Source organism: Benincasa hispida, chromosome 11 (genome assembly GCF_009727055.1).
Source record: "Benincasa hispida cultivar B227 chromosome 11, ASM972705v1, whole genome shotgun sequence".
In the NCBI taxonomy this organism is placed as follows: Eukaryota; Viridiplantae; Streptophyta; class Magnoliopsida; order Cucurbitales; family Cucurbitaceae; genus Benincasa; species Benincasa hispida.
The window spans coordinates 48,181,184-48,253,272 of record NC_052359.1 but is presented as its reverse complement, the minus strand read 5'-3'; the positions used below and the strand labels follow the sequence as shown (position 1 = coordinate 48,253,272).

The following is a 72,089-nucleotide window of genomic DNA, read 5'->3' as shown; positions in this document are numbered from 1 at the left end:
TGGCTTCATCAACCTTCAAGCCAGCCTTAGATACTTTGTGACCTAAGACAATTCCTTCAGTCACCATGAAGTGACATTTCTCCCAATTCAGCATCAAGTTTGTTTCCTCGCATCGAGCGAGGACGGCCTCCAAATTATCTAGGCATGACTGGAATGACTCTCCAAAGACTGAAAAATCATCCATGAAGTCTTCAACGATATTTTCTAAGAAGTCAAAGAAGATAGCTATCATACATCTTTGAAATGTCCCAAGTGTGTTACACAGCCCAAAGGGCATGCGTCTGAATGCAAATGTTCCAAAGGGACAAGTAAACATAGTCTTCTCCTGATCTTCCAGATCTATCAGAATCTGGTTGTAACCAGAGTATCCATCGAGAAAGCAATAAAATTCTTTGCTCGCAAGTCTGTCAAGCATTTGATTGATGAAAGGAAAGGGGAAGTAGTCTTTCTTAGTTGCTGCGTTGAGTTTCTTGTAATCCATACAGATGCGCTAGCCCGTGATAGTCCTCGAGGGTAAGTTCATTATTGTTGTTGACTATCACCGTCATTCCCCCTTTCTTGGGAACACATTGGACTGAACTTACCCAGCTACTGTTGGATATAGGATAAATAACTCCCGCGTCCAACCATTTTAGAATTTCTTTCTTAACCACTTTTTTCATTATGAGGTTTAGCCTTCTTTGAGGCTCGATTGACCCCGACTTCCCTTCTTCCAGCCTAATCTTATGCATGTAATAAGATGAACTAATACCATGGATATCCGCAAGCATTCAACCTATTGCACGCTTGTGCTTTTTCAGCATCTGCAAGAGAGATTGTTCATTAGGCTCTGTAAGATTTACAGAAATGATCATAGGTAAAGTGTTTTTGGTTCCAAGGAACGCATATTTCAAGTGTCCAGGTAACTGTTTCAACTCAAGTTCTGGTGGTTCTTCAAGTGATGGACGCGTTGGTTTTATCCGCCGCTCATTTCTACTTGGCGGCTCTAATTCTTTTAGGTTCTCCTCCAACGCGAGGACCTCACATACATGAGTCTCTTCTTCAGGCAACTCAATATTGTTTAGTTGACAATCTTCACTATCTAGGAACTTTAATGGATTGAGCACATTAAACTTCACCTCCTCATTGTCCACATGCATAGTTAATTAGCCTTTTTGCACGTCAATTAAAACTTTCCCAATTGCTAAGAAGGGGCGTCCAAGGATAATTGGTACCTCCCTATCTACTTCATAGTCCAAGATAATAAAGTCTGTTGTGAATATGAGATTGTCAACCTTCACCAGAACGTCTTCAATCTTCCCTTCCGGGTACTTAATTGTTCTGTCAATGAGCTGAAGAGTGACAGAAGTAGGTTGTGCTTCGCCAATTCCCAATTTCTTAAAAATTGAAAGTGGCATAAGATTAATGCTGGCTTCTAGATCGCACAACGTATGACCCACATCCAATCCTCCTATCGAACAAGGAATTATGAAGCTCCCAGGGCCCTTCTTCTTCTTTGGTAGACTGTTGCTTACTAACGCGTTACACTCCTGTGTTAGCTATTACTTCCTTCTCACTGCCTCTTCTCTTCTTCGTCAAAATGTCCTTAAAAAATTTGACATATGTTGGCATCTGCTCCAAAGCCTCTATCAGTGGAATGTTGATATGCAGCTGCTTTAGGAGCTCAAGAAAGCGCTTGAATTGTTGTTCATCATTCTTCTTCATCACATGCCTAGGAAATGGTGCGTTCAAATTCACTTCAAGCTTTCCCGCGTTAGACATACTGGGTTCTGAATAGCTTAGAGTCTTTGGCGTTCTTTCTTTCTGATCCATTGAACGTGTGATGCGTTCTTTCAAAGGACTGCTATTTCTTAAATTCACTCTTCTTTCTTCAAGAGCTCTTCCACTTCGCAGCGTCACCGTGTGACATTGCTCCTTCCCATTATTGTTCCCAGGTGTTTAAGTATTGCTAGGTAGAAATCCAGGCTGCCTGTTTTTCAGCTCGCTCGCTATCTGCCCTACCTGGATTTCCAGGTTTCTGATAGATGACGCCTGACTTTTCAACAATGCGTCATTCTGGGCTATGTACTCCTTCAATAGGTTCTCAAGTGGATATCCTAAGCTCGACGCCTGTCCTCCTTTATTAAAGGGTTGTTGATGTTGCTGATGCATTTGTTGAAATGCAGGCGGCGGTCCATTCCTTTGCTGATAGTTCACCCCCGGGTGGTGCTCTTGATGATTTTCTTCTGTCCAAGAAAAAGTTGGATGGTTTCTCCATCCAGGGTTATATTAGTGAATGGGTTATTTTTGATGAAGCATACTGACTGAGGGTTTTGTGTACATTCAGCATAACAGTGAGGATCTCCATAGCCCACACAGCTAACCATGGGCTACCCAAACACCTCTACCTAATTCACCTTCTGCTAATTTGATACGTTTCCCAGCGTTATGTTCTGTAGAAGGCCATCGTAGCTACTTGAGCAGAAAGTGTGGCTATTGCGTTGGAATCGATAGAATTAACGTTCTGAGATCTCTTCTTCCTGTCAGCTCTTCCATCAAACGTATCATCCACCCATTTCATATTGTGTTTAGTAATGCGGTCTAGTATCTCTTTAGCCTCAGTGTAAGATTTGTCCAAAAGTCTCCAGCTGCTGCTGCGTCTGCTGCCATCTACGATGCTCTATTCAGTTCTCCATAAAACGTCTCCATTTGGATAGTTAGAAGTAGTCCATGGTTCGGGCAGTTATTGACCAAGCCCTTAAAATGCTCCCATGCAATGCTTAAGGTCTCAACTTCTTCTTGTTCAAAGTTCATAATCTCTTGACGCCTCCTTGCGTTGGTGGTAGGTGGGAAATATTTTTGCATAAATTTTTCCACCAACTTCTCCCAGGTGGTGATTTCACCAGGCTCCAGAGAGCTCACCCATTGTTTTGCGTCATCATGAAAAGAATAGGGAAACAAAGACAGTCTGATCGCCTCTGAGGTGATTGCAGGAATCACAAATGAATTACACGTTTCCAGGAAATGCTTCATGTGGGTGTGAAGATCTTCACCACGACCACTCCCAAATTGTCCAGCAGACTGGAGCATTTGGAGCATAAAAGATTTCATCTCGAACCTGGTTGCATCTGGCGTTGAGTATATGATTCCTAGAGAGAAATCATCCAGTACAAGGGACGCGTACTCCCTCATAGGATGCGTTCTGCTATTCACTATCAAGATTGGATTCTGTGCAGCATGAGCTAGTTGTTGATTTGCCTGTTCTTCCGCCATTGCTCGTTACCTGTTCTATTGTCTGAGAAATTACTGCCTCAACCTTCGACGACGGTTGGATCGGTTCCTACGCCGGAAGGTCCTTTCAATCTCGGGGTCGTATTTGAATTCAGGAGTGCTCTCCCTGTTCATAAGACGTTCACAAGCTTAGGCGTACCTTGTAATACTCCCTCGACTGAAGTGTTCCTACAACAGATACAAATGAAATTTCTGGTTAGTTTTGTTTCTGAATCCCCGGAAACGGCACCAAAAACTTGTTCGTTGCTATCATGATTTGTTCTAGGAGTATTTTGTATATAATAAACTGGAAGAATAAGTTCTAAGTGTACGTGATGCATTTATGCTTGAGTGCGTTTAAGTAAATGTAACGCGTTGGGGCGTCAGATATTTGCAGCAAAACGCACACAACTCTTTCTAATGACGTTCAAGTTTTCCTAAACTAGACCCAAGTATAAATCTAATTTAGGTTCCTGGTAAGTCCAGGGTTGAACTCAGGGATTCAGTTAACCAAACGCAGACCTTGCGTTGTATCTACTGTAGAGGTTTTCCTAAATAAATATGAGAAATGGGTTATTTACACTAAATTGTTGTGCCTGTACAAAAGATGCAAAAGAGTTGAGTGGTGAATGATGGATCATGCGAAAATGGAGTTTAAGGTAAGTGGACGCGTCGGTCTAAGAAGAGTGTACACAACTAGGATGTGATGTGAATGAGATGGGATGATTTGCTTATCTTTTGTTTATGCATTAGACTTTATTCAACATTTCTCAATGCGAATAACATACAAAGCCTATCTCTAGGATGCATGCATTTAACACAAAATGCAATAGACACCAGTAAGTCTATCACTAGCTGTACTTGTCACACCCCCTCCCTAGCCTTAACCCCCAAGACCATGAAGGGAGCATGAGGGTACACTAGTAGTATTCCAAGACAAAATTTAAATTTAACATTTCCCCCCTTATCTATTAAAGATTTCAACATGTTTACAACACTCTATCTAACTTTCATACACATAGTTCAATTTCCTATANTCCCCCCTTATCTATTAAAGATTTCAACATGTTTACAACACTCTATCTAACTTTCATACACATAGTTCAATTTCCTATATTCTTTATTACATGATCCAAACCGTGCCCTGAGAATTTACCAAGTCCTGGTGTGATGGTGTGTCACACCCCCTCCCTAGCCTTAACCCCCAAGACCGGGAAGGGAGCGTGAGGGTACACCAGTAGTATTCCAAGACAACATTTAAATTTAGCATTTCTCCCCTTATCTATTAAAGATTTCAACATGTTTACAACACTCTATCTAACTTTCATACACATAGTTCAATTTTCTATATTCTTTATTACATGATCCGAACCGTGTCCTGAGAATTTAACAAGTAATGGGGTGATGGTGTGTCACACCCACTCCCTAGCCTTAACCCCCAAGACCGGGAAGGGAGCATGAGGGTATACCAGTAGTATTCAAGACAACATTTAAATTTAACATTTCCCCCCTTATCTATTAAAGATTTCAACATGTTTACAACATTCTATAACTTTCATACACATAGTTCAATTTCCTATATTCTTTATTACATGATCCGAACCGTGCCCTGAGAATTTACCAAGTCCTGGTGTGATGGTGGTTAGTAGACTCCTTTCCTGAATAATAATCACTTTGCAAATCATATTTTTGAGAAATCAATCACATAATCATAATTCCAGTATAATTTATGCATGATCATGTATATATTCATTCAATCAACATCCTCTAGTTCCATGCTATACGTGGCATGCTCATATCATGGACACATTATCAATCATCACAACTTTTTATGGAAACTTTCCTATAACCCACTTTTCCCGCTATTCATGCTTAGGTACTTGACTATATTTCCCGCCGACCGAGGCCGACTATATTTTCCCGCCAAGAACCTTTTGTTAAGCATGCTAACTTATGTAATCTGGGTATAATCTCAGTTTCCATAGCAATATCACAAACAATATCATGGCAATCAACATAACATCATAAGCATGTATTTTGCACTTACATATTCATTTATTCACATATCAAAGCATAAAACTGGGTAAACACTCACCGTCAGTAAGTTTTTCTACTAAAATCACCTTCAGACTACCCTCCTGTGAATTCCTTCATATCAATGGAAATTCCTCAATTAATATTTGTTATATCAATAAATAACGTTAAACTAGCCAAACTACCATTATGTATTGAAAATACCAGCTTACCCTACTAAAATTAGCCAAAATACAAAAATTAGCCTCTTTAGAGTTTATTTGGTCCAAGATAGGCAACTGGGCATTGGGCAGTAGGCAGAGTGGGCGTTGCTGCGCCGTACAGGGGGCTGGCGCGTTTGGGCATGCTCTGGGCTGGGCGAGCGCTGGGCGTGCGTTGCACTGGGTGTGTGCTGGGCGTGATGCGTCGAACGGGGAACGTTGCTGCGTTGGGCTGGCGCATGGGATGCGTCGAGCGATGCGCGCGCAGACGGACGGACGCAGCGCTGCGTGCGAACAAGGTGTGGGCTGGCTGTGTGTTCGGCTGACTAGGTGCCTCACCAACGCAACCTTGTTTCTTTTGATCTCCAATCAACTTGCAGCCTAATAACTCAAACGTCACTCTCTTAGTATGCTCTCAACACACAATTTAGGTGCTAGTATGAATGAATTCCCCTTGCCCAACTCCCCTATTTATAGCCATTTCAAACTCACCCCATGTTGACAACACAACTCCCATTTGTCTCACTTTGGAGCTGCCATCATTCAGTCTACCAACCTATCCTTAGCCTAAGCCTTGAGTTGTTCTTATTTCAGCTTGCCAGCCAAAGTCTCCTTTTTGCGATGAAATCTCCTTCACCCACCTCCTACTTAGGGTGACAAGACTTTAATGCATGAAATCTCCTTTAGCCACCTCCAACTAGAATTTGTGTGATCCTTCTTTTGCCACCTAAATCACCTAAATACCTCACATATTTCTCTACTTAAATTTTTTAAGTCTTATATTTGTATACCCTTGGCATCCTCCTTGAAGATTTCCATCAATTAGCCTACCTTTTGTCCTTGATGCTTTAGCAATTTTTCCTTTCATCAAAAGTCCAAATTAACCAACGCATGAGTGGCCATCACCAACGCATAGGGTGGTTGCTCACCCTTGACGCATGGCTTGCTAGGTGTGCTTGCTTGGCCTACTAGGCATGAATGTATGGTGCTGACCATCGATGCATGGTGTGCTGCCTAGGCACTTGCATACTTTCTCGGCCGCATGGGCACGCTCGGCCATATAGGCATGCTCAGCCGTATGGGCGTGCACTTAGCCTAGCATATCGACGCATGGTTGCTCGGCAGACTCAACAGCGGTTTAACACATAGGATGGCTTTCTTGCTTGTCCGTTCGACGCATAGGCAGGTGCTTGGCATACACCATCAACGCATGGGTTGCGCGCTCGATGCACGGCCTGTGCTCTTTATCCTCGATGCCTGGCCTACGTGTCTAGCATGCTTCACTCGACGCATGCTTGCTGTCCGTGTCCCCATGGCTCATGTATGCCTTTGCGTTGATTGTATGCAATCCTTAGCCATTTTTTTCAAGTTTTCTTGCCTCCATCCTCCATGCATTCTTGCGTCCACATGTTTTAAGCCCTTCATAGGCGCTTCGATTTTGGTCACCCTTTTTGGATAATTTTGATGTTTTCCTCACTTTGTTCCAACATCCTTACTTATGATTTTTCTTCTCTATTTAACTTCCCACTTTACATTTAATGTTAGGGTCTTACATTTACCACCCCCTTAAAATAATTTTGTCCTCGAAATTAAACGAAACTTAATTTGCAACTGAAATTTTATTTAATACTTTGCTTCATACAGTTTTATTACACCACAACTTTTATTCTAGTCTTCTAAAATTTTCTCTTTCCCTTTTCCCACCACCGACATATTGTCCTCTCTATCTTGAGTTAGTTCATATAATTTTCCCAATGTCTATCATCCTCCTTCAACCGTCGTTGATCTTCCTCTCGGGTTGTTTGGTGGTTGTACATTTCTAGTATCCATAAACTGAGGACATTCTCATTTAAAGTGTCCTGGTCTGCCACACTTAAAACACGCGTGCGACCGTTCTTGGGTTTGCTCCCAACATCTTCCTCAGAGATATTTATTATAGATCGGGCATCTTGGTCTTTAGTTAACTCTCATCATTGACTCCTTTATTTGGCTCTCACATTCAGGGTCTGCTTTAGTGTTGGTAATTCCTCTTCTTTTCCATCCACTTCTGCTTTCCACACTGGGGGAAAAATTTCTTGGTTCTTCCCTCCACAATCGACCCATTGATGAGTCTCTTTCTGGTCTTACTTCTTCCGTCACCAAACTTCTTTCTACCCTCATCGTGGCTTCTATTAGCTTTGAAAATTCTCCCCATTCTGCAATTGTTGTAACAGGAGTTCGAATCTCTTGTTTTAATCCTGTTTCAAACCTTCGACAGCGTTCTTTTTCATCCACCACTATGTTTAAAGCATACTTGGATAACTCCGTATACTTTAATTCATACTCCGTTACAGTCATGTTTCCCTGCATGAGTTGTAGGAATTCATCTTGTTTCATATCCCTGAATGATCAGGGATAGAATCTTTCGAAAAATGTTCTTCGAAAATCCACCCAACATATTTCTTCTTGATCGCCTCTCCTATTCTTTAGTAGCTTCTACCAATCTTCTGCCTGTTTTTGCAGTAAGAATGTGGCAAGACTTACCTTACGGTTTTCAGCACATCTCATCACTTGAAAACATTTTTCTATTTGTTTCATCCATGCTTCTGCCTTTAATCATTCTATTCCATATTTTGTTCATGATCCATGCTTCAGGACATCTTTTGTTCCTTCAAAGTTTGTGGCTCCCAATGCCTTTATTCGTTCTATTCCATATTTCTTCTCGGGATCAGGTTGTATATTTTCTAAGCTTGCTTGAAATATTTGGGTGAGTTTATCCATTTGTTCTTCCTCCCTGGATTTTTCTTTTGGATGGCTTGAGGCACTTTCACTTTCGTTTCCAGAGGGTTGTCCCGTTCTACGTTTTCCACTACTCAGCATTTTGTCTACAACCATTCACATATAAATTAGACATATGTTATCAACATACTATTTTTATTTATGAACGTGGTTACTATTTACATTAGTAGTTTCTTTCAGTCTACATAGTCTTTCACTCATTTTCTGGTAGTCATAATTTTTCAAAAGGTGCATTCTCTCGTCTCTCCATACACACCATTCCTGTACATGTCCTATTTCCTTATAGAAGATACAAAATTTATAGGATTCTGCGTTGTTAGAGTTATAGGTGGGCTATTCCTCGAATTCAATTACGATACGTCAAGGAATGTTCTTCTTTCCTGCACGTGCCCATTCTTGGTCCACCATCAGTTCAAGCAATATGTTGTTACTCCCTGAACTTGAACCTCCGGCCAGTTCTCGTTGATATTTTTCCTGAATCTCTCTTGTTTTTCTATAGAAAGTATAACAGTTTTTGCGGATATGGCCAACCTTGCACACCCATAGCAAATTCCAATCCCTCTCAGACACAGACCACTATGATTTTTACCACACTGTGGACATCCCATGTTAGTTCGGGATTCCACCAAGTTTGCATTGTTCAAGGTAATAGGATATTCAGTATTATTATTCACACTATTCTCAGATCGTTCAAGGTTTTCCCTTAGGTTAGCACCGCAGTCTTCAACTTGCGTTCCGGAATCATTCCACCACCAATCTTGTCTACTCAGATTCATTTCCTAGAGTGGACATTATTCAAGTTATTACATACTAATTTCTTTTAATTTTCACTTCCCCTTTCTCATGTTTCCCTATGTCCACTTATTATTTCTCATTTCTTTCTCCTAACCTTTCCTGATTCTACCTTAGGTTTTCTTAGTATATTTCATTATATTTATTCCCTTTTAGGTTTTGACCTAGCCTATCTTTTATTATTATCTGGCTTCCCTACATTAGGTAAGCCTTTTCCTGATGTCTCTTTGGCTTTAACCTATCCTTTTTTCCTTTATTCTTCCTAGATCCTATTTATACTTATGCTAGACTCAACTTTTTATACTCAACCTTTTCCCAGGTTTTATGTAAATCTTTGCTCTGAAACCAAGTTATCACACCCCCTCCCAAGCCTTAACCCCCAAGACCAGGAAGGGAGTGTGAGGGTACATCAGTAGTATTCCAAGAGAACATTTAAATTTAACATTTCCCCCCTTATCTATTAAAAATTTCAACATGTTTATAACACTCTATCTAACTTTCATACACATAGTTCAATTTCCTATATTCTTTATTACATGATCTGAACCGTGTCCTAAGAGTTTACCAAGTCCTGGTGTGATGGTGGTTAGTAGACTCCTTTCCTGAACGCTCCACTTTGCTGCCTGGGGGGATATAAGAAAACATTTGGAAGAGTGTGAGCTACTAAGCCCAGTGAGTGGTTCTTTTAGAATAACAATCACTTTGCAAATCATATTTTTGAGAAATCAATCACATAATCATAATTCCAGTATAATTTATGCATGATCATGTATATATTCATTCAATCAACATCCTCCAGTTCCATGCTATATGGGGCATGCTCATATCATGGACACATTATCAATCATCACAACTTTTTATGGAAACTTTCATATAACCCACTTTTTCCGCCAATGTGCACACCGATTATTCTTTATCCCGCTAGTCATGCTTAGGTACTTGACTATATTTCCCGCCAGTCGTCACCGACTATTATTTCCCGCCAACCGAGGCTGACTATATTTTCCCACCAAGCACCTTTTGTTAAGCATGCTAACTTATGTAATCTGGGTATAATCTCAGTTTCCATAGAAATATCACAAACAATATCATGGCAATCAACATAACATCATAAGCATGTATTATGCACTTACATATGCATTTATTCACATATCAAAGCATAAAACTGAGTAAACACTCACCGTCGGCAAGTTTTTCTACTAAAATTAGCTTCAGACTACTCTCCTGTGAATTCCTTCATATCAATAGAAATTCCTCAATTAATATTTGTTATATCAATAAATAATGTCAAACTTAGCCAAAATACCATTATATATTGAAAAAACAGCTTACCTACTCAAAATTAGCCAAAATACAAAAATTAGCCTCTTTAGAGGTTATTTGGTCGAGATAGGCAACTGGGCATTGGCAGTAGGTAGAGTGGAGCGTGCTGCGCCACAATAGAGGGCTGGCAACGTTTGGACATGCGCTGTGCTGGGTGAGCGCTGAGCGTGCGTTGCGTTGGGCGTGATGCACCGCACGGGGGAAAGCTGTTGCATTGGGCTGGGGCGCAATGCATATGCCGAGCGATGCGCTCGCAGACAGACGAACACAGCGCTGTATGCGCGCAGGGTGTGGGTTGGCTATGCCTCCGGCTGACTAGGTCCTCACCAACGCAACCTTGTTTCTTTTGATCTCCAATCAACTTAGCAGCCTAATAACTCAAACGTCACTCTCTTAGTAATGCTCTCAACAAAACGATTTAAGTGCTGGTATGAATGAATTCCCCTTGCCCAACTCCCCTATTTATAGCCATTTCAAAACTCACCCCCATGTTGACAACACAACTCCCATTTTGTCTCACTTTGAAGCTGCCATCATTCAGTCTACCTAGCCTATCCTTAGCCTAGCCTTGAGTTGTTTTATTTCAGCTTGCCAGCCAAAGTCTCCTTTTCTGCATGAAATCTCCTTCACCCACCTCCCCTACTTGGGTGACAAGAACTTCAATTGCATGAAATCTCCTTTAGCCACCTTCTACTAGAATTTTTTGTGATCCTTCTTTTGCATTAAATACCTCACATATTTCTCTACTTAAATTGTTTAAAGTTTTATATTCGTATACCCTTGACATCCTCCCTTGAATTTTTCCATCAATTAGCCTCACCTTTTTCCTTGACGACATAGCAATTCACCTTTCCTTCATCAAAGTCCAACTTAGCCAATGCATGAGTTCGCCATCACCAACGCATAGGATTGTTGCTCACCCCTTGACGCATGGCTTTCTAGGTGTGTTTGCTCAGCCTACTAGGCAATGAACGCATGGTGCTGACCATCGATGCATGGGTGCTGCCTAGGCGCTTGCTTGATACCGCATATGGCACGCTCGCCGCATAGGAATGCTCAGGCGTATAAGTGGCGCTTGGCCTGGCGTATCGACGCATGGTTGTTCGACAAACTCAGCAGCGCTTCGACGCATAGAATGGCTTGCCCGCTTGTCCATTCGACGTATAAGGTTAGGCTCTCGGCATACATCATCATGCATGGCTACGCGCTCAACGTACTGCCTGCACCCTTGTCCTTGATGCATGGCCTACGCGCTTGGCAGATGGCCTATGCGCTTGGCCTCGATGCATGGCCTGCGCACATAGCATGCTTCACTCGATGCATGCTTGCTGCCTGCGTCCGTATGGCTCATGTATGCTTTTGCGTTGGTTGTAGGCAACCCTTAGTCATTTTTTTCAAGTTTTCTTGCCTCCATCCTCCATGCATTCTTGCGTCCACATGTTTTAAGCCTTTCATAGGCATTTGGATTTTGGTCACCCTTTTTGGATAATTTTGATGTTTTCCTCCCTTTGTTCCAACATCCTTACTTAGGATTTTTCTTCTCTATTTAAATTCCCAGTTTACAATTAATGTTAGGGTCTTACAGTACTAAGCATCCTACTTAATGCAGCTTAGATATTCTTTCGAACAATCTAAGTTAAAGATGTTTTTACCAATTTGTCAGGTTGGCTTGAGCTTTAGAATGAAGTTGTGCATAAAGTATTAATGCATTCACCATAAACAAGAAATAAACAATGAAAAGTATGATGGATCAAATGGAATGAAAGTGATAAATGAGAAGAAGGAAACTGAGTCAAGCCAAAGAATACAATCTCTTGTATTTGTTTGGCTCAATCTCGTTGTGTACAATCACTTGTTTAGGAATTGGATGAAGTGTCTTTCTTAAGATTAGCTTCCTTCGCTCCCTGACTGGCGGTGGTGGTGGTTCTCAACCCTTCTGATCGTCTAGCACCACAGCACAGCCTCTACAGAACTAGAATTATGACTACAATATACAGAGAGTAATGATCTTGATAAATTTCGAACTTCTTAACTCTAGAGGGACTTCATCTATTTATAGGCGTTGGTCACGTCCACTTGGTGAATGGGTAGCATTAAAGTCCATGTCCTGGTCAGCATTAAAGTCCATGCCCTGATTAGCTGCCTGCTGCGTGGAAGCTTTTCAGACGCCGCCTGCTGCAGGTGCCCATACTTGCAAGTGTTGATGTAACACAATCAGCCTGGAGCAATGAATCTTCTCTACGTTGAACTCCCTCCGACGCATGTGCCCATACTTTTCCTGCGGCACTTGTCTAATGCGTTAGTGTTAATCCTTGCATTGAAATCCTGCAATACAGTGCGTTAGTGCCGCGAATTTAGTAATAAAACATCTTTTGTATGAGTTTACTAATGCTTGAATAAATCCATGCATTTCTTCTACAATTGAGGATAATTTATCATTAAAAACCTTAGTTGTTCCAACTTAAGAGCAAAAATAACTTGTATTTCTACAAGTTATCACCCTCACCCATGCAAATCTAAGGATAATTTTGGATAAATAAGATTTTATAGTTAGCTCTGAATTAAGGTCAAGTTACTTAGGTCATTGCTTTGAAATAATCGGTCTTAAATAGTAAACAATGTTATAAAAAGTGGCTAATTTCTTGGTCTGATCTTATACAAATTCTTCCCATAAGACGCCCTTACTCGCATGTTTCCACATGAACGAATTAGGATCACTCCATTTTTAATATTTTACAGCAATTGTGACATCTACAAAGTGGGTCGCATCCAATAGTGTCCCCATAATAAGGTATTTAGTCTTATCCATATACTATAGACCATTTTGGTTATTTACTCGAACTTGATCCACTCTTATGTGTCCAAATAAAGTTCAAGCATTCATGAAATAGTCGTGGATCTTAGTTTATTGGATTTATGTTATTTCTAAAACGAAATAAGCAATTCAAACATTCAACAACAACTTTATTGAATCAAACTTCAATAATATTATCAATAAACAACTTCAAGTATGAAGGTATGATAGTTAGTCTTACTCTCATATAGTACTATTAGCTTTTTTGTGACTGTCACCCTTGTACGTGAAAATGGTGGAATCACTTACAACAAAATGTACTTGCCATATAAACAAACTTGCATAATGATACATAAAATGAAGTGGTACTGCTCTCTTCTCTCTTCTCTCACCTCTCCCCACACATCCCTCTACCCCGACCATAGCTTCAACGACCCTTTCTTACCTTTGATTAGCAATCGTCCACCTCGCCAACCACCCAACCATACTTACCAAGGCCATATTACAAACTATGAAAATTAAAAGCTACAATATAAAAAACAGACACTTCTATATGTGGCTTGAAGGCTCTGGATATTTGGTAAGATACTTAGAAAGAGGTTGGACGGTTACACTTTTTCTCAAATGATGGGGTGGCTTGTGGAAATCCTAAACACCATGTTTAAGGATCAGACTCAAGCCTTTTTCTCAGGAAAAAAAAATGATCGTGGTATTACTTGACTTGCCAAGTTTCAATCGAAAGAATGATGATTTATAGAATATGCCTTTCGACCCTCCTTCAGCGGTAGAAGAAATATCCATATTCCTGAGGGGAGAAATAAGCAAGGTTGACATTCCTCATTTCAATGCTCAATAAATGACACTGGGAATTTTTCAGTCTCAAGTAAACCTCTACTAATCAAATGAAATTTATAATACCGAATCCTACTCCTATTACTCCAATGGCGTAGCAACAATGGTAAGTTCGGGTCGAGCCATAGAGAATTGCTAGCATGGGTTTTTGTTAAGTTAATTTCCTATTAGAGTGGTAAATGGGAGGGGTTTTGGTATGGATAGTGATAGTGATGTGCAAGAAAAATAAAGTGCAATCGTAAATTGAAACGAGGGTGGCATTTATTTAGTTTTGAGAGCAAGAAAGATCCTATGCAATTTCAATCATCAAATTTCATTAATTAGACATGCATTTGATTTATGTGTGCACAACTTTCTTGATACAATCGAATCAACCTCTACAGCGGCAGGAAACTAATTAGGAACGAACTAAAGAAGTATCCTAAATATTAATTAGAGCTAGAAATCCATGCCCTAATTAAACTACATGCTCTTACATCTACTAGGTTTGATAGCATCCATGTAGAAATAAAAACATGTGCATTAAGCTTTAGGATTCTATTGTGTTGATTAACCAATTGGATAGCCTAATGAATTAACCAAATTTTATCTTTGAACCTAACAATACATGCATTCTAGGAATAGCTATCAAATATATGATTAACTATTTGGTAATAGGTTGATTAAGCTAGACATTCGAGTGCGAACTGGATGTAGCTACGAATCGATTAGCAAGGGAATACATGCTTACAAGTGAATAGTCAATAACACAAACATGCATATCAAATTGAAATGGATTCAAAGAAAACATAAAATTAGTATGCATTCAAGCCAATCAACATAAATCTCAAGAAATTTACAAATAATTCTTGCTCCCAAAATTAAATTGAAATTACTTCATGATCCATAGACAAAACGAAGAAAAAGCTCCAATCCATTATTTACAGCCCAAAAGAAAATTAAAAACTAACCTAATGAAGAAGAAAAGATAAAGGAAGAAGAAGAAAACAAGGCTTCACTTCGGCCTCCATCAAAGTCAGTGTAATTTTTTCCTAAAAATTGAAGAATATATTTATAGGCAGTGTGACAACGTCACAACCTTGAGGGAAAGGTTACAATGCTTTTATCGAAGTGTAGCCCTCAAGCGTTACGACACTGAGCCTTACGCTCATGCGTACACACGCAATATGTTTGTCCATCAAAATCTAGAGCATTGCAATGCTTCAGAGTAGTGTTGCAATGGTGCTAAAATAGCAACTACAGTCTTTGAGTGTACCACTACACTCAGTAGAAAGTAGTTACGCTGTCTCAGGGGTATTTTCGTTATTTTGCATCTTCGAAGCTCCGAGTGCCCACTTTCACTTCTGATAGCTCTAAATCAACCTCGAATGACCTGTAACACTCTACATGATTTGCTCAAATTCCTACAATAATAGATATTTAATCATTTTAAACAGAACAAGCAAAGAAAATTAAAGATATAAAAATAGCTCTTTTTGAGAGCTATCAATATACTATCTCCTTCAGACAATAATGAAATCCTTGTTGAGGAATAAAGAAATAGAGTATTTTCAAAATTGTCTACAGTTGACGTGTGACCAGAATTTGGAAAATTTAGCTAAGATAGTTCTGAAAGCTTGAACGAAAACTGGGTACACACCACTTCCCATTCTATTTGGGTAAAAAAGGAGAAAGATATGCTAAATATGGATTTTCATTCTATGCTTGTGGTGATGAAATTAATGGAATATTAATCTTGAAATGTTGTTAAAATCTTTAGCTTCCATTTCAATTTATCTTTATTTAGTCGATAGGGCCTTGATTTAAGTTTAACAAACAGATTGACTCAAAATTTATGAATGGTAAATGGTTCGGATAAAACATAAGCAACAATATCTCTCACATACTGACTGGGCCAACTTTGACTCCTAAGGTAAAAATACTTTGGTCAAATGCAGTTAAAACCTTAATTTTAGATATTTGGTTTGAGCGAAACCAAAGAGTCTTCCACAACAAGGTTATATATTGGTTAGAATGGTTTGGTTCGGCCCGCTTGCTAGCACCTTCATGGTACTCTCAATCAAAATATTTCATTGATTATTCTATTCAAGACATTTGCCTTAATTAGAGTGCTTTTATTTCTTCATTGTAATCAAGCTAGTTTGTCTTTTGTCTATTACTTTAATAGTTTCATCTTGTAAATGGATATATGTCTACAACATCAAAATCAGATACTGGATAAACATTTTCCCATCTTTCATTAAAAGTTGTGCGACGGTTCTCGCTACCATCATGCTTTCTTTCGAATTTTGTTTTTTTCCTGTAGAGAAAAATTTTAGTGTGGTAGCATGAACAACCATGGATTCTTTTATGGCACTATTCACGATCTTTTTAGTACCTTGGATTCATTCTTGTCTTTTCTTACCTCAGGAACCAAAAAGTCCTTAGTTCCCCTATTGGTGATGCTCAACTCCATGTTATAGGCACAAGTCCCCAGCTCTTCGAATGTACGAGGTTTTATCTCTTACAGAATGTAGAGAAGTTCACAATGCATGCCTTGAGTGCACATCTCCATTATAGATAATTCAGTGAGTCTATCTTTGCAATCCAGATTCACTGCTCTCCATCAATTGATGTAATCGATAACTGACTCTCCTTTTCACTGCTTGGAGTTTTTTAGCTCCATTATACTAATGATGCATCTAGTGCTCTAGAAGCAGTTCAGAAACTCTCCTTCCAGTTGTTCCCAGTTGTCAATCAATTCCGGCTCCAAATCAGTATACCAATCAAAAGCATTTCCTTTCAAGATTCATATAAACTACTTGACTAACAAGTCTCCTCTTGTTCCTGCATTTTCACAGGTTTCAACGAAGTGAGCAACATGTTGTTTTGGATTTCCTTTTCCATTGAATAGTTGGAACTTTGGAGGTTGGTACCCAAATGGCATTCTCAAGTTTTCAATTCTCTTGGTGTATGGCTTGGAGTACATAAAAGAAGATTATGATGATCCTCCGTACTGGGCCCTTATGGCGTTTGTAATCATATCCTGTAGTTGTTAAATTGACAGGGAGGCAACAGAGGTGAAGGAACTCTTAAAATAGAGAACCAATGAGCAGAAGCAGATCGTTCCAAACCCCATTGTGAAAGAACATACACATTTACAATCAACACAGTAACAGGAATGCATAAAGTTTAAATTATAGCATGCTTCAAAAGAATAAACACAAATGAATCGAGTAAATATACCTATAAAGAACTTTTCTTCTTGTATTTCTTCGATCCAACAGCTAAGCGCCCAACAACACGAACACAACACGAGCAAACTAGTGAACAACACGAACGGTAAGATCCTCGATCACAATCGAGTTAAACTCGATACTCGACCCTCGAATGCAAACTCGGTACTACCACAAGGCCACCTTGGTATTCTCGTGTGAGTGGGAGAAAATAGAAGTCTATCGTTTAGACTTGGGTACTCGATCGTTTAGCAGCGAGTAGCTATCGTATAGGAAAACTCGATGCTTGATCGTTGACTCTCTCAAGCCTATTGTATAACCTTTTCTTTATGCGCATTGGATTATTCAAAAATGAAAACAATTTTCATTTTATCCATCAGTTATCAAAAACTAACTATAACTTCTCATTAATTCGGTTATAAGGGGAAAAAACCGAAATTCAATTATCTCATAATTTATTTAATTATAAATAAATACAATAACTAATTTATCATATTATATTTATAACCTATAGTTTTAATATCACATCATATGCAATATATATACCATAGTTCTTTTTCTCTTTTATGGCATTTAATATAAATCATTTTTATATTAACTCCTTCAATTAATATATCTAATGCATCAAATCAATTATATCACATATAATTGAACCAATTTAATTATATCATATATAATCAGATTTCCTCTAGTTAATTTGAACACTTCAAATTAACCCAAAAACTGATTTTCAACATGAATTCATTAAGCTACCAAGGGGACCTTATGAACATATAGCTTGAAGCTCCAATGGTATGTGAATAACTTATTAAACTCTTTAATCACGATATCCACTATCCGTTAACTGTTGAGCACTCCACTAAAGACCGAAAATTGCACTCTTCACACTACAGATATATTTTTTTTCCATCGGATATAACCAATCAACAGTACGATGACCCTTCACAAATCGCTCGTAATTATTGCTAGGCCAATTTACCATTTTGCCCCTGTAGTTACATCTAATTCCTTAAGTACCACTGATTCTTCTAATGAACAATTTATTATAGTCCCACTACGAGTAAACCCTTCTCGGGCCAAGAGAAGATGTGGCGCCACATTATTCAAGCCTTGGAATCAGCCCTTAAGGGAGCAATTTATCTACTTATCTCTGCTTTGGGAAATGAGTGAATTTCGTCTTGTGTAGCTGAGTTCCTAGCTCCCCAATCAGACGAATCCCCAAAGTGGTAGGTTTGAGTCAATGATCTGGCCACTCGCACCCATGCAAATCAAAGGACCACCCTCATAGGCAGGAATTCCCAACTCACTCAGGATTAAAGTCATGTTACCTATGGTCATCCTAGTGAAATGAAAGTCTCTGTCATGAACGGCATTATATAACGAGACTAAACATTTCATAGTCCGATCTTATACAAACTCTTTTGTATAGAGCATCCCCGCTCGCATGTCTAATACACGTATGGTCAGGATCAGACTATTTGTAGCACTTTGCAACACCTATAACACCTACAAAGCGAGCCACACTCGTAGCGTCACCAGGATAAGGTTTTCCTCCTTTATTCATATACTACAGACCATTTAGGTTATCACTTAAAGCATGATCCACATGTATGTTGTTGGATTTTATGTCCTAAAACTCGTGGTATGTAGACAATATAACTTATTCTGGAAATTCAATAACATGTTATTGAATAGATGTTTTGCTTAATAGAAATCCAATAAACCTAAAAGTCTCTTGACTATTAGATGAGTACTTGAACTTTATGTGGAGACATAAAGGTGGATTAGGTTCGAGTAAATAGTCAAAATGATCTATAGTATATGAATAAGGTTGGGTACCTTATTCTGGTAACACCATTGGATGCAGCCTGCTCTATAGTTATTACAAGGAGTTGTAAAGTGCTACAAATGAAGTGGTCCTAATTCATTCATGTTGGGACATGAGGGGTGGGGGTGTCCTTGTGCAAAAGGGCTTGTACAAGATTGAACCATAAAATCAGGCACTCTTACTTTATAACGTTGTTTACTGTTTAAGACTGACTATTTCAAAGCGATGACCTAGGTAATTGGCCTTAATCCTGAGCTAACTATGAACTCCTATTTATTTGGAATTATCCTTAGATTTTCATAGGTGAGGATTGGCTCAACAGCACCAGCTCAATAAACCTCCCATTTCAGGTATCAGACTGGATAGATAGCTGAGGACATAGGATGCAAGATGGAATTCACTCCTACCCGATTTTAGGGACAGTAGAGAAGTTGTTCCCTTAAGTTTTGAATTTGGGTCTTGAACAAGGGATCCCACCCTCTCATTGGCCTGAGAGAGACTCGGTTTTATTGATTGGATCACAAAATAATTGTTCATTAGGAGATCAATGGGGACATAAGGAACAAGAGGTGATTTTGAGGGTAAAACAGAGATTTGACCTAGCCGTTATTACGAACAACCTGTGAAGGGTTGACTTACTAATCATAGTTATATTGAGTGGACATAATATATCTACAGTGAGGGGAGTTCGACCATGGGCTTTAATGGAGTGACCCATTAGTTAATGAACGGGGGTTAGATCGGTCTAATGATTTTAGTCAATTAATCTCAGATCATTGAAGCACATGATCTATAGGTCCACGAGGTCCCCCTACTAGCTCAAAAATGGATTAGCTCTAGAATAGTGTGATAAGTTAATTTGAAATGTTCAAATTAGAATCAAACAGAATTGGAGAATATATATTTAAATATGATTTAAATATATGAAGATGGATTTATGTAAAATTAATTTAATATTGGATATTAAATTAATTAGAATTATTTAAATTGTTTAAATAATTATTTATTAATTTTATTAGAAAACTAATTTATGTAGTTAATTTGTAAAATTAATAAATTTTGATTTTAGAAATAAAATATGATTTTAAAATCAATTTTGGATTTTGGAAATAGAAAAACACAAAAAGGAAAAATTGGATTTTTCCAACTTCATCTTCATCTTCAAACTTGCTCACAAAGAACCCATTATCAACCTTCAATAACTCTAAGCATGAGCTACAACCCATGCAATAAATCTCGTTGCATAATAGTCTGCAATATTTGAAGAGATTGGAGTGAAGTTGAGGTGATGGTAATCGATAGAATTTTTTCTGAAAATTCGGGTAGAAGAAAATGTTCTTCATTTGGGTTGTTGTAGTGAGCTTTCTCCAAATTTTCTTTGATTTAAGCTTATTTTGAGTCTCACAACTCAATATAGAGCACGAAGAGAATAGTAGGGAAGATCTTGTGGTAGTCTGCACAAAGATTTGGAGGAGTTAGCAACTGGAAATCAATATTTCAACAGTTCTCCAAAGGTATGTCATGAAACCCATTAAATTCTATTTGAGCATGTTTTCTTTTCTGCCAAAATTAATGAAATAGAGTGCTTATCAATCCTCGTTGCTTCTACTGCGTGCTAGTACCTTTCCAACAATTGGTATCAGAGCATCATATAAGCATTCAATTCGGATTTTTTTTTTTTTTGTGGGTGTTTTATATGAAAATATGAAACTGTTGTATTTATATGGTTTTCTAAGTTTTGGCTTTTAATTTCTCTTTGATTTCTTATTTAAATTTTTAATTGGCTCTTGTTTGATGAGCTTATATGTCTTCTCAAGAGTGTAATTTATTTAGAGTCATTAGAGTTGAAATTAAGTTGTAATTCGAACAAATAACCGAAGAGGCCGAGTTGTAGATTCCAGAAAATCAGCCTCTGTTCATATCATCGTTGAGCTTCAGTAGCTAGACGATCATTTAGCTTCATGTGTTAGACGATGTGAAGGAAAAGCTAAATGATTGTGTAGCTTCGAGCATTGATCGTTTTAGGTGTTGTGCGCTAGACGATCGTGTACTTGAAGGAGCTAAGCGATGCGTTGTATTGTTATGCGATGGCACTACACGATCGTGTAGCTTCGGGTGGGAGCTAAGCAATAATACTACACGATCGTTTACCTATGATCGGGAGCTAAGTGATGTGTTTAGTTGCTATGCGATAGCACTAAGCGATCGTTTACCTCTACGCGGCAGCTAAGCGATGCATTGAAATGCTAAGTGATAGCATTAAGCGATCGTTTACCTATGTGTGGCAGCTGGGCGATGCATCAAGAGCTATGCGATAGCACTAAGCGATTTCTTATCTTGTGCGCGCGCTAAACGATCAAGATGCGACACTAGACGATGGCGCTAAATGATCGTGTAATAAATTATCCGTGCTAAACGATGGAGCTGTGTGATAGTGTTAGATACTAAGTGATCGTGTAACATCCTTCGGCACTAGACGATGACACTATACGATAGAAGGAAAATACTACACGATCGTGTAGCTCTGTTAAGCAACATGCGTTGGTTGCTAAACGATCACGCAAACACTAAACGATCAGGTAAACACATGAAGATGGTGGTCAAATGTTAGACGATCAGATTTAGCGAGATTTTGGGTGAGAGTAAGAGTTATCGGTTCGACCGGTTCTCTTGAGGTCTAGTCTGGTTCAGCTTCAAATGGTTTTTGGCTGATCTGGTTCAAACTTTGCTGATCCGGTTCAGATGGTTCGGGTCTAGTTCAAGCGGTTTAGAGCGGTTGGAGCAGTGTTGAAGCTGTTTTTGTAATAATTAGGCTTTTGTTTGCTTGTTTTTGCCAAAACTAAAACCATATCAGTCTGTATTTAATTATATCGATGTATGTTATAATTAAATTAATCTTATATGTGCATATAATATGCCATTTAGATTTAAAATCCTACCATAGGAAGCATGGAACATGCATTGAAAGTATGTTATAAATTGTTATAATATAGTATGCATGTTAGGGTTTCTTATATTTAATATAATGGTTATATTAGATATTGAATGTCTGTATGTTGTGGATGTTTAACATGTCTAAAGTTTATGTTATAAAATTGATTTAGACATTTAAAATCCATAACAAAGAACAGTTGCATGCTCACGTAAGTTAACCACTTGTTTTAATTATTTAAAATAGGTCATTAAACTTGTAAAACTAGGGCTACAAACTTAACTGGTATATAATCCTGTTGAAGGTTTGGGGTATTTATGTTGACGATCTATGGAACACCTCCTACCTGGGGATTATGGCCGTATAATTGAGTGGTGGTAACCAGTTTTATGAGTATTCGTGAGCGATGTGAGGTAATAAAAGCATTTATCACCTAGACATCATAGGTTTAAGTCCATTTATAAGAGTTATATTTGGATAAACCACATAGACTTAGGGTTGTTTTTGTTAGCCGGAAAAGAGCCTAAGTATAATTTTACCCAAAAAATTAGAACACTTCAGTGGTAGTCAATAACTTCTATATGATAGAGTTACTAGAAAACCTCAGTGGGAGATTAATAACATACATCATATGTTATTCTTAGCTCTTACGTCCCTAAGAGTTCACAGTCTGGATTTAAGCGGTACTTCGTGTCACCCTGGAAGTGACCTCCCTACGAAAAGTATTTTTTTCACTTAAATTTAGACTCTGGTGAATAAGGGGAAGTTGTTCAAATAGAAATCCAGTGTACGATTTCAACTGCCACGTCTCCACATAGTTCACACTGTGAGATTCATATGACGCTTCGTGTCACCCTGGAAGTGACCTCCCTACGAAAAATGGATGTATGCATCAATATCAAGGTGAACGGAGGAAGTAGTTCATAATAAGTGGGTGAAGGAAATGTGTCAACATATCCTACAGTCTCCTCCATTAGTCTGAATCGTGCGATTCCTATTTTGCATCTGTTGTCATTTTTAGGCGACTCTAGCTAGTCGTTAGCCGTTGATCCCTACAGAGAGTTGTAACATATGATTTGAAACAACCCAGACTTCAGTAAAATGAATAGGGTCTTATAGTTCCGTCTTGGGTATTGTCTTCTATTTTGGAGGCATACTCATATCGTTCTGTAAGATTCGAAAATGGCAGGTCTACACATACAAAATTATTAAGTGTTAATAAATTCTGACAAAAAGTGGTACCTAAATGACTATCTGAATATGAGTTATTCTACAAATAATATTTAGTCAAGAATGTCTTGATGTAGTATAGTTGCAAAAGAATAATCTTGGATACATTATTAAAATTTCTAAAACTTGATTGGATTTAAAATTTCAGAATGACAAGTTCAATAACACGAGTGTTGGCATCGGATAAACTCATCGAGGATAACTACGTGAATTGAAAATCAAATTTGAACACGATACCTGTGATAGACAATTTGTGGTTTGTCTTAACTGAGGATTGTTCTCTCATTCCTAACTCTAACACAAACTGAAATGTTCAGGATGGGTATGACAGATGAGTCAGGGTTAATGATAAAGCCCGTGCTTATATCCTTGCCAACTTATCTGATGTGTTGGCAAAGAAGCATGAGGATATGAGTACTGTCAAAGAGATTATGGAATCTCTGTGAAGGATGTTTGGACAACTGTCTTTCACCCTGAGGCATGATGCCATTAAGTACGTTTATAATAGTCGCATGAAGAAGGGGACTAATGTTCGTGAACATGTTGGTAACCATAAAAATGACATTTTGCTATGAACGCATATGTTGCACTATGAATGATTGACTCGAGTTCTTGTCCTCGGCAACAGCGCCAAAAACTTGGTGGCAGGAAATTAGAAGTCAATTTATTCAAAACTAAAATCCCGTGGATGCGGTATGCGTTGCATGTTCCTAAGATATGCATTGATAGTCATGCGTCGATGGTCATGCGTTGGAATGATAATGCGTTAACTAGTGTATACGATGACCATGCGTCCTATCACAAGTTTTCTTGCGTTCACGCCAAGTATAATGCGAATGCGAGTTTCTTGGGTAATCAGAGGTCGAACACAGGGACTTGTAGCTATATGTATGTGGTAATGTGCATGCGGTGGTTTAAATAAAAGAATGGAAGGGAGGTTGTTAAGTTAACCCTACTCGTACTCCTATCTAACAGACAACGCAATGAGAATATGCATGAGAGGTAGAGACGCGACAACACATGGCATGAAATAAATGTATGGGAAAATAGATAAAATGCGGAGATGATTTCATTGCAACCCTTAAGAGTGACCGCAAGGGCAACCTTAGTCAATGCAAGCCATGCGATCATGCAACACACATACAATAGTGAACCACCTCTCGGTGCGAATGCTATGGCTTCTAATGCTAGAACGCATGCAATATATGCGATAAGTCTATAGGACCTACACATAAGCCTCTATTCTTATTTATGCAATGACAAAGTGACACACACACAAACAAGGCGACCACATAATATCATACCTATTCCTAGGGTGCATGCGATGCAGTGTTGACAAACAGAGCTTATCTCTAAGTCCCTATCTCTTACTTATGCCGATCTAATCTCACTCTCTCGAGTCAAGATTCTAACCTAGCTCTCTCAAGTCATTAGGTTCTTTCTTTAGACTCTCCCTCGAGTACCTCTAAAAGGGTGTTGGGCATAACATAAAACAAGACAAACGCATGAACTTGGTTGACGCAAGATTATTCATATCTCTAGTGAACAATGCATATATTACTTAGTGCGACCAACTACTTACCTCCCGGGCAGTTGGTTGTTGCTGACTTTACTCATAGATAAGCAATGCGTTAGTCTATAGACAGGCATTGTCGCAGCTTCACACTAAGCAAATAAGGTTATTCGCACACTCACGCAACGTACACTTCTCGGTAGGTTGATACATGCTCCATATCCCTAATCCACATGACTAAGTGTGAAATACCCAAGCAATCTCAATAAGTGTTACAATGAAAGGAAAGATGCTAAGCAAAGAAGATGGAGATGGAGTCGAAGGAAACAGAGAAATGCATTGAAAACAAATTGTATTAATTCCTTAATCACAAAATGTCATACAATACAATATAAGAAAAGAAAGGAAAAGAAATGACCGGCTGGAAGCAAAGACTTGCTTCCAGCGGATGTGTGTCAAGGCTGTCGGTGGTGCCATGGATGGACAGAGAAGCTGACTCTCTCGAGATGTAGCTCTGGTCAAAGGCTCCAGTCGTCATTGAGAATGGATGAAGGAGGTGAAGATATCTCAAGCGTCTTCTCACACATTTTGTCTAGATCGTGGGGAAAATCCCTGAATCACAAGGATCGTCCCCAGATAACTTGAATTTCTGCTCATCGGCTTCTATTTATAGAGCTTGGGTCACCGACAGCATTAATGGACTGCTCTAATTCTAACATTTGGCGCATTAGTCCTTTCTGAACCTCTGCCACTAATGGCGTGTAGGTGAAATCTCAACATCATCTTTTGGTTTTTCTCTAGGTAGATGCATTGATGTGTTCATTCCACCAACCTTGTGTTGATCCCATTAGTATGCATTGTCACATAGCCGCAATCATTCAATGATCGCATTCGCTTAATACCGCAACTCTACATGATGACCGCAATCGCTTGACAAGCGCAACTCTCATGTGATGGACGCATACGGTTGATTACTGCAACATCCATGCGTTGATTGATGCGTTTGCCTTTGCGATGGAGAGTTTCTCCGTATGCGGTCGTCTATGTGGTGGTCCGGTTTCCACGTTTGTGTCCATTTCCAACATTAGCTACAAAAATAGATCATTGAAAGCATAATTAACAGAAAATAACGGGTTAACTGAGATTCGACATGCTGATCGATGTAAGCTCACTTTCTCGTGAATTCCTAATATAATTGCCGCATATTCTGCCTAACAATCTTCATAATTCTAAGTAAAAGGCCTAAGATGACATGCATTTCTGCATGTCATCACACCCCCAAACTTAAAATCATGCTTGTCCTCAAGCATGCATTATACTCAAGAAATTCTAACTCACCTTCATGCTTTCCTTTGCAATGACTAGCTTCTCATAATATAATTTACACACACCTTCAAAAAGATCTTTTCTAAGTTTAAATCCGGCAAGCCTTTGCTAAAAAACTTTTTATTCATTCACCACAATTTTTCTTTTAGCTTTGAGAATGCGTTTGTCAAAATAATTCAAAAATTTACGATGGCTTATTCAAATGAGGCATTGAACCTGGTTACACCCTTCATTTTGGCTTACCCCCACGTGTGTCATGTGGGCATCCAACTTTGGTTGCATTCCATATTCAACTCAACTCTTGTCACGCTTGATTTGGCTTGCGTCGGACAAAGGAGTTGCGCTAATGCGTTGATCCTGGGGACTTGCTTTCGTTTTGGCTTGCCCTCACATGTGTCATGCAAACATCCAACTACGAGCAAGTGCCTTTCACAGTAACTCTTATCAACAAGGGTTTCCCCATTGTGTTGACAGTGGAGTTGTTATTTTCAAAATCTCACTTCAATTTTTTTTTTCAAATGATCGCAATGCAATGAACACAATTCTTTAAGACCGCTGCCACCCCCAAACTTAGAGGTTGGCAACATTCTCACCATAAGGCTAAAAACAAAATTACAAGAATACAGTAATAAATGCTTGAACAAAGGTTTGCACAAAATAAAACTCAAGACTTTCAAAATTTGAAGTAGCTAATAAAAGTAAAGAATGCCTTGCACTGATTAGTTAGAATATGGGGTGAACTATATGTACCATCATAGAAACATCGCAAAACAACGCAATCGGGAAAGAAAGAATTTCAAAAGGATAAGGCAGACAAGATAACAAGAAAAGACCTTAGGCGGAATAACGCATGCAATCATGCGTTGGAATCCACGTGATCGAAGCCATGCGTTGGAAGATGAAAGGAATTCTTCTATTGAACTATGCACCAAGGAGACTTATTGTTGCACCTACAAGAGCAAACGTACCATAACCAAGGAAGCAGTCATATATCCAAAATAACAATGGAAATAAAAAATAATCTATACTAAGAAAGCAAAGTAAAGATAGAGTATAAGACATCCCTGGAAAAGTAGGAGTGTTGTCACCACAAGGAGTCTTCCATGTAGGAGATTGCTGTCACCTGCTTGGGTCAAGTTTCCTTGATCGTTGGAACTTTTGGCAATTGTTGGGTGTATGTTGGTCACCATGTGCTTAGAATCACCTTCAACTCTTGCGACTGATTTCCCTTCTATCTTGGGGTCAATATTAGCTTTTGACGCATCGCCTACTCTTCAATACTGTTTGCAACCTGATCGCACAAGCTGCAATGATCCCAAGATAAAAAGTTTCCTCGCAGAGACACAAAACTTAACAAATAATTAGCTGCCAAGTCCCCGGTAACGACGCCAAAAACTTGGTGACAATAAAAATGATGTTTTGCTATGAACGCATATGTTGCACTATGAATGATTGACTCAAGTTCTTGTCTCTGACAACGGCGCCAAAAACTTGGTGGCGAGAAATTAGAAGTCAATTTATTCAACAACTAAAATCTCGTGGACGCGGTATGCGATGCATGTTCCTAAGATATGCGTTGATAGTCATGTGTTGATGGTCATGCGTTGGAATGATAATGCATTAATAGTGTATACGATGACCATGAATCCTGTCACAAGTTTTCTTGCGTTCACGCAAGTATAACGCGAACGCAACTTTCTCGGGTAATCCGAGGTCGAACACCGGGACTTGTAGCTATATGTATGCGGTAACGTGCATGCGGCAGTTTAAATAAAAGAATGGAAGGGAGGTTGCTAGGTTAACCTTACTCCTACTCCTATCTAACAGACAACGTAATGAGAATATGCATGAGAGGTAGAGACGCGACAACACTTGACATGAAATAAATGTATGGGAAAATAGATAAAATGCGTAGATGATTTCATTGCAACCCTTAAGAGTGACCGCAAAGGAAACCTTAGTCAACGCAAACCATGCGATCATGCAACACACATACAATAGTAAACCACCTCTCAGTGCAAATGCTACGGCTTCTAATGCTAGAACGCATGCGATATATGCGATAAGTCTATAGGACCTACACATAAGCTTCTATTCTTATTTATGCGATGACAAAGTGACACACACATAAATAAGGCGGCCACATAATATCATACCTATTCCTAGGGTGCATGCGATGCAGTGTTGTCAAACAGAGCTTATCTCTAAATCCCTATCTCTTACTTATGCCGATCTAATCTCGCTCTCTCGAATCTAGATTCTAACCTAGCTCTCTCGAGTCATTAGGTTCTTTCTTTAGACTCTCTTTCGAGTAGCTCTAAAGGGGTGTTGAGCACAACATAAAACAAGACAAACACATGAACTTGGTTGACGCAAGATTATTCCTATATCTAGTGAACAATGCATATATTACTTAGTGTGACCAATCACTTACCCTCCCGGGCAGTTGGTTGTTGCTGACTTTACTCATAGACAAGCAATGCGTTAGCCTATAGACAGACGTTGTCGCAGCTTCACACTAAGCAAATAAGGTTACTCGCACACTCACGCAATGCACACCTCTCGGTAGGTTGCTACATGCTCCATATCCCTAATCCACATGACTAAGTGTGCAATACCTAAGCAATCTCACTAAGTGTTGCAATGAAAGTAAAGATTCTAAGCAAAGAAGAAGGAGATGCAGTCGAAGGAAACAAAGAAATGCATTGAAAACAAATTGTATTAATTCCTTAATCACAAAATGTCATACAATACAATATAAGAAAAGAAAGGGAAAGAAATGACTGGCTGGAAGCAAACTTGCTTCCAGTGGATGTGCGTCAAGGCTGCCAGTGGTGCCATGGATGGGTGGAGAAGTTGAGTCTCTCGAGATGTAGCTCTGGTCGAAGGCTCTGATCGTCACTCAAAATGGATGAAGGAGGTGAAGAACTCTCAAGCGTCTAAGAACTCTCAAGCATCTTCTCATGCATTTTGTCTGTATCGCGGGAAAAATCCCCAGATCACAAGGATCATCCCTGGATAACTTGAATTTCTACTCATCGGCTTCTATTTATAGAGCTTGGGTCACCGACAACATTAATGGACTGCTCTGAGTCTAACATTCAGCGCGTTAGTCCTTTCTGAACCTGTCTCTTATACACATCTAGATGTGTATAAGCGCAATCGCTTGATGAGCGCAACTCCCATGCGATGGACTCATACGGCTGATTACCGCAACATCCATGCATTGATCGATTCGTTTGCCTTTGCGATGGAGAGTTTCTCCGTATGTGGTCATCTATGTGGTGGTCCAGTTTCCGCGTTTGCGTCCATTTCCTGCATTGGTTACAAAAATAGAACATTGACCGCATAATTAACACAAAATAACAGGTTAGCCGAGATTCGACATGCTGATCGACGCAACTCACTTTCTCGTGAATTCCTAACATAATTGCCGCATATTCTGCCTAACAATCTTCATAATTCTAAGTAAAAGGCCTAAGATGACATGCATTTCTGCATGTCACCACGTGTCCTGGACATGATGATCCACATTAATGTGGCAGAAGTAAACGATGCTGTCATGGATGAGAGAAGTCAAGTTGGTTTTATTCTATAATCTCTTTCAAAGAGTTTTCTACAATTCTGTATGAATTATTTAATGAATAAAATTGAATACAACTTGACTACTCTATTGAATGAGCTACAAGCTCACCATACAATATTGAGAACAAAGGGTCTGGAGTCAGAAGTAAATGTTACTACTGCCGAGAAGAGAGGAATGTCCTCCAACCTAATGTTGCCTCCTCTTCGAAGAGTAAGAGTATTCCTGTGAAGAAAGGCAAAGGGAAAAGAATAAGCCTACTGGAAAGAAAGGCAAGGATATCACTGTAGACAAAGAAAAATGTTTCCACTGCAACGAAGAAGGGTACTAAGGAGGAATTTTCATCAGTATCTTATCGTGAAGAGAGCGGAGAAAGGTAAACAGGCTAACTAGTCCATATGACCATTTGCTCAGATCATTCAGTGGGAAAAGTTGCTGCTTGATGTTACTACTTTTGTAAATCTTGTTAAGAACAAATTATATATATTTTTATGATAAATGAAGTGTTCATTTTTCAAAAATTATGATTGTTCAAGCAACTTATGTTAAGAGTCAAACTGTTAAAATTCATTTGAAAATATTTAAATATTTTAATGGCTAGATCAAAGTATAGAAAGTTTAAAGATTTCTACATCTGACTATTAACAAAAAGTTGTTAAAGATAGGTCAGATGCGTCTTACTCGAAGAGTTGATAGTACCTCAATGTAGTGGGAAGAAAGTTGATAGGCCTGCAATTATGTTGCAATATCAAAATAGAAAGAATAAAGGAGATAAGGGGAATTCGGCGGTTGAATCGTTTAAGGACTACTTTCAATTCTATTGGGAGAAGTTGAGGTTTAAAAAGAAGAAAGAGAGGGCAGTGAAGTTTGAATATCTGGAGTGAGGAAGAAGAGCTCTCGAGAGTGGGAGTTCGGAAGACTCTATCGTGTAGAAACCGTCATAGTGTGTCGCTCATCGTCTACCTCTTCTACTATGCATCGAGTAGAAGAGCTCAATGATCTTGTAGCATTTGGTAAACGGTCGTCTAGTATTACTCAGTGATCGTGTAGAGACTATAAGTGACCGTATAGAATTTGTAAGCGATCGTTTAAAGTTTAATAAGCGATCGTCTAGTCTCTGTTTGACTCATATCGTTTAATAAAGAGTTGTTCATCGTTTAGTTGCTATTCCAAGAGATTGTACCAACTCGTTATGTTAATAAAGTCTTTCAAGAATCAGTATCCTAACAAATTGGTATCAGAGAAACCACCTGGGCAAGCATGGTTCAGAAATGTTTTGAAGAGAAACTGGAGTTACTAGACCAAGAGATCTCTGGATTCATAGTCAAAATGCAGAAATTGCCAACCATAAAGGAGAATTTGGCATTGTTAGCGAAGATCATTAAGAGATTGGGATTTCAAGTAGAGAAACATCAACAAATGCTCGTCTTATGTTATGAAAATGACCAAGGGACAGGCAAAGGTGACTAAAGAGGCAGAAGGATCGAACACCCAAAATGGGTGCAAAACAAATAGTTCGGTGAAAGCAGTCGGTGAAGACGCGTTTTGCGACAGAAGTAAATCAAGAAAGTAGAAATGTCGGTGTTCAATGGAAATGATCCAGACGTGTGGTTATTCAGAGCAGACCGCTATTTTCAAATTCATAAGTTGACTAAATCTAAGAAGATGACGGTGGCGGTTGTGAGTTTTGACAGTGCCGCATTGGACTAGTACCGGTCGAAAGAAGGCAGAGAGTCGTTCAAAGATTGGGAAGACTTAAAGAAAAGGATGTTCGTGTGATTTTGATCTTTAAGAGAAGGATCGATCTGTGGGAGATTCTTGGTTATTAAACAAGAAACGACTGTGGAAGCATATCGAAATCAGTTTGATAAGTTAATAGCGTTATTGCCTCATCTGCCGAATGAAGTTCTAGAGGAGACATTCATGAACGGTTTGGCGTCGTGGATTAAGGCTGAAGTTGAGTGTTGGGATCCCACCGGGTTAGCGCAAATGATGTCATTTGTGCAACGTGTTGAAGATAGAGAAAATGCGTGGGTTGAAGCGGGACGGGCGCGAATAGATGGAGGTAAGATCCAAAATTCGAACTCTTCGAAATTCAATATCAACAATAGAAGTAAGACAGTAGGCGGAAGCAAAATGAAAGGGGGAGGGAAGACCAAAGAGTCATTTCCAATGAGGATAGTCACGTTGCGAGGAAAGCCAAATAACGATAACCGGAGGGAAATTCTGGCAAAAGGTTAACAGATGCTAAATTTCAGTCGAAGAGAGAAAAAGGGCTTTGTTTCCGGTGCGACTAAAAGTATATTGTTGGGCATCAGCACAAAGGGTGAGAGTTGAGAGAACTGAGATTACTTGTAGTGCAAGCGCCCGGTGAGGAATGGGAGTTGTATGAGGACGACGAAGTAAAGGAAGAGTTTCCTGCCGTTAGAGCTAGGAAGTGTTGACGTGATTTTGGGGATGCAATGGCTACACTCTTTGGGGAAAACAAAGGTAGATTGGTGGAACCTAACAATGACATTTGTTCATGAGGGTCGGAAGATTACTCTGCAAGGGAATCCNAGAGAACTGAGATTACTTGTAGTGCAAGCGCCCGGTGAGGAATGGGAGTTGTATGAGGACGACGAAGTAAAGGAAGAGTTGTTAGAATTGAATATGTTGATGTTGAGTTAAGAAATATCGCTTATTGTTGAACTTTCTATGAACTCGATTGTAGGATTGACGAATCCTCGAACACTGAAGATCACAGGGGAAATCAAAAGAGAATCAGTGGTGATACTAGTAGATTGTGAAGCTACGCATAACTTCATATCAGAGAGTCCAGCGAATCATCTGCAGTTGAACATCACAGACACGACCAATTACGGAGTTGTTTTGGGATCAGGAACCACAATGCAAGGTAAGGGAGTATGCAAAAATGTGAAAATGAGACTGGGTGATTGGAGAGTGTGTGATAGTTTCCAGCTGTTGGAACTAGGGAATGCTGACGTGATTTTGGGGATGCAATGGCTACACTCTTTAGGGAAAATAGAGGTAGATTGGTGGAACCTAACAATGACATTTGTTCATGAGGGTCAGAAGATTACACTGCAAGGGAATCCAAGTCTGGAAAAGGAAGGGATTAGTCTGAAATGTACGATGAAAATATGGGATGCTCCCTACGAGTACTTAAGGAACATTTGAGGGTGGTTCAAGAGAGAATGAAGAAGACTGTCAAAAAGGTGGTTGTACAGCCAGAATTTTACCTTGAGGACAAGGTAAAGGTGAAGGGGGTACGTAATGATAGGCCTCCAATTATGTTGCAATATCAAAATAGAAAGAATAAAAGAGGTAAGGGGAAGTTAGCAGTTGAATCGGTTAAGGACTACTTTCAATTCTGTTGGGAGAAGTTGAGGTTTAAAAAGAAGAAAGAAACTAAAAGAGAGGGCAGTGAAGTTTGTATCCGGAGTGAGGAAGAAGAGCTCTCAAGAGTGGGAATTCGAAAGGCTCTATCGTGTAGAAACCGTCATAGTGTGCCACTCATCGTCTACCTCTTCTACTAAGCGATTGAGTAGCAGAGTCCAGCGATCATGTAGCATTTGGTAAGCAATCATTTAGTATTACTCAGCGATTGTGTAGAGACTGTAAGCAATCGTATAGAATTTGTAAGCGATCGTTTAGAGTTTGATAAGCGATCGTCTAGTCTCTGTTTGACTCATATCGTTTAATAAAGAATTTGTTCATCGTTTAGTCGCTATTTCGGGAGATTGTACCAACTCGTTACGTTAATAAAGTCTTTCAAGAATCAGTATCCTAACAAAAGTGTGCTTCCTGGCCATTATTAAGATGCAACCCCCATATAATTTTATCTAAAGCCTATTGTACACTAACATATTTACAATGATTCTCTCGACTAAAGTGTTTGAGAATTACCTAATAGGACTAGGAATACCAGATTAATAACCTAGGGCAAGTGGGAGAAATATCGAGTATGGGATACCGAATGGTAAAAGATGGGTATGGAATGCCCTAGTTTATTGAATTTCTCTATAAAACTCAGAAACTCAGTCTTATATATCAAATATATAAGTTACCATTGGAGTTTTAGTCCAAGTAGAAGTTTATTAGGTTTTATGTCATAAAACCCGTGGTAAGTAAACAATAGAACTTATTTTGGAAATTCAATAAGGTGTTATTGAATAGATGTTTTTCTTAGTAAAAATCCAATAAACCTAAAAGTTCCTTAACTATTGGATGAGTACTTGAACTTTATGTGGAGACATAAAGGTGGATTAGGTTCGAGTAAATAGTCAAAATGATCTATAGTATATGAATAAAGTTGGGTACCTTATTCTGGTAATATCATTGGATGCAGCCTGCTCTATAGTTATTACAAAGAGTTGTAAAGTGCTACAAATGAAGTGGTCCTAATTCGTTCATGTTGGGACATGAGGGGTGGGGGTGTCCTTGTGCAAAAGGGCTTGTACAAGATTGAACCATAAAATCAGGCACTCTTACTTTATAACGTTGTTTACTGTTTAAGACTAATTATTTCAAAGCGATGACCTAGGTAATTGGCCTTAATCCTGAGCTAACTATGAACTCCTGTTTATTTGGAATTATCCTTAGATTTGCATAGGTGAAGGTTGGCTCAACAGCGCTGAACCAATAAACCTTCCATTTCAGGGGTAAGACTGGATAGTTAGCTGAGGACATAGGGTGCAAGACGGAATTCACTCCTAGCCACTTTTAGGGATAGTAGAGAGGTTGTTCCCTTAAGTGCGGATTTTGGGTCTTGAACAAGGAATCTCACCCTTTCATTGGCCTAAGAGGGGCTCGATTTTGTTGATTGGATCACAAAACAATTGTTCATTAGGGGATTAGTGGGGATTTAAGGAACAATAGGTAATTTCAGGGGTAAAACAGAGATTTGACCCAGTCGTTATTACGAACAACTTATGAAGGGTTGACTTACTAATCATGGTTATATCGAGTGGACATAATATATCTACAGTGAAGGGAGTTCAACTATGGGCTTTAGTGGAGTGACCCATTAGTTAACGAATGAGGGTTAGATCTATCTAATGAGTTTAGCCGATTAATCTCAAATCGTTTGAGCCAATGATCTATAGGTCCACGAGGTCCCCCTACTAGCTCGAAAATGGATTAGCTTTAGAGTAGTGTGATAAGCTAATTTGAAACGTTCAAATTATAATCAAACGGAATTGGAGAATATATATTTAAATATGATTTAAATATATGAAGATGAATTTATGTAAAACTAATTTAATATTGGATATTAAACTAATTAGAATTATTTAAATTTCTTAAATAATTATTTATTAATTTTATTAGAAAATTAATTTATGAAATTAAATTTTCATTTTAGAAATAAAATATGATTTTAAAATCAATTTTGGATTTTGAAAATAAAAAAACACAAAAATGAAAAATTGGATTTTTCCAACTTCATCTTCATCTTCAAACTTGCTCATAAAGAACCCATTATCATCAACCTTCAATAACTCCAAGCATGAGCTGCATCCCATACAGTAAATCTCTTTGCATGATAGTCTGCAATATATTGAATAGATTGGAGTGAAGTTGAGGTGATGACAACCGATAGATTTTTTTCTAAAAATTCGGGTAGAAGAAAGTGTTCTTCATTTGGGTTGTTACAGTGAGCTTTCTCCAAATTCCCTTTGATTCCAGCTTATTTTGAGTCCCACAACTCAATCTAGAGCACCAAGAGAATAGTAGGGAAGATCTTGTGGTGGTCTGCACAAATAGTTGGAGGAGTTAGCAGCTAGAAATCAAGATTTCAACGGTTCTTCAAAGGTATGTCATAAAACCCATTAAATTCTGTTTGAGCATGCTTTTTTTTCTGTCAACATTAATAAATTAGAGTGCTTATCGATCCTCAATGCTTCCGCTTCATGCTGGTACCTTTCCAACATATATCTCCACATACATGCTTGAGTTACAACGATAACCAGAGATTTTAGTTTATTGGTTTGTGGTTAATGCAACTAAAATATCTCATATTTCATAGACTGTAGTGAATAAAATATCTCATATTATTACATCACAAAGAGTTTTTTCATACAGGTATTTACAAACTACAGGACCCTACGATATTTAGGATATTAACCCCAACACGAGGAAAATTGTTGCGGTTGGTTTTCCTGCAAGATAGTCTTTCCTTTGTCATTAGTTTTGGTAGCTGGAGCTTGACTTAACTTAGCAGTTTCTCAAGCTTACATCTAATCTCTTAAAGTAACGGTTTGATGATCTCGCTCCTCAACGAATTTTATCAAGAGATTTATCTTCCTTTCCATCACTGTCATTGCCAACTCAGTCATTACATCAACCATCATGATAGACACTACGTCAAGGTGTGATTCTTTCTTTGATTGGTCAAAAGCATAAGCAGAGTTGTCAAACAAGGGATTTTCTCTTATGATGATTCCATCTTTAGGAGATTCTGTCAACTATTCCCTAATTTTCTCTACGATGACAGGACCCTATTCTTGCTCCCGCATAATCTCCTTTGAACAACTGCAGGTGATAAGTCCTGTGTGGGTGTCGCTTGCAGTAGCAATTCTGAACGCAACTTTCTTTGATGCCATTGGTTTATTTGAATGTTAAGAAAGAGATAAGAGGTAGAGATGTCCCATCGGGTATGCCAATTTTTTCGCACAAGGTTTCTAGAGAAGCTTGTTTCGTTGAATTAGAACTTTGTATTTATATTAATTCAATATAATGAGTACAATCTCTAATACATAATCCTTTTATGCTCTCAAAATAAACCTTAATCTTTAAGCTGATTGATCTTCTTGGATGATCGACCTTTGGGCTTATTAATCTTCTTGGATGATCGACTTTTGGACTTGATGACGACCTTCTTGGATGATCGACCTTTGAGCTTGATGATCTTCTTGGAGGTTCAATGTTCACACGAGGCTTCAAGAGAAGCGTATTTCGTGGAGTTGAACTTTGATGATGTAGATTTGATGCAGTTGTGATTCAATCTCTAATGCTTGATCATTTGATTCTCTCTCAGTTGAATGTGCATGCTTGATGTATGGAAGCGGAGCGTGTGGATGTTCTTGAAGTTTGAGTCTTGGAAGAATGCTTGTATTTCCAAAAGACTTCAGTCTTCGAGTGTGGTTAACTTCAGGAGTTAGGGAGTCTTCTAATTGTTGTGAGAATTCTCTGTAGGCTCTTTGGAGTGCATAAATGAAGGGAACTCCTTTATTTATAGAGTTCTCAGATGGGTTTTATGGGCTTGGACTTTATTGGTCCATGGACCTGGTCCTTGAGCCCAATTAAATGGATTTGGGTTAATTTAACATTTGGGTCAAATTAAGCATATTCTCGGATTCAATTTGAATTTAGCCCGAATTTTAAGATTTGGACTAAAATAATTAATTTGATCCAATGGTCAAGATGAAAACACATAGACTTGAACCTTGTTCCTACATGACCCGATAAATTCAATTAGGCATGCACCATCTATTTTCATTATTTAACTCTTTGACAACATGAAAAAATTAAAACAAAAAAATTAAAAAAAAAAAAAACAAAAAAAAAACTATGCCCTTCCATCCCCTGGATAGATAGAGAGGGAGGGCAGAGCTTTTCAAAGTTTTCGACGTTCTGCTTCTATTATTTTTTTCTATTCAATTATATATTATTTTTTAGTATTCGTATATGGGGATGGGAAAACCCTGTGGAGGTACCTCTTTTCTTCTCTATGATTGGCAGATTATGTTTTCAATTTTAATTTGGGATACATGTGAATTTTTTATTAGTTACAAATTCAACTATTTATAATTTCGCTATAAATTTGAAAATGACGTGACAAATTGTAATTAGTCCAAAATTTCTCATTCAACACATAATATTAAAAGAAAAAGTGTAAAAGAGTGTAAAAGAGTGATAAAGAACAAATATAAGGAATTAACTTATATCATCGCATAATTAATTTAAATAAAGTAATTAATTGCAAAAGTAATTAATATAAACAATTAATTATATTTTGGGTGGTATTTATTGATTCGTTGCTTTTTTATTGTGTGCTTTTTTTATTACATTTTTCAGTTATGTTCAGAGAAAAAAATATTAAATTATATATATTTTTTAATACTTGCAATTAATCAAAGAAAAATTACATTTTATTTGGGAAGTTACATTTTTAATATCTAAATTATAAAATAATTATTAATGTTAATACTAATGAAGTTTTATTAATACATATTTGCAATTAATCAAAGAAAAATAATTTATTTTTTTTTTAAATTACACTTTTAATATCTAAACAAAAAAATAATTATTAATATTATTTTTTTTAAGAAGTACCAATGCTAATGTTAATGACATTTTTGTAGAGGTAAAAATTAAAGTTGGGTATATTGTACAACAAAGTTTTGAAAGTTTTTTGTTTTTTTAAAATATTAATTTTAATTATTTTTTATATATATTAATAGATAATAGGTTATAGATTATATATATAGATATACATTACAGGTATAGACCTAGATTATAAGTTATAGATATAGATATAGATTGTATATCTATTTAGTAATTTGATTTTATATTATAATTTATAACTTATAATTATCTTTAATTCATTGAAAAATGAAATGATAGAACTTATACTATTTTATTCTTCATACTCCATACAAATTATTGTCTATTATTTCATTTAGATATAAAATTATTTTCCCGAACATAAATTTTTTATTTTGTCGAAATATATTATAAACAAAATTAATACATTGATATAAAAGAATAAAATGATCCTAGCTATAATTTCATATTTATACACATAAATTTGCTCATAACAATTGGAAGTACATGTTAACGACCAAAAAGTATGTGATTAGAAATTACTAACTTTTACCGTACTAAAAATAATAATAATAGAAAACAAAAGCCTATTGTACTCATATAACAATTGGAAGTACATATTAGATTATTTGAGTGTCAACGATCTAGTTCCATCTTGTGTAGGACCTGTATCATTAACGATGCACTCATCTCCCCTTCACTGAGGTTGTCTTGTCTTGGAGTTTTCCCTCTGCATATCCAAACACCAACTTTCTCCTTTTACTTTTTGTCTGTCCCTACTTCTTTACTGTTATTTACATGGAAGAAATGTGTGATTTAAGTCTAGGGATGAGCTTGATTTTGCACTTCTTTTTTTTTTTTTGGGTACGGAATGAATCTATGGTGCTATGTTTGTGAAAACGGTAGCCTAAGATGTATAGAGATGATCTATTTATTTCACAGATTTTCTCATGAGACTTCCGACATTTAAATTCTAGGATATTATTATCCAAATAACCAGCAAATATATTTACAATTAATATTTTATGCTATCTTAGTTATTTAATATAATTTATTATGATGATGATTAATATTCTAATTAATTTATAATAATTTAATTATTTTTAATAATTAATTAAATATGTCTAATATAAAAGTATTTATTTATTTTAATTTTTATTGATTAAATAATATTAAACTTAAGTATTTATTTAGTTTTAGTTTTCATTTACATATTTATAAATTGAACACACATTTAACTTCCAAACATCAATTATCCTCATCTCCAAATACAGATATTAATTATCTCATACATTTAAATCTCATATATTTAATATTTATACCTATGAAACAATGTCTTATCATCCAAACGAACCTTCTATGAATCGTTTAAGCGTTATCTAAATTTGGATAGTTTTTGTTTTTAAAATCCATTAATTCCTTACATTTTGAAGAACTTTTAATCTTCCTGTTTAAGGTTTCGAGAGCTCAAAATTGGTTTATATGCTCAAGATTGTTTTGATCTTGAAAATTCTTAAGAAACTTATTACAGGGTGAACTGAGGTGATTGTTAGAAATATTACACTTAAGAGAGCTTGTTAATTTGCCTTCAAATGAGCTCAACAATGTTGCTCCTAAAATTTCAAAAAGATGGCCAACAATCTCCTAAATGAGCTTTCCGTTAGTTAGCTACAGACGAAATGGTAAACCAACCATTTTCCACTATTCGAACACAAATTAAATCTTCCTAAAATTGTGCATATAAGTTAGGTGAGATAAGAAGCTCACTGAAAAAACTTGAAACTCTAACTTACATTGTCTCAGTACTTCCTCTTTCTTTTCAAATTTGGCATGGCACTTAAAGCTCCTCCAAATGCCCTTCTTACAGAATGATCCTTAGGTTCCTCTTGCACATCCTCACCTACCTGAGAAGAGTTTGAATTATTTACAGGATTCGGGTTGCCTACATCGAGCACAGACTCTACACGTGCATCTGTATCTTCCACACCTACATGTTTCTCAGGAGAGACGGTTGATTGACCAGGATCATTTTCAAAACCATCTTTGGGGACTTCTAATACTGTCGCTTGGTTGGGATGTGCAACCGGGTCAATGCGTTCATCATCGTCATCTAAGCAAAACCCGCCTCCCATTGTGAGGTAGTCTTCACTGTTGTTAGCCTCCAAGGCTGGATCTTTGTTCTGGCACATTTCTTGCCGGCTCATTTCATCTTCTACTAGACAGAACCCACCTCCAGTTTTGAGATAGTCGTTCTGTGGAGATCTCTTAGGACTTCCAGAACCGGATTCCATATTTTCAGATTGGCTCATCACAGTTTCAGGATGAGCGTACTGACCTTGGATCACCCTGTCTTCTTCGGCTTTATCATTGGAGAATTCATCCCCAGTGTGATCTGATTGTTGATCTGCATTGTCAATTGTATAACTTGCAGATTTTCGGATCCGTGATGACTGTGTCAATAAACATTCTAGTCAGGGAAAATTAAGCCAATGTAGAAGGAGATGAGCAATTGTCTTGAAAGATACTGAAAACTATTGATGACAAGAAAAAGAGCAGGCCAGACAAATTTTATGTGCAATGTATAAATAATTCATCTGATTAGTAAATAATATGAGAAGCAAAGCAATGCCCATTGACCAGACAATTGGATGGTGAACAATGGCAGAATTGTAAATACTAACATAAGAAATAGCATCAAATAGAAGACAAAGAATCAGTAACATTCAAACTTACTCTTCTCTTTTCTTGAGGCTCCTGAAAGTTCTCCAAATCAAATTTCTGATTGTCGAATTCACTTTCATCATCACTGGAGCTGGTTTCAATCAGTTCAGTAATAGGAGCCTTTCCTTTCGATACTAACCGACCTCTCCCCCTCCCTTTCCCTCTACCTCTACCTCTACCTCTCTCAGAATGTGATCCCTCATTTCTACTTGGCTTTCCTTTCTCCTTCTTTGTTAGTTTTCGATCCTTACCAGGTTGAGCTTGCTCTCCATCTAGCTGCCTTTTTCTGGAAGGTTTTCGGTGTCTGTCATCTTCATTCGAACAAGCATCTTGTCTTTCTGATGAACATTTCTCAGACATGTTCTCCTTAGGCTCAACAGAAAGTTCTCTTTGATTATTTACAGAAACATCCCGCACAGCATCATCCATCAACACGGCAGACCTGCTCCCAGTAATACTTTTAACAGCTTTCTTTATTCTCTTACTGCGGATTTTAGCAAATCGTTCATTGAAAGTGTAAAATGCCTCCAACCGAAGTTGAGTCTACAAGAAAACAGTATATAGAAAGATGAGAGCATAGACAACATTTTCTTTGATCAGTTTATGGATTATGGCAAAAAACGGAGTAGGGACAAAAGCACACAAAATAAAACATCTCTTATTTGGTTGCTAAAGATGGTTTCCACATAAGAACCCACCCTTCCTCCACTTTCCTTTTGTTAATGGTTCAACATAAGCATTTGAAAACATAAAAGCCACAAGTGAAAATAATTAACCTCATGTTTGCTGTACTCTTTCAGGACTGGCAAAAGCAATTCATCTGCCTTGGAGTTTTCCCACCCAAACTTTTCCCAGCATAATCTGCAGCATACAAAGCGAGTTTAATTGTAAATATATATGATATACACGGGATACTCAATTTTCTTAAATATAATGTAGGTTCGGCTCACCAATGTAATGAAGTGAAAAAAAAAACATTGTATACTAAATATCTTTTTTTTTTTTTCAAAATACTTAATTCTATAATAGTATTTTCCAACCATCCACCATTAAAGTAATTTTAACACTTTATTTTCCAACTTCCATATTCCTTTCCCTCTACATCAATTTCCCTCATTGCTTCCTCCAACATACAATCACAGATTTTTTTTAAAAAAATAATGTTATTTTAATAAATAATGACAAAAATAGGTAGGGGTAAAAGTATCATACAATATAAAGCTCAACTCAGACAAGTCAATGAGCACATAAATTTAATGGGACTGTTTGTGGTTTTTTTTCAAGAGAACGAACAAGAAAAACTCTCCATTAGAATAAAGATGGCAGAAGAAACAACTATGCAGGCTTTACTGAAATATAACGACTAATAAGAAGAATATCCACCTACTCGAATAGGAAATTGACTGTGATGTGTGTGGTATATCACTTCAAATCATATGATAGGAAAAAGCAATGATGTTGATGACATAACTAGAAACATTTAAGAGGGAGACAGCCCTCGACAAAAAGATTGCTGAAATACTGCCAAAATTGAAAATATACAAACCATAGTAATTAAGTCAAAAGGAAATGATTTATCAAGATTAAAAGCATAATGTCTCACCTGCGAAGGACAAAATGGTCTGGCTTCCCCCAGGAGAAAGGTTCTGCTGACTTGTCCACTTGTGGGCAGATGTAAGCAGAAATGACTGCTTCACTAGGAAATTCAGAAGGTATGTGCCAGTTCTTGCTAACATTTCTCTAAATATGGCATCAAACAATGACAACTAGGTGAGAAAAACTTGGGGATAAAATAAACTTCCTTCTCCACCTGGTAAAGAAAATATTGTAAATCAGAAAGTACACATAAAGAGAGAAATGTCTCACATGCTTATCCATGAAACTCTGTTTAACAGCTATGTTTTCCTCCAGATCTTTAGAAATGTTTTCTTCAGATGCAGAACCACCGGTATTTGAGCAAGTCATGTCATTCTCACTTGCTTTTGACCCTCTTCTACGCGCAGTTAACCCCGTTTTTGCACCAAGCGTCCCTAAGATGCTTGGATCTGGTGATTCAATCCACTCTTTGAATTTATGGAGTCCATCTTCCTCCGGAAATGCATTCATAACCTCAACGGCATTAACAATGCCAATCCCACTGCATCATACAATTGAAAAATCTATCATGACACTGGAGTTCTGCATCCTTGCAAATGATAAAGACTTATCAATATGGCAGGCTCATTCATGTTTAAATTACCTAATGCCTTCTGTATAATCACTTCCAAGTAGTAGTGCCATGCGAATTAACTTGTCCTGGTTCAGACCAAGCTCATTTTCAACGTCCTGAAAGTCAAAATACAGTATGAGCAAATTGTTAGGCAACAAGCTATATGAAAATTACGGAATCAAGAATGATTCTTCTAATTGAATAGGAGAAAGCAAAGAAAAATAGGAAAGTTCCAAAGATGACAGTTCTTTTGGGGGAAAGGAAGGAACAAAGTGATAAGTTATAAGAATAGTATCAAGAGAATAAAATCTCATAAATCTCGAACTAAACCATAGAATATAGATTTAAAAACAAATCCTTGATGGAGAACCACAACTTTAACCCAAGAAAACCCCACCAAACAGCACCCCAAAGAATTGATAACAAAAGGAGTGTAATGAAATATATACACATATATATTATATATATAAAGGAACACCATGAAGAGCAATCGGAATGGAGGAATAAACTGATTGTATCACTCCCAGATTATAAATATAATAATGCAGGGACCTGTTTCCTTTTTCAAAAAAATATAATAATGCAGGGAAATCACATAATCACTGGTCAGTGTCAACGAGTAAGATAACCAAGTAAAATATTCCCGATTAACAATGTTCGGTGACCAAAACCAAGTTGATTTATGCCTATGCCACCCATAAACTAGTCAAGAATCAAAATAATGGTTAAAATAACACCATCGACAAAATTAATTAAATGTGGTTTAGCATGATAATAATAATCATAACAACAATAATAAACAGAGAACAGGCACGTTCTAGCAGATTCAGACCTTCATAAAATATGTCTCAACATATTTGCGGTCATCAAATATATTCTTGTAAACACTTCTTGCCCCAAACAGGAAGACGTCAGAGTCATCAGTCACCACTCCATCAACAAGATTTGCAAGTTCCATATAAGCACACTGAGCTTCCGCTTCCATAGGAGCAATAATATATGGTAAGCCAAACATTTGCAGTAATTCCTATAGAGAATCAGATAAAATGTTAATTGATCTCCATTCTCAAAGGAGGACTCAAATAGCACCACAAACAGTCTTTATATGTAATAAATTTCATTATCAAGTAAAATAAAGTTGAAGACCAGTGTTTTTAACACGCAAGACACACTCTTGGACGACAAGTCTCCTAATCGTCTAAAAGCTCTCTTATTCTTCATCTTTGTATTTCCCCTAACTCTTCTATTTCTCATGTTAATGGGGCTCTTTGTTGTTTTTGTTAAAGAATAATAATAATAAATAAATAAATAAAAACACTTTATTCAGAATAATTGTCATTGTTAATAGGCGTTTGCCTCTATTTGTGGCGATGGCGCAAAAGGGCGAAATATGGCACACCAAGGCGAGCGCCCCGTTGAAGGTACTCATCTTGGATACCTTCGGGGCACTAAGGCCTCACCTCGCCTCTCCCCTCCCCATAGGCGAGCGCACCTCAACAACACTTAGTTGAGACAGTAATAGTTAGAGAAAAAGTTAGAAACCAAACCGCAAAGTCAGGCATGACGATAAACTTCCCTTCAATGACAAAGAGTTAATGGGTTAAATCTTCTAGGAGAGCTACCCTGGGATTCTCAAGTCGCAAAGGGGCATTTGGGTGCAGACTCAAAATCTTGGGCCTGGGTCTAAGTGGAAGGTTTAAGAAGTTTGCGCCAAAAAAACTGTGTTTGGGGTGCATGTATAGGAAACCTATGTTTAGGAAAACTGTGAGTGGGGAGCTAGTTGCTGTTTAAGCCAATTGATTTTTCCAATTAAATTGTTCAAGCCTGTTGGGTTTTCCAATTAAACTCAAGTTTGGCAACTCCTCCAAATGTGGGTTAGGCTTGGGAAGCCAATCCCACCCGAAGTGTTTGTTACACCCTAAACACCTATAAGCTTTTTCATCACTAAAAATTGACCAAATTATAGGTCAAATTGCTCAAGCCTTCTCCCTAACATCCCAAATAAATAATAATTGTAACATCTAGCACTAGACTTTGTTGCAAATACATTAACAAGCTAAATATTTATAAAATAATAAAAGATAATAAAAAAGATTTTTTTTCCCACTGTTATGATGAAAGACAAACCAAACAGACCTGACATTCTGCAAACATTTCACTGTTGACAGATTCAGCATTACGCTCAAGTCTTTTCTGCTCGTCTCCAAGATTCAGACGTTCTTGCTCCAGAACTGAAAATCTATTTTTCAACTCATCATCTGTAACCTCAATCTCTGCATTGCTTGTTTCTTCAACAGAAAGTATTTTTGCATCCTTGATGTCCAGCGAAAGATCATTACTATGCTCGTCAACAGGAAGATTCTGCTTGAAATTGTTTTCACAGGCAAAAGGTTTTCGGGAGGAACCATTGCCAGGAGGGTAAATACCTTCCATCTCAACCATACGACAAGGAGGATCAATCACAGTATTATTTATCCTATCCCCAACCTGAACTGCACCAAATGTGTCTCTAGATAAGGGCTCAAGAGTATCATTGTTTTCATTTGACTCTTTAGGAGAAAATTTAGCAACATTATAAGAAGCATCCAACTGTTCGGCAATTGTGTGGGTTTTGGTATCCAACGACATAACAGGTTCTGAGCATTGCTTTTCTTGAGATGAACTCTCTGTCATTCCCTGATATACAGTTCCGAGTAAGGATACTGCACTTCACATAAAAAAATAATAAAAACGAAAAGGGGATTACAAACTAGAGAGGAGAATACCTCTGTCCTGGTAGAATCATTGAAATTCAAACAATTCATTCCATCAGCACTATCTAGCTTATCAAGTCCAATCATACTCTCATTTTGGACACTCGTACATTGTTCAGCCCTTTTTCCAACAATCACTGGTTGTGGTTGCTGAAGTTCAGAAGATACAGTGCCAGATTTTGTATATCCTCTGTCCTCCAAACTTCTTCTTATTGCCTCCTGCAAGTCAGCCTCTTCCTCCAAAAAACCTTTAGAAACTGACTGTGCCAAATCAGCTTCAAAAGGAACTGGGTTTACATGATCACACGCTCCATCCTCCCAATCTACATCACTCTCGTCACTAACGGTTCCTTCCTTGAACGAGTGATCATCCACTTCAACATTTTTTGGACTATAAGTTTTTCCTTCAACTGCGTCCTCCCAACCAGAATCTGTAGTACCATCAAGAGATAGTTTTTGGGTAGAGATGTCAAAAGAAGCCATTCCAATAGGATTTTCTGCGGCTAAATTAGTAAATAGATCATCATCACCATCAAAAGACTTCCCACCCTCATCTTCCAGTAATATTTCTATAGCAGTTTCTTCATTCAGCATGGGCTCTCCACCTCTCTCATTCAACTTATTAATAGATCCACCAACACCTTCATCTGAAGTATCTAGAACTTGGCTTTGAAAAGAAAAGTTTTCTGGATTACAAATTTCAATATTTTGTATGGGTTCAGGATTAGCAGCCTTATTTGCACTGGTATTCTTCTCAATCTCTTTCATCAAATCCAAATTCCTTTCTAAATCACGAGTCATGTGCATCCCCATTGCCTTCACCCTGCTAACTCGAACACGTCCCCTCTCATCCAAAAATGTCTCAATGTTGTCCTCAAAACCCCCCGACTTATCAGGGGTTGATTGAGCCAGAGGATTGGATGTACTGGGAATTTCTGTATTTTTCAGAGAACTTAAAGGTTGCTGAACTGTTGGTGCCTGTAGGTCTTTGTCTCCATTCTTCTCAACTATAGTAGACGCAAGTACCCTGAGAAGATCAAACATCTTATGAATCTACAATATTTTATAAATCCCAAACAAGCAACGTTCACTAGAAAAAGAACAACTTAAATTACAACTTCAATAACTGTCCAGACTATTTTGTCATGCATATCAATATTTTAAAATACAGGACTTGAGCAGAGTTTGAGCAACTCACTGTTTATCACCCGTGAAAGATGATGAAAAAATAAATTCCCTGTTTGCTTCCGAGGCAATTCTTGATGTTTGTACACCACCAACCCCTCTCCCAGCAGCAGCCTTCTGCACTTGATCAATATCTCGTCGAAAAGCAACAGTTTTAAGATAAGCCTGTATCTGTAGCTCAGAAAACTTTGCAGGGTCCTATGATAAAATGAAATCAACTAATAAGATGGTATTGGCAGTCATTAGAGGTGCAGCAGAAGTACACACTATAACAAAAAATTGAAACTTCAAGGGTGCTTTTCCAGAGGTATGAAACTATGCTATATCTCATCAATAATTAAGGAAGTCATGAAGACAGTAAATCTACCAAGGAGAACAATGATTTATGGTATGAGCGATGTCTTATTGAAGTGCGGTTCTTATATGGGTGTGTAAGTGTGTGTGTATATAGGTATAGTGGAAGTTAAGTCTTGAAGTTTAAGTTCTAAACTATATTACAGATGCATATTGGATAATTACAGAACCAACCTTCTTGACCCTTTGATATTTCTGTCTGTTTTCTGCCATTAGTCTCTCTCTCATCTGCACCAAAAATCTATTTGCATTAACATGTGCCAGCATGAAGTTACAGGGCTAGCCAACCATGATGGTACATATATTTATACTTACCTGAACAAGAAGATCAAGTTGAACTGAAGGTGGCAAAGCAGCCAACACAGAAGGATCAACCACCCCGTGCATTTCAGGCTTTCAAAGTAAACACAAACAATATAATGGTCACAACAAGCTGAGAATTCCTTGCTTTTCAGTAAGCCTATGATTCATATCCTCAAAAGGATTTATTATAATTTTATTTAATTGGTTCTTTTATTCTGCAAAAAGAAATGTGCAAGAACCAAAAATATATTATAAACATCCAGATTTCCACAGGTAAAGGTCACCGTAGCACCTCATACCTACAGACTTATGACCTGATATTCAATGATATTAACACCATTCAAGTTTACTTCCTAAGGCTTTTAAATAAGCTGATATGAGAAGAGAATTTGAGAAAGCCACCATGTAAAGAACAATTTGTTGACTAAAAATCATACAAATAACAGAAATCTGTCAGGCATACCAAAATCATCTCTTCATCTTCATCATCTGTATCTTCCCCATCCAGATTTGTAACAGCAGATACTGATGCATTTTCATTCAAACTTCTTGCTTCTTCAGCTGCAATGGATGCCGCCAACCTAGAATGATCACAACAGAAAGCATTGATTAACATATGACATTAAAAATAGAGTCATAACCCAAGTGTACGTGCACCCTACATCTCATCTAAATTTTGCTGATGGACACTTCTTGAGGCCACTTCCATCCTTTCTGAATCACTCCCCACTATGTAAGTTTCATCTGACAAAATCTCCTTGCCCTTTGATTCATTGTTGTACTTCTGGTTCTGGATCCAACATCCTGTTTGTCAGGTCTCTCATCTTTCATCTTCCAATTTGCTGAAATAAAATACTAGACCCTGTCTTTAAGCTAATGTGATATGCACAGGCAAAAAACTTACCAGAATTGACCCTTCACCACCACCTTCTTTAGCAAGAGTAGCACCAGAAAAAGAGGAAGCGCTGCTCAAGAAAAGTCCATTCTCCTCGGCCATAATTGATGCTGCCAACCTAAATGATCAAAAACAGAACCTGTAAAACCATATTCTTCAAACTTTTTCATATTTGGAGTTGCATATATGAGACATATCTCACATTTCATCTAGATTTTCAAGACTGCCCCTATTTGGGATGCCTTCACAGCTTTCGGAAGTAGAAGTACCATTGAAATTTTTGTCACGGCTTGGCAAGGTACTCTTTTTTGATAGCTTTTGCTTCCTCTGCTGTTTCTGATTCTGTATATCCTCAGCAAGTTCTTTTAACCTCATTACCTTGATCTATTAAACAAGAGGTAAAAAAAAAAAAAAAGTTCAAGATTTAGCTCCCAACTGCAAAGTTGAAATTTAGAAATATAATTACATATAAAAAGAACTTGACCTAGCAACAAACTATTTATTAATATTATTATTATTATCTAAAAAAAGAAAAGAAAGAAAAATAACTACAACAACACCAATATTTAGTTGGAAATGGAAGAATGCTTTCAAAATATTAGATAAACTGCACATCTTTGTTGGATGAAGATCTCAGTTTCCAACTGAACAGCACCTATCTGGAAGCAGGTAGTGATTTGTTTCTACAGTATTACTGAAAGGATGAAACTGCACACCTCCAACAACATAAAAAAATGTGAATGAAAATCTATTTAATTTGAAGGAAAAGACTCGTGATTCCTAAAAAGTGGACTGCAAAATGATGAAAATGCGCTTGAGATATTTCTGTCAAATCAAACCTAACTCATTGAAAAACAGACACTTCTAGATTCTACTAGACAAAACTTCAAAACACAAGCTAAAGAATTTATTTCTCTAGACGAAAATAATAGACAAATTCCCAGCACATAGTTCCAAAAAACACGGAATTCGAAGAAAACCAGAAACCAAACTCACATGATTCAGAAGCAATTTCTCGGCGGTCTTACGAACTTTAGCCTGGGCGTTCTCACGCTGCCTACGGCGAGCAATAAGAGTCCGGCGCTTGAGAGCCGGGGTTGCACCATCGAAGACAAAGACAGGCTTGGTCCGCAAGAACAAAAGTTTACAAATCCGTCGGAAAAAACCGAGTAAATGGGCGTTTCGGACCATTTCTCCCCTATCATCGCGCATAGCCTTTATGAATTGTACCATCCAAATGCTCGCATCTTCAATAGAAAGACATACCCAAAGAGAAAACCTCATCGACATGAAATTTTTTAAATAATTTAAAGATGTACGTAGAGAGAGATTTGTACCGATGGCGAGCTTTTTCCCGGCAAGGGTTTCGACGGAGACACGGCGGCCGACGGGGGCCAAAAGCTCCCAAAGACCGTGAACTCCCATTCTTGTTGGTCTCTCGACCTCGAGGCTTCAGTTTTCAGTTCGCCGTTGCCGCCAATCGCCGGGTAATCTTCCGTATTTATACCCGACGCTAATTTCCCAATCTGACCGTTGAATTTTGCCTATTAAGACGACGTCGTTCTCTCTCTCTCTCTCTCGGTTTAGGCAACGTTTTTTGGTTTCAATATCATTTTCGTTCCCTATAATTTATTTGCAATTTAATATAACTTTTTTAAAATAACCATGGGAAAAGGGAGATTCAACCTTCATTTCAAATACACCACAAGTCAGCACGTATGACAATTATCGCTGAGTTAGGTCCAGTCTGATATCAGTATATTAATTTTAGTATATGTAGAGATTGAGTTCTAATATTTTAAATTTTTTATTATGTAGATCGATAAACTAATTACAAGTAAAAAAATGTTTATAATCTACACCAATTGAATTATTATTTTGATTAGATTTTTTTTTCTTTTGTAGAAATGATCAATTTGTTACAAATTTTAAAGTATGTGGACTAGGTTGTTATGAGCCAAAGTTTGAGAAATAAATAGTTACAATTTTAAACATACAACAATCAAATTGTTACAAACTAACATTCAAATGTATCTTAGACGTCAGCATGATGATGAAATCATCTATGACCTCAATAAGAATGGAGTTTTTAATGTTAAAGGGTACTTTCATATTTAAGTTATCTAAATTGAATTCCACTAGCTTTTCCACAGGGAATGACTCTAGATGGTCGTGACGATCCTTATAGAAGGCCAATGTCCACCTATGACTAATATCTACTGTTGGAAAGCTATTCTTGATACCTTTTCGGCTAAAGCGAATCTTGTTAAGAAAGCATTCAAACTTATCTCATATATGACTTTTGCATAGTCATGTGGAGTATGCTGATCACCTTCTATGGCATTGTTATGTAACTAAAAAGATTTAGCATCGGTTCATTTCTATTAATATTCATTCCTATTGTGATGCCAAGTCATCATGGAGTTATCAAGATTGCTTGCATTGGCTATAAACATGTTTCCTCCCAAGAAGTGGATAAAGTCATGATAATTGTTCGACAAATTTAGGAGGTAAGGAATAAGATGTTATTCCACTTCATATTGGAGCAACAATCTTTCATACTCTCTACTCCTTATTTTGAGTGGTATTTTTTTGGTTTTAATGTAGGTAAGGGATCGATCATCCCAATTTTAGAAAGAAGGGTCATCATATATATCTTACCAAAGACAACTTAACTCAACGATCAATAGAGTTTAACGTATCTTATCTTTAAAAATAAATGAATGGCATCTTAAGTTGTTAATGTTTAAATTTAAATTAGCACTATTATTCTTTTTCCTTAGATCGTTGAATAGATGGATAATGTTACTTTTAGTCAAAAGTAAATAAACTTGAAAATGTTCCATAAATTATTAATAAGAATAAATACAATAAAGGATCAAAACAATAGTTAAATATACCGATTCGAGTAAATTAAACATAAAATTCTATATCTGTTGTGAATTTGAGAAGTACAACGGCACACAACAAGAATACAGATATGGAGAAAATATAATATAAATAATATATAATAAATTAAATATAATATAATATATAAATAAATAAAATAAATAAATTATGAAAGTAAATAAAATAAAAGAATATATTTCTCCACTTTCTCCAATTTTTTTGGATTAATCACCCATATATGTATCTTTAAAAATTCATCAAATACCAATATTTATAGGCAGGCAAATAGAAGGTGGATTACATAGACAATAATAGTGTGTAATCTTCAAACACATGGACAACACATGAGGTAATGGATAAGTGACACATGGCCAATAAACACTAATAATGGGTATCTACATTACATCCAATGTAACATATTTATAATACTCCCCCTTAGATGTCCATTATATATGAAATATGTCTCGTTAAAACCTTACTAGGAAAGAACCCACTGGGAAAAAAATCCTAGTGAAAGAAAAATAGTACATATTTCATATAATCTGATACTCTTGAAAAGTAAATTTATTCCCCTTTATAGAAACATCGTTTGAGATCTCTAAGTCGCCCGATTGCAATGTTGTACATCAATTTTTCAAAGGTTGCGGTGGGTAATATCTTTATAAATAAGTCTGGCAGGTTATCTTTCGAACAAATTTGTTGTATAATAATATCGACATTTTCTTCAAGATCATGAGTGTAGAAAAGTTTCGGTGAAATATTTTTTATTTTATCTCCTTTTTATATCCTTATTTGAATTGGGATATGCATGTTGTGTTGTCTTCGTATAATATCGTTGGAAGATTTTTATTAGAAGACAAACTACATGTTCCATAAATGTGTTGAGTCATTGATTTTAACCATACACATTCTTGACTAACCTCATGAATTGCAAGAATTTCAGTATGAGGCTATTATAGTCTGTTTCACCAATCGTCATAATATAACAATTCCTCCACATGTGAACAGGTAACTTGTTTAAGATTTAGCTTTGTGTGGATCAGATAAATATCCAGAATCTGCATAACTAACTTGATCAAAATTTGATTTGTTTGAATAAAACAAATGCATGCCAATCATTCTTTAGAGATAACGGAGTATATGCTTAATTTCGTTTCAATAACTTTTTGTTGGAGAAAAACTATATCTTTTGGGATTGGTGTTTTAAATCTCTTGTATTTTCATAGTTTGTAAACATTTTATAAACAAGTTGTTATTAATAAAATAATTGTTAGTTTATGAGCATACACTCAATCCAATAAACTAAAGATCCTAGCTTATTTTATGTAATTTAAACAAGAATATAGAGACATACAGGTGGATCTTGTTTAAATAATAACCTAAACAATCTGTAGGAGATGGATAAGGTTAGGTACCTTATCCTTGTGACACTATGGATGCAACCCACTTTGTAGATGGTACAAGTGATGTAAAGTGCTACAAAGGATCTGGTCCTGATCATTTATGTGGAGACATGTGAGCAGGGGTATCCTATACAAAGAGTTTGTATAAGACCAGGCCATGAAATAGTTAGTCTCATTATATAACAACGTTAATAGTATGGATCTACATTTCACCAAGATGACTATAGGTGACATGACATGAATCTTGAGTGTGTTGTGAACTCCTGCTCATAAAGGTAGTCCTTTGATTGTATGGGTGAGGGTGGCCAGATTGCCAACTCAATAAGGCTACCATTTTGGGGATTCGTCTAATTGAGGAGCTGGGAACACAACTACACAAGACGGAATTCACTCCTTCCTTGATGTCAGGGTAAGTAGATAAATTGCTCCCTTAAAGGCTGATTTCGGGACTTGAACAATGTGGCCACACCCTCTATTGGCCCGATAAGACTTGGTCATAGTTGAACTATGACTTATTGTTCATTAGAGGAGTTAATACTTAAGGAGTTAGATGTAACTATAGGGGCAAAATGGTAATTTTGACCCAGATGTAATTCGAGCAATTTGTGAAGGGTCATCACACTGTTGATTGGTTACATCCAATGGACACAAAAATATATCTGTAGTGCGAAAAGTACAGCTGTCGATGTTTAGTGGGAGTGACCAACAGTTAATGAAAGTTGGGTAATTTAATTAAAGAGTTTAGTTAATTATCCAAGTACCATTGGAGCTTCAATTTATAGGTCCATAAGGTCTCCTCTGTAGCTGAACAGAGATTTAATTGAGAATTAATTTTGGATTAATTTGAACTGTTCAAATTAATTGGGGGGATTAATTATATATGTGATATAATTATATAATGTGTTTGATATATTATAATATAAAGTATTTTGAGAGGAATTTTGAATATGATTCAAATACTAATTATATAAATGAATTCATATAATTAAATTTAATGTAAATATGATTTATGTGTAAATATATAAATAGTTGAGATGAATTAAATATTTGAATATGATTCGAATATTATTTTTATGGATGAGATTAATTGAATTTAATATAAATATGATTTATATTCAATGTCATGTAATGTTGAGAGAAATACAAACTATAGGTTATATTGTATTTGATACAACAATAAAAACTATAGGTTATATGTTATATTTGATATAACATATATATAATAAGTTAGTTATTATATTTATATATATATATATATATACATTATTTAATTTAATTTTTGAATTAAATTAAATGAGGGAGTTATCAAAATAACTCTCTTCCTATTTTTTCTCTCCATCAACCGATGGGTTTGAGGGTTACATGTGGGTGGATCTCACAATCTGTCCTCTTCCAAGAAAATTAAAGAGAAGAGTTCTTTGTATGAGGTATTCATCTTTTTCCCTCATCCTCTTCTTCCCTCTTCCAAATCAAAAGCAAAGCCCACCACTCCTGCGTTTTCTCAATCCTAAGGAGAATACAAAAGATTCGTTTTATGGTGGTGTCTTCCAATTGGAGATTGAAGAGGTTTAAGATGGTGACCAAGAGGAGACGTTGAAGAAGTGTGGCTACAAGGGTATGAATTTCTTCTCCTCATTTCCTTATTTAAAAGCTTAAGGATTATTTATGCATATCCTTCTGCTATTTGTTATGTAATTTTTGCAATTCTGTGAAATAAGCAAAATAGAAATGATCCCTGATTTTCGCTGCACAAAACCATCATTGATTTCCTTCAATTGTTCTCAGAGTGATCGGTTTCAATCCCATTTTTTTAATTTTTGAAATTTCATTACAGATCCATGGTGGGTATCATTCTGTATTCATGTGATGAATGTTCTGTTTATGAATGGTTTGCTAATATGGATGTTTCAGGATTAGATTTTCTTAAATTTACTGCTTGTGTAAGGGCCCTTTGTTTTTAGACATAAATTGTTATAAAGTCTGTACTTATGATGTCTTGAGTCGATCGTGTTATTCTCGACGAATTTTTGGCGAAACGAGGCTCAAATCGAATCTTGATTCAAAGAAGATCGAATTTGTACAGTAGTATCATGATGGTGTGCCCTAGCGTCGCGACGCTGCAAGTGGCGAATAGAGTTTTTTATCCATAAGGTCTCGACGCTAGGGCACGACATCGCGACGCTCCGAGACGAAGAAGAAAAGCCAGGCGTGGTTCGGTTCAGTTTGAAGTTGTTTCTTCTCTGGTTCGCTTGGTTCGAGTGGTTCGAGGACGCTTCAGCTGCTGGATGGTCCGGTTCAAGCTGTTTCAAGGCCTAGTTCACTTGTTTCGAACCGATTGAATTATTTATTATTGTAATAGGTAGTTTTTGATTAATTAAATTAATATAAACATTATATTAATTTACTTAATGCTTTTAGAAGTCCAATCCCGATCCATAATTGCTATTTAAATTATGCATATGACGTATGATTTAATTTTGTAATATATGTCATAATGTATGTCATATAGTAAAATCCCACCATAAGTTATGCATTATTCATGCATCATTCATATTATCAATGTTAATTAATATATGTTGCATGATTTATTTTTATAGCATACACATGCATCATATAATATAAGTGTTATACTATATATTTGCATGGGTAAATAACATAGTCATGCATAATTTATATTACAATAGTTATAAAATATAGTTTGGATGTACGTGCACAATGTATGTTATTTATTTCATTACTTTAATATATAAGTGTTATATATGTTAGTAATGAAATAGAAATTGCATGATGCATGACATTACTTTAGATAATTTTATAAACGTTATAATATAAAGTATGTCATTCGATGTTGTATGGTTTTAATTTGTTTCAACAATTTTTTATAATCGTTATAACAAAATGAGATTAGAAATTAAAATCAATAATTCAGAATTGCATACAAACTTAGGTAAAAAAAAAAATTAAGATAGTTTTAAAATTTGATGCACATAGACCTAAGGTCATAGATTTATGATAAGATTAGAAATTAGATTAATCTTTTTAATCAGTTTAATAGGATTAAATTCATTTTAACAAAAGATTAAATTTGTAGCAAACATATCTATAAGGGACCTTTTGTCTAAAGCTAGCTCTGTCTATGCTGGGATATGTAAGTTGACAGAAACGGAATACCCCTACCTGGGATCTGACCTAGAAAGGTGATTATTGATAAAGGTGTGTTAAAGTGTTTAATAAACATTAATCAAAATTGTTTAACTATCTAAAGTAAGCGTTATTTTTGGGCGAACTTAAACAATAACTTAGTAAAAATAATTAGCCGTATTTTTCCTAAGTATAATAAACCTTAGGTTATTAAAATACTCAGTGGGAGGAAAAAGATGTATATCATACATCAAATTTTTCCACTCATGTTTCTCGCTTAAAATTCATACTGTGAGACTCGTGCTTGGCCTTGAGACGCCCTGGGAGTGTCCCCCTTCAGATGGTGTTTGCATGGGTCAATATCAAGGTGAATGGAGAGAGTATTTATTGTAAGTGGGAGAGGGATGTGTGTCAACATGTCCTATGATCTCCTTCATTGGTTTGCACCATGGGATCTTCTTGCATGGCCTCGAGGCACCGTGGGAGCGTCCCCTTTCGGATGGTTTGTGCAGTAGGTCAATATCAAAGCGAACTCCAAAAATGGATAGGATCCCTTTAGTTTTTATCCCAATCAACTTTCCCTTTCGATTGGCTCATTGGGGTGGAACTCAAGGGTCTAAAATGAAGGGTCACTTACAGAAAATTATTAAGCAAGTTAATGATTTCTTGACCAAATGAATAATGACTGACTGTTATAGGAATAAGAGTTATTTTGGTATAATGATTGATTGAGAGTGTCTTAATTCAGTAAAGGGAAAACTGATTACCCTTTGGTGCCTTTTGTCCTAAATCACTGAAGCATCATTGCAAAATTAGATGTTATATGGGGTTCATTTAGATTTTCTAAACTTGATTGGATGTTTTAGGGTTATGCTAAAATCTAATGTAGAACAATTTGTTTATTTTCAACAAAAATGTCAAACAGTAGTTTTCCGTTAGTTTCCTTCTCTAGTTTGACCAATTTTACTTATACGACGTGGAAAGAATCACTTAAAACTTATTTCATGGTAAACAACCTCGACATTGTCATGACTGGGGATTGCCTTCAACTTCCAACCCTTGATGCAACACAAAATGTCTGTGATGCATACAAAATGTGGACAAAGGCTAATTCTATGGCTCGAGTTCACATTTTGGCAAGCATACCTGATGCATTAGCCAAAAGTTTTGAAAGCATGGTCACTACACGTGAGATCATGCAATCAATATAAGAAGTGTTTGAGCAAAAGTTCTTACTATTAAATCAAAATGAAGTTGATGACAATGGAACCAGTAATGCCAACTCTATAGATAAAGTCCAGTCCATATTGAGTGTCAAGGGACAAATAGAGAAAGAAATTGTTATTAACTCTAATAAAGTTAATCGATGAGGACTATCCTCTGAGATGAAACTTGGAGTTTATGATTTGGGTTGTAGTGCTAGTCCCATTACTCTCCAGAAAAGGAAGAACTTTGAAGAAAATAAATTTGATTTATTTGTCTTGGAGATGTGCTTAGTAGAGAATGATGATTCTGTCTGTATAGTTGATTCAGGAGCTATTGATCACATATGTACTTCCTACCAAGGATTTTATTCCTAGAAACAATTAGTAGTTGGAGAGATTACTCTCAGAATTGGTACTGGTGAGGCCGCTTCAGTTGTTGCTGTAGACAGCCTCAAGTTATTTTTAGACAAGAAATGATATATGTTATTAGATGACGTATATATAGTTCATCATATCAAGAAGAACTTAATTTCTATTTACTATCTAATTGAACAAAAGTGTTCTTTATCCTTCTCTGAGAATAAAGTTTTTATTTTCAAGAATGGTATGGAACTTTGGTTCAATGAAAAATAACTTATATGTACTAAGGTCGTTAGTTACAAAAGCCGTGCTAAATACTGAATGTTCAAAACGGCAACAACTGTAAAAAGACCAAGGGTTCCACCTAAAGAAAATGTCCATCTTTGGCATCTAAGGTTAGGTCACATCAATCTCAATAGGATTGAGAGATTGGTAAAAAGTAGACTTTTAAATGGTTTAGAAGAAAATTTTTTACCCATATGTGAGTCATGCCTTGAAGGCAAAATGACAAAACGACCTTTTATTGGAAAAGGTTATAGAGCCAAAAAAACCTTGGAGTTTATACATTTAGACCTCTGTGGTCCGATGAATGTAAGAGCATAAAGAGGGTATGAATATTTCATCTCTATCATAGATGATTATTCTAGATTTGGGTATCTATACCTAATGCAACATAAGATGAAGCTCTTGAAAAGTTCAAGGAACACAAGACTGAGGTTGAAAACTTGTTAGGTAAAAAGATAAAAACACTACAATCTAATCGTGGTGGAGAGTATATAGACTTAAGATTCCAAAACTATATGATAGAACATGGAATTACATCTCAACTCTCAACCCTTGGTACATCTCAACAGAATGATATATCGGAAAGGAGAAACAGAACCCTATTGGACATGGTTCGGTCGATGATGAGCTATGCTCAACTTCCTGACTCGTTTTGGGGATATGCAATAGAGACTGCAGTTTATATTTTGAATAACGTCCCTAAAGAGAGTGTTTTTGAAACACCTTTTGAGTTATGGAGAGGTTGTAAAGGTAGTTTATGCCACATCAGAATTTGAGGATGTCCAGCTCATGTGCTAATGGAAAACCCCAAAAAGTTAGAACCTTGTTCAAAAGTATGCGTATTTGTAGCCTACCCCAAGGAAACGAAAGGTGATACTTCTTTGATCCAAGTGAGAATAAAGTGTTTATGTCAAAAAATGCTACCTTCTTGGAAGAAAACCACATGAGGGATCATAAGCCACGAAGTAAAATTGTTTTAAGTGAATTTTCTAATGAATCTACTGAGACTTCAACGAGGGTTGTTGAAGAGATTGATACATCAACAAGAGTTGTTGATATATGTTCATCTAGTCATACACATCCATCTCAAGAGTTGAGATTGCCTTGATGTAGTGAGAAGGGTATGAACCCATCTGTATGTTACATGGGTTTAATCCAAGATCGAGATATTTGTTTCATTCTATAAATGGACCGATTAAGCTTGCAAACCTTTTGCTTTTTATCTTGTTCAATGAATCCTTTTGGTTATTTCATGTAGATGGTTTCTTCAAGATTACCATTAAAAAAGGTAGTCTTGACATCCATTTGCTATATTTCATTGTCATAAAATGTGGCTATGGACAAGAGAATTCTGATAGACTTTAACTGACAACAGGTGAAAACGTTTCTTCATAATCTACTCACTCAACTTGGGTATAACCTTTTGCCACACATCTAGCTTTACAGGTTTGTACCTTTCCATCTACATCTCTTTTTCTCTTGTAGATCCATTTACAACCTATAGGTTTTATCCCATCAGGTTGATCTACAAGCTTCCAGACAAAATTGAAGTACATGGACTCCATTTCTTTATTCATGTCTTTAATTCATTCATCCTTGTCATCATCTTCCATTACTTGTTTATAAGACAATGGATCCTCAACTCCATCATCAGATATGATGTCTTGGGCATGTTGCGATTAAATCTTATAGCTTTGATTAAAATGTTGATGAACCTTAAGTTTACAAGAAAATCATCAACAACTCAGTAGCTTTCCTCGTGTTGTATGTGTTGGATAGGTACCGGCACACAGCGGAAGTAATCAGGATCCATAAGCACTCTAATCATTAATTTTCACAGAAAGAAACATTCTTAAACAGAGTTTAATGGATTTCAAGAACATACCTTTGAAAAATCTTTGAAATCTTGATTTCCAATTGATAATTCCTCCAAATCTTTGTGCAGACCACCACAAGATCTTTCTTACTATTCTCTTGGTGCTCTAGATGAGTTGTGGGACTCAAAATAAGCTAGAATCAAAGGGAATTTGGAGAAAGCTAATTGCAAGAACCCATAAATGAAAAACATCTTTTTCATCCGAATTTTTCAGAAAAATTCATTCAGTTGCCATCATCCAACTTCACTCCAATCTCTTCAATATAATGCAGACTATCATGTAAATAGATTTGCTACATAGAATGCAGCTCATGCTTGGAGTAAATGAAGGTTGAAGAAGTGGGTTTCATTGTGAGCAAGTAGAAGATGAACTTGAAAAACTCATTTTTTTTTTCTTTTGTGTAATTTTTCTATTTCCAAAATCACTTTTGATTTTAAAATCATATTCTATTTCTAAAATCAAAATTTATTAATTTCACAAATTAATTTTAGAAATTAATTTTCTAATAAAATTAATAAATAATTTAAAATAATTCTAATTTATTTAATATCAAATATTAAATTAAGTTTTACACAAATTCATCTTGATATATTTAAATCATATTTAAATATATATATAATATAATATATATATATATATTATATATATAATATAATATATATATATATATATATTCCAATCCCGTTTGATTCTAATTGAACGTTTAAATTAACTTATCACGCTACTCTAGAGCTAATCCATTTCCAAGCTAGTAGGGGGATCTCGTGGACCTAATGATTATGGGCTCCAACGATCTGAGATTAATCGGCTAAACTCATTAGATCGATCTAACCCCCATTCGTTAACTAATGAGTCACTCCCTTCACTGTAGATATATTATGTCCACTCGATATAACCAGGATTAGTAAGTCAACCCTTCACAGGTTGTTCGTAATAACGTGTGAAACCCGAATTTCCATTATTCCTACTTAAGCAGGTGGTTAAGGAAATTAACCAAGTAAAAGTTAAACCCTATGTTGAAGCAAAGGAAAATTTCTAGGTGTTGAATAGATTTTCCTTGAGTAATTTTGAGTTAAGCTTAAATTGATGAAAATTTGACTAAGTGTTGGACTAGGAATTGCCATGCATTGGCCATAAGATCTTGGAGAGATTATTTGAGCCAAGGGAGAATTTGAAGTGGGAGTGACGCATGCCTTGGAGGTTAGACCAGCGCATTAGGCTGAATGGATGCGTTGGATGCGTTGGATGATGGATGCGTTGGATGCGATGGATACGTTGGAAGGGTGGTATGCGTCCATACGGCTAAAGGAAGAAAGTTGAAAGTGATGCGTTGGAATGTGGGATGGCACGAGGGTTGGTTGTGCAGAAGGCATACGGACGCAAGGGTAGGCGAGGACGCGGGCAAGGCATGCGCTGGAGGGTGACATGCGTCGATGCACAGTGCCCATGCGTCGAGCAGTCGAGCAAACGATGCGTCGATGGAAGCGCCCATGCATCGAGCAGACGAGCAAGCCCTGCCGAGCGATGCATCGATGCCAAGCTGGCAACCAAGCGCCCCTACCCATGCATCGAGCGGCCATGCCAAGTGCACAGCCCATGCATCGAAGCGCCCTGCCGAGCGATCGTACATCGAACACCCCTGCAATGCGTCGAACACCTTGCCATGCGCCCATGCGGCTGAGCAAGCTAATGCGTCGAGCGACCAACACCTATGAAGCACACCCATACGTCGGTGGCCAGTGCCTATGCCAAGCGCCATGCGTCCATGCCGAGCAAGCCCTGCGGTGATACCTAGTAAGTCATGCGCCGAGGATGAGCGGCCATCCTATGCATTGATGATGGCTGGCTCTCGCGATGGCTAAGTTGGATTGTGATGGCTAAGTTGGGTTGCTAGGCATTGAGTAGTGGACTATGCATTGAACATCCAAGAGTGAACGCATATGAAGGATGAGCTCATATGGAGGACGTCATTCGAACATATGGCTTGTTATGAGGAATTCTTAAACCTTAAGCAAATTAGGTGGAGGCACAAGAAGACATGTAAAGGATGAGGGCTATGCGCTGATGAAAGGAGAAGAAGACACTTTGGCTTGCGCTGATGTAAGAATGCATTGATGGTGTGAAGAAAAGACACTTGGACATGCAGCCAAGTAGGAGGTGTCGGCCGTGGAGCAATCTTGGATGCCTATAAATAGGGCCAAGGACTTCAGATGAGAACTCAAATTCTCTTCAAAGGACATAAAGAAGAGTGTGTGAGGACTAAGTGGGAGAAGACCATGCGTTGGTAGCAAGACCATGCGTTGATCAAGAAGTTCCAAGAGGGGAGATGTTGTCGGGCAGAAAAGATAGAAAGTAGCATCAAATTGGAACGAAGAGTTCTCCCAGAATACTTATGCGTTTGGAGTGATTAAAAAGCCATCTGAAAGCTAAAAGAGTCTAGTTTTCATGGTGGGGCTTCTAGAGAAAAAGCTCCAAGGAATCGGGCTGGAAGCTGAGAAAAAGACAGAAGGGTCAGGCTGTCGGGTAAGCTGGGCCAGTATTGATGTTTTGAAGATTCCAGCTAAACCATGAGGATTTCTGAGCTAATATTTTATGATAAGCTTCCTGAGACATTTTAGAACATGTTTTCAGAAGGAAGTATCTTAAAATAAGTTCTAGAGCTATGAGTAATCTAAGCTGATAATTGAATCTGGAATTTAGAGTTCAAAAGGGAACCAAAGAAACCTAAGGAACTTCGGAAAGGAAAGTTCCTAACCAACCAAGGTGAGTGGTTAGTATGTGTTGTATTGTTGATATAATTTCTATATATAGGTAAATATATATAGGGGATAATGTTAAATTGACATGATTAGGGATATATGTTCATCTGATTACTATGCTTGTTGAGATATTACTTGTATGTTTGTTTTGGAAACTGAAATTGTACCCGGGATACATAGTTAGCATGCTTGAAAAGGGTACTTGGTGGGAAAATATTGTCGAATTCGATCGGCAGGAAATGATAGTTGGTGACGACCGACGGGAAATATAGTCAAGTTACCTAAGCATAGCTAGCGGGAAAATAGTCGATATGCACATTGGCGGGATAATAGGATATAGGGAAAGTTTCCACGGGAATTGTTGTTGTCTTAGTATACGTGTGAAAGTACTGGGGATGTTTTTATTATGTGATAACCAGCGGTCAAGTTGGGGATTGATTGTTTTAACCAGTGGTCGAGATGGGGATTGTCCAGCGGTTTGGCTGGAAAATAACATTGAACTTATGGTAATGTTCTTGTTGACTATGCATTGCTTTACCAAAAGTATATTTCTGTTGAAAAAGTTATTTTTTTATCTAAAGGCACCACTCACTGGGCTTTATAGCTCATGTTTTCCATGTTTTATATCCCTCCCCCCCCAGGTAGCAAAAGGTGAGGAGTTCCAAGGTGCTGCTAAGGTCAAGGTCTACTTAATCAGTTACACTTTCGGAGGGTTTTACAGTTGTTGTTGTAAACTTTGTAGTTAAGTCTTGGAGTTGTATAAACGTTACATTGTTGTAAAATAAAATGGGCCTACTTAATCAGTTGATTGTTGAATTTGTACATTGGTATCAGAGTTATTTTTGCAAGAGTTATCAGACAGTAAGTGTCAACGAAAGGGTTGATGACTGCTGCAGTCATGCTCTTTCTCAGGCTTGGAGGGTAGTCTGAGGCGGGGTGTGACATAATGGCTAGGTCAAATCTTTATTTTACCCCCGAAATTACCTCTTGTTCCTTAAGTCCCCACTGATCCCCTAATGAACAATATTTTTATGATCTGATCAAAAAATCTGAGTCCCTCTCGAGCCAATGAGAGAGGGGCCCTTGTTCAAGACCCAAAATTAGCACTTAAGGGAACAACCTCTCTACTATTCCTAAAGCAGGTAGGAGTGAATTCCCTCTTGCACCCTATGTCCCCAGCTATCTATCCGGTCTTACCCCTAAAATGAGAGTCTTATTGAGCCCGCACTGTTAAGCCAACCCTCACCTATGCAAATCTAAGGGTAATCCCGAATAAACAGGAGTTAATAGTTAGCTCAGGATTAAGCTTAAGTTACCTAGGTCATCGCTTTGAAATAGTCAGCCTTAAACAGTAAACAGTGTTATAAAGTAAGAGTGACTCATTTTGTGGTCCAATCTTATACAAACCCTTTTGCACAAGGACACCCCCACTCCTCATGTCCAACATGAACAAATTAGGATTACTTCATTTGTAGCACTTTACAACACCTTGTAACAACTACAAAGTAGGCCGTATCCAATAGTGTTACCAGGATAAGGTACCCAACCTTATTCATATACTATAGATCATTTTGATTATTTACTCGAACCTGATCCACCTTTATGTCTCCACATAAAGTTCAAGTACTCATCCAATAGTCAAGGGACTTTCAAGTTTATTGGATTTCTATTCAAATAATAGATCTATTCAATAACACCTTTATTGAATTTTCAGAATAAGTTCCATTGTTTACATACCACGAGTTTTAGGACATAAAATCTAACAAACTCACACTTGGATTAAAACTCCAGTGGTAACTTATATATCCGATATATAAGACTAAGTTTCTAAGTTTTATAGAGAAATATAATAAACTAGGGCATCGCATACCCATCTTTTATCATTCGTTATCTCTATACCCGATATTTCTCCCACTTGCCCTAGATTATCTGGTATTCTTAGTCCTACTAGGTAATTCTCAAACACTTTAGCCGAGAGAATTATTGTAAACACCGAGAGAATTATTGTAAACATTGTTTAGTATACAATAGGCTTTTGAATAAAACTATATGGGGATTGCATCTTCATCTCAATAATGGCCAGGAAGCACACTTTCCTCCCACTACATTGAGGTACTCTCAACTCTTTGATTAAGATGCATCCGACCTGTCTCAACAACTCTTTGTTAACAGTCAGATCTACAAATCTTTTAAATTTTCTATACTTTGATCTTGCCATTTAAATATCTGAATATTTACAAATGGATTTTGACAATATGATTCTTAACAGAGGTTGCTAGAACAAACATACTTTTTGAAAATGAACATTTCATTTATCCCAAAAATATATACAATTTGTTCTTTACAAGATTTACAAAAGCAAAATCAAGCAGCAACTTCTCCCACTAGATGAGCTGAGCAAACGGTCCCAGGGATAAGTTAGCCTAGTAACCTTTCTCTGCTCTCTTTTAGGCAAGATACTGAGGGCAGTGTCTCCTTCAGTGCCCTACTTCGTTGTAGTGGAAACATTTCCCTTTTCCTGCAGCGATATCCTTGCCTTTCTTTCTAGTAGGCTTCTTCTTCCCTTTTCCTTTACCCTTCTTCAACAAAATACTCTTACTCTTCGAAGAGATGGCAACATCAGGCTTGGAGGACATTCCTCTATTCTTGGCAGTAGTAACATTTACTTGTAACTTCAGACCCTTTGTTCTCAACATTGTCTGGTAACCTGTAGCTCATTCAGCAAAGTAGTTAGGCTATATTCAGTTTTATTCATCAACGCATTCGTACAGAATTGCAGAAAACTCTTTGGAAGAGATTCTAGAATAAAACCAATTTGACTTCTCTCATCCATGACAACACCATTTACTTCTACCACATTAAAGTGAACCATCATGTCCAGGACATGTTCACGAACATTGGTCCCCTTTTTCATGTGACTGTTGTAAACGTATTTGATGTAATCATGCCTTAAGGTGAAAGACGGTTGTTCAAACATCCCTCGCAGAGATTCCATAATCTCTTTGGCAGTACTCATATCCTCTTTGCCAACACATCAGATAAGCTGGCGAGGATATAAGCATGGGCTTTATCATTAGCCCTGACCCATCTGTCATATACATCCCGAATATTTCGGTTTGTGTTAGAGCCAGGAATGGGAGGACAATCCTCAGTTAAGACAAACCGCAAATCGTTTATCACAAGTATCGTGTTCAAATTTTATTTCCAATTCATGTAATTATCCCCGATGAGTTTATCTGATGCCAACACTTATATTATTGAACTTTATCATTCTGAAATTTAAATCCAATCAAGTTTTAGCAATTTTAATAATGTACCCAAGATTATTCTTTTGCAACGATACTACAACAAGACCTTCTTGTCTAAATACTATCTACAAAATAATTCATATTTTGATAGTCATTTAGGTACCGCTTTTAGTCAGCAATTATTAACATTTAATAATTCTGTAAGTGTAGAACCGTCGTTTTGAGACGTTAGAGGCCACTAAGACCAAAGAAATCCTATCCATTTCTGGAGCTTGAGTTGTTCTGAATCCTATGTTACAACCCTCCAAGGGGATAGCCGTAAAAAATAAACGACTAGCAAAGGGCCACTTAAAGCTAACCAGCAGGCGCAACATAGGAATCTCATGGTCCAAACTAACGAAAGAGACCGTAGGATATGTTAACGCATTTCCTTCACCCACTTACTATGAACTACTTCCTCCATTCACCTTGATATTGAATCATACAAAACACTTTCTGTAGGGAGGTCATTTCTAGGATGACACGAAGCGTCATATAAATCTCATGGTGTGAACTATGTGGAGACGTGGCAGTTGAAATTTTAAACTTGATTTCTATACGAACAACTTCCCGTTATTCACCAGAGTCTAAATTTAAGCTAAAAAATACTTTCCATATGGAGGCCACTCTCATGGTGACATGAAGTACGCTTAAATCCAGACTGTGAACTCTTAGGGACGCAAGAGCTAAGAATAACATATCGCGTATGTTATTAATCTCCTGCTGAAGTTTTCTAATAACTCTATCATATAAAAGTTATTCACTACCACTAAAGTGTTCTAATTTTTTGGGTATCATATCGTGTACGTTTACAACAGTCGCATGAAAGAGGGGGCCTCTGTCCGTGAACATGTCCTGGACATGATGGTCCACTTTAATGTGGCGGAAGTAAACGACGATGTTGTTGATGAAAGAAGTCAAGTCGGTTTTATTCTAGAATCTCTTCCGAAAAGTTTTCTGCAATTATGCACTAATACACTTATGAATAAAATTGAATATAACTTGACTACTCTACTGAATGAGCTACAGGATTTCCAGACTATGTTGAGAACGAAGGGTCTGGAATCAGAAGTAAATGTTACTACTGCTGAGAAGGGAGGAACGTCCTCCAAGCCTGATCTTACCTCCTCTTCACAGAGTAAGAGTATTCCTACGAAGAAGAACAAAGGGAAAAGGAAGAAGAAACCTGCTAGAAAGAAACGCAAGAAAAATGTTGCAGATAAAGGGAAGTGTTTCCACTGCAATGAAGAAGTGCAGTGGAAGAAAAACTGCCCTCAGTACCTTGCTGAGAAGAGACCAGAGAAAGCAAAACAGGCAAAATAGTTCCTGAGGATCGCTTGCTCACCTTAACCAATGGAAGATGTTGCTGCTTGATGATAATCTTACTTGTGTTTTTGTTATCTTTTAAAGAACAAAATGTATATATTTTTGTTGTAAATGAAATATTCATTTTTCAGAAATTATGTTTGTTCTATCTCATAGCAACTCCTGTTAAGAATCAAACTGTTAAAAGCCATTTACAAATATTCAGATATTTAAAACGGCTAGAAATCAATTAGATCAAAATATAGAAAGTTCAAAGATTTCTAGATCTGACTGTTAAGCAAAGAGTTGTTAAGACAGGTTAGATGTGTCTTACTCAAACAGTTGAGAGTACCTCAATGTAGTGGGAGGAAAGTATGACTTCGTGGTCATTATTGAGAATTAGATGTATTTCCCATATAGTTTAAGAAGAAGTCTAAAGTACACTAACATGTTTACAATGATTCTCTCGGCTAAAGTGTTTGAGAATCACCTAGTAAGACTAAGAACACCAGGTAAATAACCTAGGGCAAGTGGGAGAAATACCGGGTATGGGATATCGAATGGTAAACCGTGGGTATGGGATGCCCTAGTTTATTGTATTTCTCTATAAAACTCAGAAACTTAGTCTTATATATTGGATATATAAGTTACCATTGGAGTTTTAGTCCAAGTGGGAGTTTGTTGGGTTTTATGTCCTAAAACTCGTGGTTTGTAAACAATAGAACTTATTCTGAAAATTCAATAAATTGTAATTAAATATATGTATTGCTTCTTAGAAATCCAATAAACTTAAGTGTCCCTTGACTATTACATGAGTACTTGAACTTTATGTGGAGACATAAAAGTCGATCAGGTTTGAGTAAATAGTCAAACTAATCTATAGTATATGAATAACATTGGGTGCCTTATTATGGTAACACTATTGGATGCGGCCTACTCTGTAGTTGTTACAAAGAGTTCTAAAGTGCTACAAACGAAGTGATCCTAATTCATACATGTTATGACATGAGAAGTGGAGGTGTCCTGTGCAAATAAGTTTTGTACAAGATCGGACCACAAAATCAGTCACTCTTACTTTATAACGCTATTTACTGTTTAATACTGACTATTTCAAAGTAATGACCTAGGTAACTTGACCTTAATCCTGAGCTAACTATGAACTTCTATTTGATTGGGATTATCCTTTGATCTGCATGAGTGAGAGTAGTCTAACAGCACTACTCAATAAACCTCCCATTTTGGGCATAAGACCGAATGAACATCACTACTCAATAGCCCTACAAGAAAGAATTCACTCCTACCCGATTTAGGGTTAGAAGAGAGGTTGTTCTTTAAGTGCTGATTCTCGGTCTTGAACAAGGGGCCCCATCCTCTCATTGGCCCGAGAAGGACTCGATTTTTTGATTGGATCACAAATCAATTGTTCATTAGAGGATCAGTGGGACTTAAGGAACAAGAGGTAATCTCGGGGGTAAAACAGACATTTAACCCAACTATTATTACAAACAACATGTGAAGGGTTAACTTACTAATTTCGGTTATATCGAGTGGACATAATATATCTACAGTGAGAGAAGTTCAACTATGGGCTTTAGTAGAGTGACCCATTAGTTAACGAATGGGGGTTAATTCGGTCTAATGAGTTTAGCCAATTAATCTTGGATCATTGGAGCTCATGATCTATAGATCCGCGAGGTCCCCCTACTAGCTCATAAATGGATTAGCTTTAGAGTAGTGTGATAAGTTAATTTGAAACGTTCAAATTGGAATTAAAGGAATTAGTAATTATATGAGATATAATTACACGTTTAATTTTAAGAATTAAACGAAATTGGAGAATCAATATTTAAATTGATTTAAATATATAAAGGTGGAATTGTGTAAAATTAATTTAATATTTGATATTAAATTAATTAGAATGATTTAAATTGTTTAAATAATTATTTATTAATTATATTAAGAAAATTAATTTATAAAATTAATTTTGTAAAATTAATAATATTTTCAATTTTAGAAAACAAATTGATTTTTGAAATCAATTGAAAATTGAAAAAGATTTAAGAAAAACACAAAAATGGAAAGTTGATTTTTTCCATTACATCTTCATAGTTGCTCACACAAAACCCATTACTTTAGGCTTCAATTACTCCAAGCATGAGCTGCATCTCATGCATCCATCTTCATTGCATGATACTCTGCAATATATTGAGAAGATTGAAGTGAATTTGAGGCTGTGCAATTTGTAGAATTTTTGCTGAAGAATTCGTGTGAAAAAAGTGTTCTTCAAGTGGGTTGTTGCTGTGAGTTATTAAAGAGTTTTCAAGAGTTCTACGAATGTATGACTTGAAACCAATTTATTTCTACAATAGCATGCTTTAGTTTCTGCCAAAATTAATGTATTATCCTTGTTGCTTCCACTGCTTGCTAATACAATCCAATAGTTCGAGCATTCGAGTTTGCAGTCTTGCTGATTGTTCGAGCGTTCGTGATCAAGGGAGATTGAAGATGATTCTTCAAAAATATGTGAATTCTTCCTTTTATCTTCTTAAAAGCATGCTGTAATTTCGTTTTGTGCATAGCCTATATGTTTCCATTTCTTGATTGTAATTGTTAATGTTCATAGACGAAAGGAAATTGGAACGATCATTCTGTTGCTCATGGAAATCTTCATGTACAATTTCCTTCACTTTCCAGCCTTAATTACGAATTAGGACACTTGATTGGTTTCGAATTAATTGATTGTTGGCCTTTGTAGAGATTAGTTAATTCGCATCAATTGGGTAGTTATGCATGCATAATTTGATAACATGATATTATGATAGAAACCAACGATTTAAATTACATTGAATGGCTATTTGATCCAAGAACTAGATGAATCCATTACTGTTTCATATATCTTTGCAATTTTCGTTTCTTGCATGTTTTCAATTTTAAAACCAAAAACCAAAATCCTGTTTTTACTGTTTTTTTCACGGTCAAATCTAACCCAAAAAGAAATTAATTCTCTACTTCTCTATGGTTCATGAAGGAACTTTTGTGAGGAGAACCTTGAGTGGAAGCGGATACTCCAAACTTTATTAATTGTCGAATATAGAGTTTATAGTAAACATACAACATATATGCATTTCAATTAAATTACGACATGATTTTACCAGAAATAAGTTCAAAAAATATCACCTTTGAAGAACCTTTCTTCACGAATCTTCCCTCGAATAGTCACGAACCTTTTGAAGACCTTCTTTAAAATAACCTCGAACAGAAACCCAAACATAACCACAACAGAGTCCTCAGTATTCTCAGGGTGAGAACCTAGGAGTGGTGGGCTCTGACTATTTTGGTTAGAGGAAAAGAGCTTGAAGTGGAGGAGAAAGATTGAGAGCTTTTCACCCTAAACTCAAAAGACTAAACCCTTATGTTTTCTCAATCGTTCGACAACATCAACGTAGAAGAAGAAGAAAATTTGTTTTTTTCTTGTATTCTCCTTTTGCCAAATTGAATAATCACCTCCACTAAAGTGGGTGGAGAAAAAAGAAGGGGACGGGAGTTGTAACTCCCTTCCTTATTATTCAAATGATAATTATATAATATAAATAAATATGATAACTAACTTATCATATTATATTTATATTAAATTATATGTTATATAAAATATAACATATAACCTGTAATTTTAATATTGTATCACATACATGTAAGGAGGAAGAAGAAAGGGTAGCTAAATGATCGTTGTCAAAGACTAAACGATCGTTGAGAGGTGAAGGCTAAATGATAGTTGGGAGAAAGGCTAGACGATCGTTGAGAGAAAGGCTAGACGATCGTGGAGAAAAAGACTAAACGATCATGGTCAAATATCTAAACGATCGTAAGGAAAAGGTGAACGATAGGACAAGCGTCTACATGATAGAGGAAAGCGTGTAGACGATGGGTAGGAGACTGCACGATTGGGTTGATCGTGTAGGCGACAGAAAGTACACGATAGAAAGTAGACGATTGGATTGAAGTGTACACAAAGGAGAGTACACGATAGGACTTAAACGATAGAAGAAAGTTACTACACGATTGGTAGAGAGTATAAACGACAAAAGAAATTGAGTAAGACGATCGGCCTTCGCGACCCGCATCGCTCGTCGTACAGCATTATTTATTAACATAAAAAAGCCACATGGTAGAATGTTAATGGTCTATAATAATAACCATGAAAGAGAAAATACACAATTAACCACTGAATAGTGGAACCTTAAGTAGAGAAGGAAAAACGCATAGAAGACGAATAAAAATCTGTTGTAATTCTTCAGTAACGTTGCACTCATTTTATCATCCCCCCGCAAGTGAACAAGGAGTTTCCGCGACTGTTTGGTCTTCAAACTAAGGTAGCGAGGACTCGGTAAGGCTTTTGTCATGATGTCGGCTAGCTAATCCTCAAATGGAAAGAAGTGAATTGAAAGTTGTTTGGAGGCAAACTTTTCTTTGAGAAAGTGAAGGTCAATCTCAAGATGTTTTGTCCGGTTATAAAGTACAAGGTTGGCGGCCATGTAGGTGACGCTGAGATTGTCACAAAGCAATAGAGGGATGGAGATGTTTTTTACACCAAGTTCAGTGAGAACTGATTGGATCCATAAAATCTCAGCGGCAGCATTAGACAAGCCACAATATTCTGATTCGGATTGGATCGAGAGACGACCTTTTGCTTAGAGGAGCTCCATGAAATGAGGCTTGAACAAGGAAGACACAGAATCCATTCGTGCTTCGCCTGTCATCCGGGCAGCTGGCCCAATCGACATCTATGTAGCAAGTCAAAGCCAAAACAGGGGACTTTGTTATACCATGATGAGTCGTGCCATTGAGGTACCGAGGAGCCGTTTTGCTACTTGAAGATGTGAAGTGGTTGAGGCGTGCATGAATTGACAGAGCTTATTGACACTAAAGCTGATGTCTGGTCTGGTCAGTGTACAATATTGAAGAGCACCAACTAGGCTTCTGTATTCAGAGGGGTTGTCTAGCGATTGTCCATTGATGAGAAACAGAGAGGCGTCAACCATCGGAGAGTGAATTGGCTTGCAATCAGTGAGGTGTGCACGTTCAAGAAGACTATGAATGTACTTGGATTGAGACAAGTGTAGATGGTCTGGAGAGCGAAGCACCTGAATGCCAAGGAAAAAAGATAGTCACCAAGATCTTTAA

The 72,089-nt window shown here is 37.0% G+C and overlaps 2 protein-coding genes and 1 non-coding gene across 5 annotated transcripts; 2 read left to right on the top strand and 1 right to left on the bottom strand.

Annotated features, from left to right (window-relative positions):
- The first annotated feature begins 2,704 nt into the window (after positions 1 to 2,704).
- LOC120092325 lies at positions 2,705 to 2,807 on the top strand. The gene has a single exon (XR_005486030.1). It is a non-coding gene; the product is annotated as a small nucleolar RNA R71 (small nucleolar RNA).
- Positions 2,808 to 30,909: 28,102 nt separating this feature from the next.
- Positions 30,910 to 32,829, top strand: LOC120090724. The gene is made up of 3 exons (XM_039048439.1): positions 30,910 to 31,111; positions 31,448 to 31,714; positions 32,363 to 32,829. The coding sequence occupies exons 1-3, from the start codon at positions 30,910 to 30,912 to the stop codon at positions 32,827 to 32,829; spliced, it is 936 nt and encodes a 311-aa protein (XP_038904367.1).
- A 6,640-nt stretch (positions 32,830 to 39,469) lies between these two features.
- LOC120090381 (DNA repair protein UVH3) lies at positions 39,470 to 49,948 on the bottom strand. 3 transcript variants are annotated; one of them, XM_039048004.1, is made up of 18 exons: positions 49,735 to 49,944; positions 49,394 to 49,644; positions 48,600 to 48,781; positions 48,407 to 48,515; positions 48,165 to 48,292; positions 47,966 to 48,083; positions 47,515 to 47,592; positions 47,374 to 47,427; positions 46,859 to 47,043; positions 45,673 to 46,687; positions 45,044 to 45,583; positions 43,740 to 43,934; positions 42,938 to 43,023; positions 42,565 to 42,835; positions 42,302 to 42,438; positions 41,475 to 41,559; positions 40,711 to 41,241; positions 39,470 to 40,427 (listed from the first exon to the last, which is right to left on the bottom strand). In XM_039048004.1, the coding sequence occupies exons 1-18, from the start codon at positions 49,820 to 49,822 to the stop codon at positions 39,777 to 39,779; spliced, it is 4,704 nt and encodes a 1,567-aa protein (XP_038903932.1). In that variant the 5' UTR covers positions 49,823 to 49,944; the 3' UTR covers positions 39,470 to 39,776. The 3 variants fall into 3 exon arrangements, with proteins under 3 accessions (XP_038903932.1, XP_038903931.1, XP_038903933.1); XM_039048003.1 differs by having other exon boundaries at positions 49,394 to 49,948; XM_039048005.1 differs by lacking the exons at positions 48,600 to 48,781; positions 49,394 to 49,644; positions 49,735 to 49,944 and having other exon boundaries at positions 48,165 to 48,306.
- Positions 49,949 to 72,089: the final 22,141 nt, after the last annotated feature.

Bases quoted from the DNA above. Each gene is read 5' to 3' on its own strand.
- LOC120090381 (XM_039048003.1), bottom strand. From the start codon at position 49,822: ATGGGAGTTCACGGTCTTTGGGAGCTTTTGGCCCCCGTCGGCCGCCGT. The intron at 48,782-49,393 runs GTGAGTTTGGTT...CTTGTTTAATAG, and splicing joins AGAAATTGCTTCTGAATCAT to ATCAAGGTAATGAGGTTAAA. The intron at 43,024-43,739 runs GTCTGAATCTGC...TTTGACTTTCAG, and splicing joins TTGAGACATATTTTATGAAG to GACGTTGAAAATGAGCTTGG.
- LOC120090724 (XM_039048439.1), top strand. From the start codon at position 30,910: ATGGTTCAGAAATGTTTTGAAGAGAAACTGGAGTTACTAGACCAAGAG. The intron at 31,112-31,447 runs GTGACTAAAGAG...CTTTAAGAGAAG, and splicing joins TGACCAAGGGACAGGCAAAG to GATCGATCTGTGGGAGATTC. The intron at 31,715-32,362 runs GTAAGATCCAAA...ACTCGATTGTAG, and splicing joins ACGGGCGCGAATAGATGGAG to GATTGACGAATCCTCGAACA.